Below are 72,089 nucleotides of genomic sequence, written 5' to 3'. Positions count from 1 at the left end.
AGTACAAACGTGGTATAATAACGAATATCAATTGCATGCAAAATCTTAAAATACACAAAAAACCTGAATAATCTGGTGAAAGTTGTAAATTTTTAAGAATTTAAAATTAAAAGCTCTCATATGCCATTCAGCAAAGGTTCTTACCGCCGTTCTCTCAAAAAATATTGTAAAATTAATGTATCAAAATCTTTTTGAAGGTTGAGGTATAAAAGAATTACTAAAAGAAAGGTTCTGTCCAGAAATTATCGGTCCAACATTGGTCAAAGGGTTCTGTCCGAAAATTGTCAATGGGTTTTGTCCAACTAAGTGGTTCCACTGAAGTGAAAATCGAAAGTTGTTCCATTGACCTGTTGTAATCTTCTTCAATCCAGTCCATTCCATTTAAAAGGGAACAATTCGAATATAAATCAGTTGGTGAAACCTCTACAGAAGTGTCAACGGCATTTACACTAGCAGATGGCACCTCTTTCACGTCACAGCCAGTTTCCTGTCCTGAAACTTTATAAGAAGATTGCTCATTTTGACATTCTACGGATTGTGACAATTCAGTAAATTGCTCTGTTGACGTTGATGAATTGGCATTTGTATTTGCGTGTTTCTTAAGATGAGCATGCCACTGGTTTTTTATATCGTTGTCTGAAAGAAACGAACTGTAAATTTCTGCTTTGTATATTTGATGAATGGAAAAATGTATGTTATCAAGTGTACAATCCCAAACTTATATACAGAAGAAATGTTTTAGGGCAACATCCTATATTGCCAAGTGGCAATGTCCTATTTGCTAGGATAAAGTTGCACATAAAAGAAATACAAAGATGGAGCAAATAATTAAATACAAAGGGTATGGGAAAAATACCTAAAATATAGTGTAGCATGTGTTGTACACTATTTTCTGGACATGGCAGACCCATAAGTGGGCCGGGTGACCAGGCCTAATTGTATAGACCACAATTAGGCCCAAATTATCAAACCCAATTAGGCCCAAATAATCAAACCCGTCCAAATACCAAACACACTCCTCACAGTCTCAAATCAAATTGTCTGCCTCAAACCCTTCTGGCTCAAACCCTTCGACTCCAACATTGTCCGATCTTCCTGGTAATTGTTCTGCAATGACTGACCATCTGTGCATGATTTGATACGTTAGGAATATCGATCCTTCAAAAAGTAATACTACAACTTAGTTTAGTTAATAATGTCGTGTACTATATATATTGGTGTAGAATTACCTGTTTCCGAGTTCATTGTGTAATTTAATAATTAGTTCCTCTTCTTCATGGCTATAATTCCCTTTTTTCAAACCAGGTCTCAAGTAATTCATCCATCTCAGTCTGCAGCTCTTTCCACATCTCATTTGACCTGAAAAATATCCAAAATAAAATAAGAACCTTCTCTTCCTATAAAAGATACTTAAGAAATAAGAAATAAAAACAATCAAAAAAGTTTGGGGCTCCATATTCTAACCAGCATATTTAGGCAATTGCAACCAATTCGAATGGCCATGTTTTTCAACAAAAGCTCTTAGTTTGTTGTCTTCTTCTTCACTCCATGCACCTTTCTTCATTCCATTTTTGTCAATAGATGGAGTTCTCACCATTTTCTTTGCAATTATAAGTACCATTCGATATCTCTCTCTTTGTTTTTTCAATTTGATTTCTTTACCTTAACTGTATCTGACTAACTTGCAGTCTTAAATTTCCGCTCTTATATGTGATTAGAGTGGACAACTGAAGACGTGTTTCTGATTAATTTATCCCTCAACTAAACCAAACAAAAAATTGTTTTGTTTTTAGAATAAACAATAGAAACCCCCCCCCCCCCCAAAAAAAAACCCCCACTCCCAATTATAACGTATATCCAATAATTAATGTTTAAATTTCTTTACTCTACTGATAGGCAGCCATCAACTGAAGATCCAGTGAAGACGTGTAAATCGATTTCTTCATTGCCTCTGTTATTTACCTGAATAATATCTTTGCTTTTTATATACCCGTGAAATTAACCTTTGACATTTTTACTTGGTACATTTGTGACCTTTTGAAAAAGGTCCACGATAACTTGTCTATTTGTCGTTATTTTGGTCTATTGAATTGGTAAATTGAAAAGGACAACCGAAAGAAAAGTAGTCGTTTCCGTATTTACGATTAATTTAATACTCTTTTGGTCCCATTTTTTTAATATTTCTCTAAAACAATATAGTAACAATTTTCACTTTTGAAATATTCTTTAATCTTAGCATTTCCATTTTACCTTAATGACATGGCTTGTTGAGACAACTTAATATAAACCCATTCTTTTTATAAGAAAAGAAAAAAATGAAAAAGACAAAGCTCTTATTACCATCATATTAAAAATAATTTTGGTACTTACTATATACTTTATTTACATTAAAAAAAAATCTGAAACGTTTTGTGATTAGTCAACCACTTTCAAATAAGCGTAATGGAAGAGATGAAGTATAAGATAAGGAGCACACTAATAACCTGCTTGGCCAAGCTTCTTTTTGGCCAAAAGTGCTTCTTTTTTGTCAAAAGCACTTTTGGCCAAAAATTGAGGTATTTGGCCAAGCTTTTGGAAGGAAAAAAAGTGATTTTGAGGAGAAGCAGAAGCAGTTTTGGAGAAGCAGAAAAAAATAGTTTCTCTCCAAAAGCACTTTTTTGAGAAAAATATACTTATAGCCTGTTTGACCAAGCTTTTTTTTGGCCAAAAGTGTTTTTTTTTTTCAAAAGCACTTTTGGCAAAAATTTGAGGTGTTTGGCCAAGCTTTTAGAAAGAAAAAAAGTGTTTTTGAGGAGAAGCAGAAGCAGTTTTTGAGAAGCAGTGAGAAGCACTTTTGAGAAAAATACACTTAGAAGCAGTTTTTTAAAGCTTGGCCAAACACTAATTGCTACTCAGAAGTGTTTTTCAAATTAATTAGTTAAACACAAACTGCTTCTCACCAAAAGTACTTTTGAAAAAATCACTTTTGAAAAAAAGCACTTCTCAAAATAAGCCGATTTTGCAGCTTGGCCAAACGAGCTATTAGAAGTAGTTTTTTAAAGCTTGGCCAAACACTAATTGCTGCTCAAAAGTGTTTTTCAAGCTAATTAGCCAAACAGAAACTGCTTCTCACCAAAAGTACTTTTGAGAAAAGCATTTTTGAAATAAAACACTTCTCAAAATAAGTTGATTTTTGCAGCTTGGACAAACGGGTTATAAACAAACGGAAATTAAAAATCTTAAGATAGGTCAATAATTGATCAATGATATAAATCTAAGGAATAAACTTCTTGTAGCAACCGGACTGATAAGTTAGATAGTCCTTAATTAGGACTTCACATGCATGTTGCCTGCCCTTTCTTCTATTCAGTGTTCACATTTCAATCGAATATACCAACCCGCACAACACCCCAGTAACTGACACTTAAACAAGAACCTATTTTGGCTATATTAGCTGTTGTGTGACCAAGTCTCTTTTGCTCTTTCCTTTTCTTTCTATGAAATAGTAGAATTTGTAACCTGTCAATATTTTAGATTAAATTATATATTACTCTAAATACCCCTGTAATATAACTTAACTAATTACATATACTTCTTCGGAATCTTAAAGTTATATGCTTACTGTTTACCAGAAAAAGGGTATATTTGAGTTTGTAATGCGATTTATAAACACGTAGATTAAATTAATCCGTCAAAATAAAATAATAAAGAATAAAGCGATCAAAATAAGAACAATTAAAGAAAAAACAAGCCCCGGCTTTAGAATGCTCCCATCGGGATCAAGAATAAATGGAGACTCTCGACAACACTTGTATAAAGCTTGAGAGAGAGAATACTACTCTTTTCTATATATTAGTATTTCTTGATGTCTTATAATAGAATGTAAGTCTATCTATACTGGGGTTATGGGGTGTATGATCTATCAATTGATTATTAATATTAATGCTACAATAAAAAGGTAGTAATTCATTAAGAGATAATAAAGCCTAATAAAGATGAGAAGAATTTTGGGGACTTCTCTAATGTTTCTGCAACGGTCATATCTTGACTTAATGCTTCTTATGTGGCCACAAATTTATATTCGGTGTCAATATCTTATCCGAGCCAGAGCTTTATATTCAGTGTGAACATAATTGAATCACTACTGATTGACACCCTTTATTTTCTGATTCAGCGATCTTTTGTGTATACACTTACACCTCTTATATAATGAAAATCCTACACAAATATAATACTCCCTCCGTTTCATATTGAATGAGGTATTTTCCTTTTTATTCTGTTTCAAAATAAATAACACATTTCTTAATTTGGAAACAATTCAACTTTAAACTCTTTTATTTTTACACATTTACCCCTAATGAGAAACTTTTATAGCCACACAAATGTCATGGCCCCACAAACTTTTTACCCCTTAAGCTTTTAAGACCACAAGTTCCTAAAGTCTTTTTTCTTCTTCTTAAACTCCGTGTCAAATCAAACTACCTCATTTAATATGAAACGGAGGGAGTAGTAAATTAGTGGTATTCCTTTATGTTAAAATTAAACTCCTAAACCCATTATATATTTAATATGAATATTTTTACGCAAACAAATATTCATCTAAGTAAATCTTATCCAAGGAAATATTAGTCTAACTAAATAAACTTAAGATAATTTGAGCGGAGCAATAACAAAGCAAACTAAAATAACTGAAATATTGGAGCATCCACAAGATGCCAAAATAATAAGAATAATTAAGATAAATAATCGCTCACATTACCGCTTAAATTAAAGCAGAGTCTTTAATTTGGGCTTCATATATCCTAATCGGGATATTATTACTTTTAGCCGCCGCCAGAAACTATTTACATTCGGTAACCGAAAAAATATATCAAAATTGTATAATTTTTATATATAACATACATAATATATATATATATATATATATATATATTTGGCTATTATTTTGAAAGTGACTATACAATGTCATTTTTTCTATCCTAATCTCAATGCTAAGTTTTAAAGACTTCGGATGCAAAAAAGTAAGGGTGGTTTGGTAATTGCAAACCAAGATATCCTGGAATTTCAAATCCTATGATTGTTATAATCTCACATCGAGTGTGGAATAAATAATATTTTTTCCATTTCAATTTTACGTGAACCTGTGTTCTTTTTAGTCCATGAGAAAAATAATGACTCATTTAGATATTTGAAGTTTTGTTTTATACATTGATTTATAGACATACAAAATATGTGACTAATTTTTTATCACACGTTCAAAAATTTTAGTATGCTTTTTGTTAAACTCCGTAGCCGTCAAATATGTTCACATAAATTGAAACAGAGAGATTAATAAATTTCTGATATAAAAATTATATCGATATTAATTAATATCCATAAATAAATACGAAAGAAATGTGATCTCAAATTATATACCATTAAAAATATTCTAATCTCGGTAACCAAAACGACCCAACTATTGTGCGTCTCCCTCCTCTCTGTCTCTCGTTGTATTCCAGGAGGGGGTGAATGGAGGGCATGGTTTGAAGAGGGCCTATCATACTACTATTTCTTGAATATATAGCTGAAATTTGATGAATGATATTATAATTAAAATAAACCTTTTCTCTTTCTGAGTATCTTTAGTTCTGGTTATTTTGGTTTCCCTCCAATTGGTCAATTTTCACATTTACACCTTTTACGGGAAAGTCAATGCAATTTGGTATTGATGCAAAGATCAAGTACCAAAAATGAAGCAGTAGAGGTAAAAGAACGAGAAGTAATCTAAATAATCGTTTATCCAATGATTTAAATTTAAAATAATTAACGGATAATATATATATATATATATATATATATATATATATATATATATATATATATATATATATATATATATATATATTAAAATCACAAAGGTCCTTAGCGAAATGTCGTTCATTTTTATTTAACCTTTAAAAATTTATTTCACATTAAAAAAATAGTAATTTAATTATTCTCTATTATTTAGGAATAATCATTTAATTATTTCACTAATATTTAGTACTTAGAAATCAGCTAAACTTTATGTATTGAATCCTTCCTCACTTAAAATAGGTAAGACAACATATTTGTAGAAGGAAAGTAACCGCCGAAAGAATTAAAGTTCCGCCTACTTAAAACTTTTTTTAGGTTATTCTATGTAGTGATGTATAACCAATTATTTTTTATAATTTTACTATTTTAGTAAAAACAATTTAATCGACATAGAATAAATAGAAAACTACATATAAAGTATCGTGAACATAGAACTCCTTCTAAGTTTTAATTCTAAGGTGATCCATTAGTACTCTTTTAATGTGAATATTTCAAAGGATATTTACAATTCACCTTCCAACAAATAACCCTAAAAAATTAAAGGCTTAAAATATCTAAAGTGTACACGTACATTTGAAATTTACTAATTAAAATATGTTATAATTTTAAATCTAAAATACTGAAGTTAGTATATATCTGCCACTAAGTTTACAAAACTTTTTTTTTTTTTACAAATATCTATAAATATTTATGAGTAAAACAAATATCTGCAAATAGGTTTACAACTGACAGGACTATATTTTAAACTATAATTTACAGTTATAATAAATAATATAATATTTTTTAAATTTTTCTTGTAAACATATACATATTAAAGCACAAACCCAATTTGATAGGTAAAGCATGGACAAGATGCTAAAATTTATGTATCGCAATAAATTGTCGTATTTCTTATAAGAAATTTAAGGTAACTATAGGTTTTTTATTCTATCTATACTATATTAAAAACACAGAGGCTCTTAGCTAAATTTGCTTCGCCATTTTTTCCTTTAAATATAGAGTTTACACCGGATAAAAGTCATTTAATATTTTTTTCTAAATCCTTTCTTATTTGAACTATGTAAAAAAAAGTCATTTAATTTAGGACTTTAAAATCAATTAAAATTTTAATTTATAAATATTCTTTTCTTATTTAAAGTACGTTATCACAAACTATATTTACGAATCCTCGTATTAAGACTTTGAAGTCAATTAAGATATTTATTCAAAAGAAGCTTTATCTATTGTATATTTATATTTTTCAATATTAGGAATATAATGATATTCCTTACCAAAATAATATCTTGACATACAATATTTTAGAGCAAAAATTAAAGTCCAACAAAGTCATACAAAATCTAAAAGGACTTACATAATCCAAAAGTATTCCTACTCAATCTTTTTTTAAGAACTTTTTTTGTTCCATAGAATTATGCAAATCCTAGATAAATCAATATATATATATATATATATATATATATATATATATATATATATATTTGTTTTTATCTCTCTCTCATAACGAAATTCATAGGTCCATTTTTAGTTGGATAGATTGTAAATACAAATACAGTTTAATTTTTACAAAACACAAAATTGCCATATGGCAAAAAATGAAAAAGAAGAAAAGAATAAGTTGAAACTCCTTCAATAATTATATCCCTAACAAAGAGCGATTGTCATTGGTTTAAAAAGGGAAAAGAAATTAGTTAATATTCCTATTAAGGAAAGTCAACATTGTCGTAGGTTCAAAAGGAGAAAAAGAATAAGAGACCACGAAGAGAACTTAAACGTAATATATTTATAAAATATATTTATAGAAAACAACTTCTTAAATTAGGATTTTAAAAGCGTTATCTGCAGAAGTTACGAATGAAAAATGATAAATTTTAAATTTAAGTGATGAAATTGTAAAACTAGAACAACTTTTTAATTGAATATATTGACGAATTATTGAGAACTTCTATGGAGCAGTTTCTTCTTTTATTGAGTTAAGTACATAGGATCAACATTTATCATTTTCAGGAATATAAACTTTTATTTTATAGCTGTTTACCGTGAAAATGGTAATAATAATTAAATTTGATTTAGTGGTTCTAAAAATACATGAGCTATTTTTATGCTAGTTGTTAGGCTATTGATGCTATGTGAAAGACTTAGAAACGAAATAAGAACTTAAGAACGAGGTGTTAATCAAACCGAATCGATGTATATCAAGGCCTCGAGCTTGCCTGTCTGAGGGCCTCGAGGTCGATTCTGAAGCTCGATTGGGAGCTATCGAAGGCGGTCGGTGGCGGATAACAATTATAAATAGATCAAGGGTGGCTCTTTGTGGCCGATAACAAGCAATAAATGATGAACAATGAATAGGATCACAATAAATGCGGGCAATAAATGAAGTAACAAAATCAAAAGAATATGTTAGAGAGTAGAGAGATTGTTCTTGTATAATTAGTATAGAGCAACAGATGTTTACAAAATATTAAAGATCTCCTATATAAGAGGGGGAATCCCAACATAGTACAAGTGCAGTTATTACAAAGATATGGAGATGGGACATCTAACTAATGCCAAGACACGGGCTCAGACTAGCCTGACAGATCTCATCGGTTCCAGCTTCACGCCTTGGGAACTCCCCATCTTCTTTCCATAACCGTCGATCCCATACTGCCTCGAGGTCGAGCATCGATGGCCCTCAAGGGGTAAGACTCGACTGTGATTTCGAGCCTTCGAGACGTTATAACGATGGAAAATTGGATACTCCGATTTTACCGTATACAGATAGTCCCCGCGTTTCTTAGAGTAGAATGATAAGAAACGACCTTGATAACCATCTTTCCGAATTTCCCGCGATAACGTTATACCGATGGCGTCATACTCATAACATTGGCTTTTGTGACAACCGAGATGTCCCATCGTTTCAACTTTCTAGAGTCATTCAAAGCACTACCGTTTCTTCTTCTTCAAAGCGGTAATATCGCCACCGGTTCAGCTCCCAAGGATGCATTAAATGCACCTGCTGTTACGTCTTTCAATGACAATAATTGCGCCTGTTGGTTACGCTGTCGCCCTTCCTATAAATGGGGGCCTCCTAGAACCACTTGTTGTTCAAGTGTTCTTCAATCAGCCTTCCTCACATTTCTTCTTTCCATCCTTATCCGCTATCATTTCCCATGTATGAGGCCCATAGCCTCAAGGCTATCTGGTGGCGTTCTCATCAGTTATGCCACAGTTTTTTCCCGGGGCTCTTCCCCGTCGAGCGAGACTATACCAGTTTCTTGTTGTCGTTATTGTTATTGTTGTTGTTGTTGTCCCGAGACGAGGAGACATGGGATTGATTTCTCTCGACTCAGGAAAATATTTGGACTTTACACTGCTGCTCACGATGGAGTTCGGACTATACACCGCTGCTCACCTCCCCCGACTACCTGGTGTGGTGCCTCACTCCCTTTGCTTTCCCTGGAGTGAGGTCGTACTATTTACTAACTGTTGCATCCCGCACCGGGGCAACGTCGCAAGAAGTGGCTTTACAATAATAGTATTGGCGAAATCCATACTAGCCAGTTTTTTAACCCAGCCACTTCTTCTTTCCTTTCTGCTTCTTCTGCGTCACTTTGCTCTTCTCCACCACTTTCCTCTTCTTCATCTTCTCCCTCGGAGATACCATTCTGGAGGGCCGAGATGAGACTCCCGGGGAGATGGTGCTCGAATATATTGCCACCGAGGATGCATCCTCAAGAATAGGCTAGGCTCTAGGCTTTTACCATATGTGTACCTTTTGCTTCTTTGTTTCTATGTAAGGACCCCTTGTGGGCTTTTGTAATCATATGTAAGGACCCATCGTGGGATTTTGTAATCGAATGTTTATGAATGAAAAATGTTCCTTTAATTTGTCTCTGATGCACACTATTTTCTCTTCATCTATGCTTGTGTAGAATCTAAGCGCATGACCCCATCGGTCGATGCAAATATCGAGCATGTGTTGGACTGATAAACTCGGGTCATCGAAATCCTGACTTCAAGTTGACTGAGAGTAAGGCTTCGAACCCCTAAATCGAGATTTAGCCTTTAAACCCTGCGATAACCTTCGAGGTGGGATTCGCTCGGAAGCTCAAGAATGGAGACTGCCTTCAGGCTTTCGAGAGCAGTCCCCGAGTGAGGGTTAACTCGGGCCGTCTGGAAACTTGTCTTGAACCTAGCATACATGGACTTAAGGCGTTGTAGATAGGTTCCGAATGAGGGACTTCCCGGGTATAGATGGTATCCTGAGGCCAAGCCCATATGAACAGAGTTTTAAGTGCTTGTTTTTCTCTTTGAGAGAAGCCTTCGAAACCGGGTACCATCTCAAGTCTTATAATGACATCGACAGCCCCTTGGAGAGATCCCCGAGATTGGGTACCACCTTGGGTCTGGCGGCGATGCTAAGAGGCTTCATGGAGTCTAACCTCTTTTTGATGGAAGTCCTTGAGATCGGGTACCATCTCGGGACTAGTGATGATGTCAAAGGCTTCCTAGAGCCTAGCTTCTTTTTGATGGAGGTCCTAGAGGTCGGGTACCACCTCGGGACTGGCGATGATGCAAAAGGCTTCATGGAGCCTAACTTCTTTTTGATGGAGGTCTTCAAGGTTGGGTACCACATCGGGACTGGTGATGATGCCAAAGGCTTCATGGAGCCTAACTTCTTTTTGATGGAGGTCCTCGAGGCCGGGTACCACCTCGGGACTTGTTTGGTGCGGGGGTCTCCGACCCCAAAACATTGTACGTCACTTATCAAATTGGCAACACGGTTGTAAGGTGATCGAGGCGACCCTGCTGGCACATCTTCCCAAAGTGATTTCGGCCAACATTTTAATAGGCCTCTAGGGTAGGCGGATCGTTGTCGCTTTTTCCATATATAAGGCTGCTCCCGCCCTTTTGGAGATTCTACCATTCTGAGGAGTTAACCTCTTTTCCTATGTTAGGCTTTTCATTATTTTGGTATTGACGCTGTGGTCTAAATTCCTGCTTCAGTTCTCTAATTTTGCTGTAGTTATGACTGCTACATCAGGATCCGTTTGGCAGGGAGGAGAGAGTTTCGCTCCCGGTTCTCGCCTTGTTAGCTCATAACATTCCGCTGCGAGAGGGGACTTTTCACCAGAAAAGTTCCCCGATGCTCAGGACCAACGGGAGCATACCTTGGAGTTTACTTCTTCGATAGGAGAGGGACACCTTGGGTCGGTGAGGAAAGACTGTGGATGGGAGGAAGAGGTGGTACTGTAGGTACCTTCCCCGGATGAGGGCATTACAGACCGTGTCGAGGGGTTTCTGAATGTGTTCACGTATCCCTTTACACTAGGCCCCCTTGACAGGGTTGTGCTTGACTTCTGTTAAAAGTATCGGGTTACCTTGGCCCAGATTCACCCATCATTTTGGCAGATAGTGTTGACGGTGAGGTTCTTTGCCAAGAAAGCAGGGCTTGAATTCACGCTTAGACATCTTATAAGACTATACCGGCCCTTTCATCATCGAGGTATACTAACCTTACGATGCCGGTCCACCACACCTTTTGTTGTCGATGATGAAGAAGGCAGGGGTCGGGAGTGGATGAGTTGATTCGTCTAAGTGCGAACTGCAGATATTATCCCCGTGGAGTTTACGCCGTTCTCGGAGGAATGGAATTATACACATAAGTGGTACACTCGTGCCTTTATAGTTATTCAATTGTGGCGAAGGGAGTTCCATAAGTGTGCCTTCTTTTCTTTTTCTACAGCGATTTCGTGGATGCTGGGCGAGGTTTCCGATCTGCCGGATTGGGTTCGAAAGTTGGCGACCCATTTGTCTAACAACGAGCGTAAGTGGCGAGCTTTATCTAAGGACAGGTGGGAGGCAAAATACCACGGTATGTGCTGTGCAATATGTTCCCTCCTTTTAGTTGAAAAAGCACTTTGTCTTTCTGCGTGCTAACCTGTTATTGTAGGCATCAGGGAGCTTTCTGAGGCGAGGTCGTGTCCCCTTGGGGGGAAGATGGATCGCTAGCTACTGGGCTAAAGAATGATAACAATAAGCAAGAGATACCTTTGCAGGCGATGGCACTCGAAGTAAGGCGAACCTAGACCTGGGGCCCAGAGCGGAAGTATTGATTGAGCCTGTCGCGCCTGTGATTTCTGGTTTTGGAGAGGCGGCTTATCCTCCACCGTCATCTTCTTTTTTCAACGGAGGTACTTTGAGGGATACTCGAAACCCGAGATCATATGCACCGAGTGACCGTCCCTCGGCTGGGGTTGACTCTTTCGGGGCTGAGGGGGCTAGGTTAGCAGATATGCACTCGACCTTCGAGGAAGCGCAACGACTTCACTCTGTGGTGAGTTTTTGGCATATGCCTGTCGAGTCTCGCGCATTCCCTTCCTTACTGAGTTTTCTTTTGTAGGCCCTCAACAAGCTTAAGTCTGAGCTGCTTCGCCGTGAGGCTAGGCTGCGAAAGCTTTGGCCGAGGAGAAATCCCTAAGGCTCCTTTGTGATGAAAGGGAAGTCGAATTGGCGTGCTTACGTTTATGAGGCGAGTCGGAGCTTGAATTATGAGAGCTATTTGAAGGAGTATGTATTTTTTGTTCCGAGCTGGTGTGCGTTTGTACGCGGTAAAATCGGAGGATCAATTTTTCATTGACAAAATTGCTTCAATGGGCCACCTTAGAGGCTCGGGACCTCGAGCCGGTCATTTCCCTCAAGAGCCGTCGATACCCGGCCAAGGATAACATCGACCTAAACCCCAACGAACACGGGAAGCTTCCGAAGAATGCATTTGGGGTCGATTAAGTCTATTTGAGCAGCTCAACATCGGTCTACGCAGATGTCATAAAGCTAGTTAGTCATCCCATCCCATTCTTTTTTTCCCTCAACGTATCTTGTACTAAGTCTGGGCTCCCCCCTCTTATAAAATGGGAGTCATTGACACTCTGTAAGGGCAGAGCTCCAACTATTCTCTACTAGATCAATAATATCTCTCTCTCGCTTTCTCTCTAACTTGCTCGTTCTTTCTAGCTCGAGGCCACTTTAGCCTCTACTACTCTCTCACTTATTCTTCACTTCTTGCTTGGTATTGGCCATAAAGAGCCTTGTTTAATCGTATCTAAACTGTTATCCCATTTCCGGCTACCCCCGATAGCTCGAGATCGAGCCCAGATATCGACCTCGAGGTCTTCTATCGACCAATCCGAAGCCAGGGCAGCGGCCCCTCGGTTTGATTACTGCCCTGTTTTAGCTTGTATTTTATCGTTAAACTTCATATCCTTAGCATCATTTGCTCTAACAACTAGCATAAAAATAGATAATGTATTTTTAGAATCCCATTTACAAATTTAATTGTTGTTACCATTTTCACAATAAACAGTTTGGCGCCCACCGTGGGGGTAAAAATAATAGTGATTATTTTCTTGCTAGTTTCATTACAAAAACGCAAGTTATCTTTCACCCTTTTTCTTGTCCAAGATCTCTTGATTTCAGGTCAAAATGTCTGGCTCGGTAAACAGAATCGAGAACGACAACCTCGAAAACCACGGGGAAAATGGTGTGGCTGTTTTGGCTGCCGGAACGCAACTACAAAACCCTGATAACGCTCCCGGGCCGATGCTAGTGAACGCGGACTCACAGGAGACACAACAGGTCGACGGAACCTCGCACACCGATAGAAGCATATGGCATAGCGACCGATAGGAAGCCCAAAAAACCCCAGCCCGGGAATAACATGAAGTTATCCTTCATGTTATTTTTGAAATATTGCAGGCACAACAGTTGGTCATCGCTCAGTTACAAAGTCATCCAAAGACTCACAGCACAGCAGCGTCGGAAACAGCTCCCCCCGCCGAACAGGTACCCGAGAGATCGAGCAATAATGGATCGGTAGCTGACCCTGCCATAATAAAGATGATTGAGGACCTCACCAAAAGGATCGAGTCAGGAGAGAAAATTATAGCAGCCAACGATAAAAAGGTCGAGACCTACAACTCTAGGGTCGATCCGATCCTTGGTGCACCCCCGGTCCTCAAGGGCGTCAATTCGAATAAGTTCATACAAAGGTTGTTCCCTGAGGAAGTGGCCCCGAAGCCCATTCCAAAGAAGTTTAGGATGCAAGAGCTCCCTAAATACAATGGTACCACTGACCCTAATAAACACGTTACTGCCTACACCTGCGCCGTAAAAGGCAACGATATAAAGAATGATGAGATCAAGTCCGTAATGCTGAAAATATTCGGGGAAACACTCTCGAAGGGAGCCATGATGTGGTATCACAACTTGGCTCCTAATTCCATAGATTCATTTGCCATTCTAGCAGATTCCTTCGTAAAGGCGCATGCCGGAGCCATCAAGGTAGCAACAAGGAAGTCCGACGTCTTCAAAATCAAGCAAAGAGAGAACGAGATGCTACGGGAATTCGTGTCCCGCTTTCAGATGGAACGGATGGAGCTATCGCCAGTCTCCGACGACTGGGCAGTATAGGACTTCACCCAAGGCCTGAACGAACGAAGCTCGGTGGCTTAAAAATAGCTGAAACAAAACCTTATCGAGTATCCAGCCGTGACTTGGTCGGACGTCCACAACCAATACTAGTCGAAGATTGGAGCTAAGGATGACCAGTCGGGAGCCCCTTCGAGCTCAGTATACCCGAACAGGCTCCTAGCAAAGGAACCAAAGCCAAACAAAGAAAGGTATCAACCATACCTCGAGGATAAAAGGAATGCCCCAAGACGCAACCTACCCCGCAACGATCGGAGGGTGGATCGAGGACAAGACCCTCTAGGGCTCATCAACAGAGTCAGGATCGATCGAAACGTAGTACCAACAGGTGCACCCCACCTGTCAAAATACAAATTTAACGTTGATGTTTCAGACATCATGTTCGCTATCAGTAAGATCAGAGATGCCAAATGGCCCAAACCGATACAGTTAGATCCTTCCCAAAGGAATTACAACTTATTATGCGAGTTTCACAACACGCATGGCTACAGGACCAAGGATTGTCATCAACTACGAGAGGAGGTAGCTCGACTTCTTAACAAAGGACATCTCCGAGAGTTCTTAGCGATCGAGCCAAAAATCAGGTCTGAGAAAGGGAGGCAACCAAGAAGAACGAGGCAAATGAGCTGCACACATCATCCATATAATCATGGGGGTGCTGATGCCCTGCAGGAACCCGTAATAAGAAGAACAAAAATATCCATCACCAGAGAAAAGCGGACTCAGGAATATGTCCCTGAAGACGCCATCATGTTTAGTGAAGAAGACACCGAGACCCTATCTCAACCCCACAATGATGCCCTAGTAATTTCCTTCTTTGTAAATTCTTTTCAGATAAAATGTGTACTCGTGGATCCAGGTAGCTCGGTCAATATTGTCAGGTCGAGAGTAATAGGACAGCTCAGGTTGTTCGACCAAATCGTGCTCGCCACTCGGGTCCTCGACGGATTCAACATGGCAAGCGAAACAATGAGCAATCATCCTCCCGGTCACCGTGGTGGACACGACTTAAGACACCAAATTCCATGTCATCGAGGGATACATGAGGTATAACGCCTTATTTAGGCAGCCACGGATACACTGCTTGAGAGCAGTGCCATCCACCCTTCACTAGATGATAAAATTCCCAACAAAGGACGGGATCAAAACCGTCTACGGGGCACAGCACACTGCAAGGGAAATGTTGGCAATACATGACGTGGTACCAATGTTCCTGCCTTCGCCCCCGAATAATCCTAAGGACGAATCAGGTCTCACCCTCGATCGAACTTGACAAAACAAAGTAGAAGTCTGTGTCGTGTCTTCGCCTCAGGCAATTACAACAAATCAACCCCGAGCATCGCCAGTGCATCTCACTTCAAGGTACGACCTTCTCCCTTTTTTGTTTTGAATTCAGAACTAACCCTTGTGTAGGCACCCGACCAGAGCTATCATAGCACTGGCACTGCCCGAAGACCTCAAAGGCTCTAAAAACGTACTCGTTGCACTCTTTTCCTTCGACCGAGTTTTTGTCCCAAAAGAAGGGTTTTACCGGCAAAGTTTTTAATGAGGCAACGACTGCGAGATGCTTAAGGAAAACTCCGCAAATACTCAAGACTCCTCTTGCATGAAACCCTTTGAATAATGAAGGGCGTTTCCCCAAAAAGATACCCGCTCGAAAAGGGAAGCAATGTACCAGACCAAATGGTCGGAAAACCGTATCCATATAGTTAGGCTCCTACCAGCGAATACGTGTACTATTGTACCAAGCAATCAAAGAATATCTTTTTTCAAAAAATGCCTTCGCTAAGTAAGGTTACAATTCTCTCGCCAAAAACATCCCGAACACTCGAGTCTGACGCTAGCAATTCGCCACTCGGATGACCTCCGGGTTGAAACTCCAAAATCACAAAGCCTTCAAGTAAGGCAACTAAGAAATCGCCTAGCGTCACCAACATCGGGGGTACCTTGAATATCTAAGGATTGTCGCCAATCGCCACGCGCTTGAAAATCCGAGGCCATAAGACCCCAAGTGAGCAAACTCGGTGCAGAAAAGATCTATTCAATGCAACAACACAACTACATCAATAGATTGAAGGTATCTGTCACCAAAAGCACCTCATACTCCAAAAAAGGGAATTCAGCATACTCTCGATAGGGATACCTCCACCAAATGCATCGCAAAATACTCGGAGACTTAGCATCAACAATTGGTCACCCGCACGACCCTAGGGTCGGAACTTCGGGCTCATAAAGCCCCAACAAGGTAACTCCGAGCTCACGAATAATGGCTTTCGAGCCTACGCAAACTCGATGAATCGGAGACTGTCGCCAATCGTCGTACACCAGAAAACCCGAGGCCGTAAAACCCCGAGCGGGTAGACTCGGTATAACCAGATCTGTTCTACATAGCAACACAAACTGTAAGACCTCAACAGGCATGAAAAACTGTAAGATCTCAATAGGCATGAAAATTTCGTAAGATCTTTCTACATGCATAAAACTCAATCCTGAAGTTTAGGCTATATGTCGCATTTGTAAGAGTCCCGAAAGGGCATACCCTCGGTGTAGACACCTAAACTATCACTTGGGGATCAAAAATGGCTCCGGCCAAACACATATGACTATGGTCAAAAATGGCTGCTCCATCCAAATTAATGTGACTCGGGGACGCCCGATTATCGCTAACAAAATCGCAGGCCATTACTTCGAATATACTTCGAAAAGAACTGGTTAAAATAGGCTTCCCTCAACAGGCAAACGGGCTTTGACCATGTCAGCTCCAAAAACACAAGGCTTTGAGCTACTTAGCCTACGAGCTAAGAACCTTCCGAGGTGCTCGAACATCGCCGCTAATGACTTGAAATCTAGGTTCTTCCAAAACTGACGACGGGTCAGGAAAAATCATTTCAAAAAGACCTTAATAAGAGGAAAACAAAGCCTACAAAATGCCCACGGGAAAAAGAGTAAGAGCCATTGTCGCCAGCCAAACGAGCCTCCGGGCCACACACTAAAAAGTCTCAATGACCGACAGCGTAAGAGCCTCTATCGCCAGCTTAAAAATTGAAAACTAGAGGATTAAAATGATCTCGAGTCATAAGCCAATTCAGAGACCGGATCAAAAATAGTTAACTACAAAATGCCCACAGGCAAAAGCGTAAGAGCCATTGTCACCAGTCGAACAAGCCTCCGGGACACACACTTAAAAGGTCGCTTCAACCTGAAGCACAATGGCCATCGTCACCCGCCCATGCAGACACGAAAAACCTTGAGGGTCAATTAAAGCTTGAGTCATAACACGACTCGGAGACTGGACCCGATATAGTTGAAACATAAATGCCCAAGGGCAAGGAATAAAGACAATCACCATCCGCCCACACAGGTGCGGGAGATCGGGGATCAGGTAAGCTCGAATCAGGGCCCAACTCGGAGACTAGGCCTAAATAGCTGGGCAAAGCACAAAGGCTCTGACGCCTACTCACGTCAGAAAGCGCACTTAAGAGCCCTCGACCCTATCTAGTAAGCTCCGAACCCATAGGGCTCCCGTCGGACACTGAAACTAGCCTGCCTGGTCGAAAGCAATGAAGAAAGTGATATAAAAGAGTTAAAAGCTTTAAGTTTTCTCTTATTTACGCAAAAGGCGCGCTCTCCATCTACAAACATGCTCTGCAAATATCAAATACAAAATGGAAAAGCGGCAAAATCCACGCTCCGCTCCAGAAGGTTATGGCCCCCAGCCTCGGCTTTACTCAAACTCTTCCAGGAGGAAAAAACGTCTGGCGCTGATCTCATCAGGCATCTCTCCTCTAGATCCACAACGAATGTATCCCTCGTTCCTTTTCTCACGATCGAGGACCCGCTCCAACTCATCTCGGACATCGACAACATACTTCAAATAGATCCCCATTTCATCGACAGCCTTGGTCCAACCCAATGATGCTTCAGTCCAAGCATCGATTATTCCGACCCGGACCTTCGTAAGGTCAGACTCCAGCTTCGCGATCATATCCACTCAAGCCGAAGCTTGAACCTGCGCCTAAACCCTGGTTCACCACAAACATTCCTAACTCGGTCGGCTTCGCCCCTAAGGTACTCCTGAGCCTTCGTCCTTCTTTTTGCAAACTAAATAATAGGCGAAATCCTAACATCAAAGGTTGAAAAAGCGAAACGCTCGCTACGAAAGGTCGCCTGTCCCATCAGATGGCTCTCGTAACTCAAGATCTGGTACGCCCCATGTCGCCAGTACATTGACTCAACACCCTTTCCCATGCCAAGGAGCCTAAAGAACTCACCCTCAACCGGATCCCTCCGAGGTCTAGCCCCATGACGGAGTAGCTCAAACCTGAGCCTATCAAAATCCTGCAGGAGGAAAACTTGGTAAAGAAGGGAAGGCACAAGATGTGGAAGAACTGTGCCAAGGCTCACTGCAAATTAAAGCCGACGGACATCCATGAAGGCCGAAGCACATTCCTACAGGCCCAGCCCCCTCGGCCTTGGGAAGAACTGACCTCGGTTGAAGCACGATCACTCGGAGGAACCACCGCTCCAGAGTCAAAAACTTCAAGAATAGTAGGCTCGGACGATGTTCTCTTGCCAGAGACACGGACTCGTTTAACCTCACTAAAAGCTCCATCACCCTATGAGTGCGTATCCCGTCTGTCGCCATCGCCTCCTAGCTCGGAAGCCCACAACTCCTCCCCCTCTCCGGAGAAGCACGGCCTCGCCCCGGGGGGATCATCCGATACCTACAGATGCCCGTCTAAACATAACAGGAGAAGGCAGAACTGGCAAAGCACTGAGCGCGCCGGCTAAAGAGTATTGTTCCATTTTTCGATAAAATAATTCGAGTTCCTAAGGTATAATACCAGCGGTCAGCACCCGAGCAGAGCGATTTGTCCATGTCCGGTCTCTATCGTCCCTGATAAGAGTGATTAAAGGCGTGATCAACTGGCGCCATAGAATCAGCAGGCTCCGATGGCCCCGAAAAATGGGGGAGGGGGGGAGCTTCCCCCCTTTTGTCAGATTAACCCCATTATTGCCGTCATACCAGCTGTAGAATTCGAAGACTAAAAGGCAGGGAGATGTACAGGCATGTTGTTACCGAAAACATGGCGCGGGAAATGGCAACTTCACGAGAAAGAGTAGCCCTTGGGAGGGCAGAAATAGCCTTATGCCATGCATTGGAAGAACTGTGACGATTCAAAGCCGATCAAAGACACCAACCAATAGCACCACCTCCAGCCTCGAGGCAATACTCAACCCCGAAGACCTCCATCATAGTAAGACGACTCTCTATAGGGCCAACAAAGCCTTCACCGCCACAAGACTGACGTGCAACTTCGAAGGTCTCCGCCAAGGGAAACCATCCTGTGAAGGAATGAGCATTTTTTAACAACACCCGTACAAAACAGGCTCCGGGTGCTGACCAGGATGGTCCGAGCATGAGCGAGCCTCCGTTCAGAGGCTTCCTTCAGAAAATCATCGGCATCCCCCGTCTGCGGGTCACCGAGAAAATTTCTTCTCGAGGTTTATTATGAGGCTCGAAAACATTATCCACGCTTCCGTGCGAAGTCAGGGTCTCGGTGGACTGAGGTTATTGGCCTTATTCAGGTTCAGTCCGAGGAACCACGAAAGGCCCCATGCGAAGCCGTTTCCATCAACTGAAGGCCAAAAGGAATACTCGCATCCGAAGTCAGTATTACAGGCTACAAAACAGGATCGTGCATTCAGAACTGCCGTAAACATAGAGAAATACAACAAGTATCAAAGGCAGGAATCAAGGAAATATCTTTGTATTCATAAAGATGTTCACTTACAACAACCCTCGGAGGGTCCTTACATATGATTACAAAAGCCCGCAAGGGGATCCTTACACAGAAACAAAGAAGTTGAAGGATATGCATGCAACAAGAGCATAAGAATCTAGCCTATTCCCGAAATGCGGCATCTCCAACATCATCTCCTCAGGCGTATGACCTTAAAGACAATATCTTCCAAGTCCAATCACCTCGAAGACCTCACCCCAATCCTCCCGGAATGGCATCTTCAAAAGGAAGGGTATAAAAGAGGAAGGTAAGGGAGAAGAGCAAAATGACGAAGGAGAGGCCGGAAGAAGACAAGAAGTGGCTGGGTGAAAAGTTTGGCTAGTACGAACTCCGCCAGTACTGCCATGTAAAACCACTTCTTGAGACGTTGCCTCGGCCTGGGGGGCAACAGCCAGCAGAGACTGTCACCATACCCCTCTGGAATCCAAAAGGGGTGTAACATGCCAAGCTGGGGAAGGAGGGTAAGCAACGGTGTATAATCCGAGCCCCCTCTTGAGCAGCAGTGCATAATCCAAGTATCTCCCCGAGACGAAGGAAATCGGTCCCCTACTTCATCGCCCTGAGCTAACAGAGATAGCACCAGTAGCAACAACAACAACGATAACAACTACATCACTGAGACACAACTTCGTTCAAGCGAAGATGGATCGAGAATTGGGCCGTGGCACACATGACGTAAGATCTCGAGGTTGTGGGCCTCAAACATGATGAGACGGCAATGACTAAAAATGGCAAGAAAGGAGGAAAGGATGGGTATCAAAGGAAGCTTGGGTGAAAAACTTATCACAAGAAGCCCTATTTATAGGGGGAGGGCAAAGTAACTGATATTGCTATTATCGCCCTCAAAGAAGCATAACAGCAGGCACATTCAATGCATTTATGGGAGCTGAATCGACGGCGAAGAACAAAGAGTCACGATGCATCGGATGATCCAGAAGAAGCGAAGGGGAGAAATGCCTCGGCACTTGTAAAAGGGGAGGGGGGTTGCGCCATCAGCATAACGTCATTGCGGGAGCCCACAAAGGGGAGTGTCAAAATCATTTCTTATCGCTTCCCTCTAAGAAATGCGAAGACTATCTGTACACGGTAAAATCGGAGGACTGATGTTTCATCGACAAAATTGCTTCAGTAGGCCACCTCGGAGACTCGGGACCTCGAGCCGCTCATTTCCCTCAAGATACGTCGATACCCGGCCAAGGATAACATTAGCCTAAACCCCGACGAACACGGGAAGATTCCGAAGAATGCATCCAGGGTCGATTAAGTCTATCTGAGCGGCTCAACATCGGTCTACGCAGACGTCATAAAGCTAGTTAGCTGTCCCATCCCATTTTCCTTTTTCCCTCAACGTATCTTGTACTAAGTCTGGGCTCCCCCTCTTATAAAAGTGGAGTCATTGACACTCTATAAGGGTAGAGCTCTAACTATTCTCCACCAGATCAATAATATCTCTCTCTCTCTCTCTCTAACTTGCTCGTACTTGCTAGCTCGAGGCCACTTTAGCCTCTACTACTCTCTCACTTGTACTTCACTTCTTGCTTGGTATTGGACATAAACAACCTTGTTTAATCGTATCTAAACTGTTATCCCATTCCCGGTTACCCCCGATAGCTCGAGATCGAGCCCAGGTATCGACCTCGAGGTCCTCCATCGACCAATCCGAAGCCAGGGAAACATGACCCTCGGTTTGATTACTGCGCCGTTTTAGCTTGTATTTTAACGTTAAACTTCATATCCTTAACATCATCTGCTCTAACAACTAGCATAAAAATAGATCAAGTATTTTTAGAATCCCATTTACAAATTTACTTGTTGTTACCATTTTCATGGTAAACAACATTCCTCCTACTAACTCCTGAAGCTAATGTTTCGTTTATTTTAGTTGCAGAAAAAGGCAGAGGGCTTGGAGCGCCTTCGAGATGAGGTTGGTCGAGCCAAGCGCAAGTATGATGAGTTAAAGGCTTAGGTGGATGCTCAAGCTTCGACGGAGGAGGGTGCTCTAGCTAAGGCTTCCGACCTTGAGGTTCAACTTTGCTTAGCTCGTGACAATAGCTCGGTTCGAAAAGATACGATTGTGGAGTTCTAGACCGAGCTCTCAGAGATAAGAGCCAAAATTATGGATGCCTGAGCTGAAGTTGTAATGAGCCGAACTAAGGTTGACCAGAAAGTGGCAGTCTATTTGAAGGATGTTGTCGATGCTCAGGCTAAGCTGAGAAAGATTGTTGACCGCAGAGATAGAAGCAGAGAATACGCTCGGTATAAGTCTCGGCGAAAAACCCTCGAAGAGATCCGTGCTAGGGAATTTGACCTCTCGAAAGAGTTGTCGCAAACGAGGGTGGACGAGCGTGGTGTTCGATTGCTTCTGTCCGGCGCCGAGAATAGCAGAGATGAGGCCGACAAGACATATCCCCGGGGGGATGTAGATTTTGCTTTCCGATTCCGTACGTAGTACCTTCGAAGCATGTTGTAAACGGAGCTTGTATTTTTCCGTATGTATGTATAAAGAAGAAACCTTGCGGTTTTGTTTCTCCTGCATTTCTTTTTGCCTCGACTTTAGCCAGATGAACTGGTCTCTAAGCTGAGTGGAATCCTTAGATTCATGGTATGGCCTTGAGGCTTATTAGGTTAGCTCATTGGCTCTTACGCGCCTTTGCTCTTAGGCATATTTAGGCCAACTGTTTTGGGCTCAGTCCCCGAGTTAGGCATTGACTCAAGCTTATTTGACCCTCAAGTTGTCGAGTTTTTAGGCTGGCGATAGTGGCTCTTATGCTTTTGGTCAATGCAATCTTTTAGTGCATGTGGGCTGGCGACAATGAATCTTACGCTTTTGGTCGATGCGACCTTTTAGTGTATGTGGGCTAGCGACAATGGCTATTACGCTTTTGGTCGATGCGACCTTTTAGTGTATGTGGGCTGGCGTCAATGGCTCTTACGCTTTCGATCGATGCGACCTTTTAGCGTATGTGGGCTGGCAACAATGGCTATTACGCCTTTGCCCTTAGGCATATTTAGTTAACTATTTTGGGTTCAGTCTCCGAATTGGGTTACGACTCGAGCTCATTCGACTCTCAAGTTTTTGAATTACAAGCTTGCCCTTAGGCATTTACTCGTTGGGTTGGTACGACCTTTTAGATATGTGGGCTGGCGACAGTGGCTCTTATTCCTTGGATCGATGCAACCTTTTATGTAGGCTCTATTTTTCCCTCGATAAGGATTTTCTGAAATAGTGTTTTCCTGACTCTTCGACGGCTTAATAAAAAACGTCAATTATGAGTCGTTATATAACGATGATCGAGCACCTCGGGAGGTTTGGCTCGGAGGCTGAGTATCTCGAAGACGGTGTTTAGGATCTAACATGGTCGAAGCTCTTTTGCCTGTATCGAGGGTAGCCTATTTAACCGGTTCTTTCTGAAGTATATTCAGAGTAGTTGAAGGCCTGTGATTTAAAGCGACGGTCGGGCGTCCTCGAGTAGCGTTAGTTTGGCTGGTACAGCCTTGTGACCGGAATCATTTGTGTTTGTCCGGAGCCTTTTAAGTCCCGAGTGGAATAGTTTCGGCATTTATATCGAGGGTATGCCTTTTTAGGGGTCTTACAAGTTCGATATATAACTGAAACTTTGAGATCAGGTTTATGCATTTAGTAAGGTCTTACAAGTTTTTCATGCCTTTGAGGTCACAGTTTTGGATACTTGGTACAAGTATAGTTTATGCCTTGCTTGAGGTCTTACAGATATTGTTGTTGTCTTATATAGTTCTTACGAGATCGAGGCTACCCACATATGGCCTTACGGCCTCGGGTTTTGATAAGTCGATGGAGATGGCACTTGACTGCAGTCCCCAAGTGTCGAGGTTTCTTAACTCGGGAGCCATTACTTGTAAACTTGGTATTGCATCATTGAGGGCTTACGATTTCAGAATTTCCGACCCGGAGGTCATTTGAGTTTTTGACGCCAGTCCCCGGGTGTTCGGGTCGTCTTTCGACTCTATCTCGAGCTTTCTTGACACGCAAAATGATTTTGTAAAGTATTCTTTGACTACTTGGTGTAAGTATACATATATTTGCTGTTTGACGGCTCAGTTGTTCTATACATACATGGTTCGTTTGACCGTTTGGCCCGGTACAATGTCTTCCTATCAAGACCCCGCTTGATGCGTCTTAGCTTTCTCCGTGGAGGTGACCTCCTGGGGGGATGCCTCCCACTATACGAGGTTGATTGCAAAAGGAAGCCTTGAATACTTGTTGAGTCTTCCTTAGGTAGCATATGGTTGTTGCGTCGTTAAAAACCTTGCCGTTAAAACCCTATTCGGGATAAAAACTCGGTCTAAGTAAAAGAGTGCAACGCATGCTTTTGAAACCTAAGGCCTTCGAGTTGGAGAGTGCTTTGGTCGTTTCGATCGGGTACCTGCACTCGGGTCAGTGTAGAATATAATTGAAAAAGGAAGGAAATGGTCACACCTTAGCGTATGATGTGCCGGCGATGTTTCGAGCCTTGATATGCTTTAGTTGCTTGTGACAAGGACGCGGTACGGTCCCCTACCTTGTTTTGTCAGGATAGCCGGGAGTGTAGTTCGTTATTGCTATTTTACTGTTTGCTTATCCTTCGATTCCCTCGAGGATGGAGGTGCCAGTGTCGGGGCCACGTCGTGTACCGCAAACATTTCTTTTGCCGCATGTTGTTCCCCGTAGACGGTCTTAATCCCATCTTTTGTGGGGAATTTCATGATCTGATGAAGGGTGGAAGGTACTACTCTCATGCAGTGTATCCATGGCCTTCCGAGCAAGGCGTTGTACCTCATGTCTCCCTCGATGACATGGAATTTGACATTTTTGATTGTGCTGGCCATATTGACTAGAAGGGTGATTTCGCCTTTTGTTGTTTCGCTCGCCATGTTGAATCCGTTGAGGACTCGAGAGGCGGGTACGATTTGGTCAAGCAGTCCGAGCTGCTCTACCACCCTTGACATGATAATGTTGGTCGAGCTACCTGGATCCACAAGTACACATTTAATCTGAAATGTATTTACAAGAAAAGAGATTACCAGTGTGTCATTGTGGGGCAGAGACAAGGTCTCGATGTCCTCGTCGCTGAATGTGAGGGCGTCCTCGGGTATGTAATCCCGAGTTCGCTTTTCTCTATGAATGGATATTTTTGTTCTTCTCATCATGGGCTTTTGTAGGGTATCGATGCCTCCCAATATCATGTGGATGACATGTTGTGGCTCATTTCCTTCATTCTTCTTGGCCACTTCTCTTTCCCAAAACCGGATTTTGGCCCGATCGCTGAGGAATTCTCAGAGGTGACCTTTATTGAGTAGTCTGGCTACTTTCTCTCGGAGCTGGTGACAATCCTCGGTCTTGTGACCGTGTATGTTGTCAAATTCAAAAACTAAGTTATCATTTCTTTGTGAAGGATCTGTTGCATAGGCCTGGGCCATCTGGCGTCTATGATTTTACTGATGGCGAACACGATGTTTGATAAATCTACATTAAAGTTATACTCTTACAACTGAGGTGCCTCTGCTGGCCCCGTGTTCCTGTCGAATCCGGCTCTGTTGACGAATCCCTGAGGATTTTGACCTCGGTCCATCCTTCGGTCATTGTGGGGTATGTTACGCCTCGGGGCATTTCTCCTGTCATCCGTGTACGGTTGGTACCTTTCTTTGTTTGGCTTTGGCTCCTTCACTAAAAGCCTGCTTGGGTATACCGGGCCCGAGGGGGCTCCCAATTGGTCATCCCCGACCCTGATTTTTGATTGATATCGATTGTGAACGTCCGACTAGGTCACGGCAGGGGTATTCGACTAGGTTCTGTGTCAGTTGTTTTGAAGCCGTCGAGCTTCGTTCATGACCTTGAGTGAAGGCTTGCACTGCCCAGTCGTCGGAGACTGGTAGTAGTTCCATTCGTTCCATTTGAAAGCGAGATACAAACTCTCGCAACATCTCATTCTCCCTCTGTTTAATCTTGAAGATGTCAGATTTCCTGGCTGCTACTTTGATGGCACTAGCATGTGCCTTTACGAAAGAATCTGCCAGTATAGCAAATGAGTCTATGGAGTTAGGAGCTAGGTTGTGATACCGCATCATGGCCCCTTTCGAGAGTGTTTCCCCGAACTTCTTTAATAAGACGGACTCGATATCGTCGTCCTTTCTGTCGTTGCCCTTCACTGCGCAAGTGAAAGCAGTAACGTGCTCATTGGGGTTTGAGGTCCCGTTGTATTATGGAAGGTCTGGCATCCTGAACTTCTTTGGAATGGGTTTTGGAGCAGCTTCCTCCGGGAACGGCCTTTGTATGAACTTCTTTGAATCCACATATTTCAGGATCGGGGGTTCACCCGGAATTTGGTCGATCCTGGAGTTGTAGGTCTCGACCTTTTTGTCATTGGCTTCTATATTCTTCTCACCCGATTCGATCCTCTTTGTGAGATCCTCGAGCATCTTTACGATGGTGGGGTCGGCTACCGACCCGTTGTTGCTTGACCTCCCCAGTATCTGCTCAGCCAGGGGAACCGTCCCCGGAGCTACCGTGTTGGGAGTTTTCTGGTGACTTTGCAGTTGAGCAATCACTAGTTGTTTGTGTCTGCAACATTTCAAAAATAACGTGAAGGCTCACCTCCCGTTCTTCCCTAGCCGGGGTTTTTCGGGCTTCTTGTTGGTCTCCTTGGTGTATGCTCATGTCAATATGGGAGCTTACATAGACGTGTTGAGCATCGCGTGAGACCGCATCCATGGGGACCGGTTCTGGTGCGTTCTTCCGGGTTTTGCGGTGGTACACCAGCACCTGGAACGTCTACGCCAATTTCTCCGTGGTTCTCAAGATTGTTGTTCATTGAGTCGGACATTTTTACCTGAAATCAAAGATCTTGGACAAGAAAAAGCGTGAAAGATAACTTGCTTTATGTAGTTAAACCAGCAAGAAAATAATCACTATTATTTTTAGCCCCACGGTGGGCGCCAAACTGTTTACCGTGAAAATGGTAATAACAATTAAATTTGATTTAGTGGTTCTAAAAATATGTGATCTATTTTTATGCTAGTTGTTAGGCAATTGATGCTATGTGAAAGACTTAGAAACAAAATAAGAACTTAAGAACGAGGTGTTAATCAAACCGAATAGAATGTCTATCAGGGCCTCGAGCTTGCCTATCCGAGGGTCTCGAGGTCGATTCTGAAGCTCGATTGGGAGCTATCGAAGGCAGTCGGTGGCGGATAACAGTTATAAAGAGATCAAGGGTGACTCTTTATAGTCGATAACAAGCAATAAATGTGAACAATGAATAGGATCACAATAAATATGGGCAATAAATAAAGTAACAAGATCAAGAGAATATGTTAGAGAACAGAGAGAATGTTCTTGTATATTTAGTATGGAGCAACAGATGTTTACAGAATGATAAGGACCCCTTTATATAAGAGGGAGAATCCCAACATAGTACAAATGCATTTATTACAAAGATATGGAGATGAGACATTTAACTAATGCCAAGATACGAGCTCAGACTAGCCTGACAGATATTGTCGGTTCCAGCTTCACGCCTTGGGAATTCCCCATTTTCTTCCCATAACCGTCGATCCCATACTGCCCCGAGGTCGAGCATCAATGGCCCTCCAGGGGTGAGACTCGACTGTGATTTCGAGCCTTCGAGACATTATAACAATGAAAAATTGGACCCTCCGTTTTTACCGTATACAATAGCTTAAACACAAATATTTGTATAAAAATCTCTATTCTTTTTGCCAATTTTCCTCTTAATAATTTTGGATGCGTTTCGTACGACGCACATATGCATGGAGCTTTTAGAAGATCCATGGTTGGGATTCCATTATTGAACCAAATAATTGAGTGTCAATAATAGTCCAAGAAAGAAAAAAACATACTCAGATCGATGACATTATTTTGAATAATTTTAATGATTAAATAAATACTTTTACTACTGTAGTTTGTTTTAGATACCCAGTGTGATGAGGTCATCAATCAGCATGAGAATTACGTCATAGTATATCGTCGTGTTACAGACAGTTTTAACCGAGAAGTTTTATTTTGTGTCTCGTGTAATCTACACTAGTTGTATGAGGCTCATTTTTATCTCACAAATTGTGGATCCCAATCTTACACTTTTGGGTCCACAAAAATCTGGGTCCACAAAACTGTAAGATAAAAAAGTTATCTTATATAACTAATGTCAATTGCATCATACACAAAATAAAATTTTCCCTTTTAACCCAAAACGCAGATCCAAAAGAGGTCAATGACGAGGGCAAAATATGTAATTATATAATGCTAGTAGGCATTTCATTTACTTAATAAAATATCTTTTTGGTGGGAAACAAAAAATAAAGTTTTTTTTAGCACGTGGGTGAAGGATCATTTATCTAATACTCATTCCGTTCGTTCGAGTTTCCTTTTTGGTGTGTTCATAAAAGAATGATCCCTTTTTAAATTTGAAAATAATTTAGTACTCCCTCCGTTCTCATTTATGTGAACCTATTTCCTTTTTGCTCCGTTCCAAAAAGAGTGACTCCTTTCTAAATTTGGAAGCAATTTAGCTTAAACTTACAATTCTACCTTTAATGAGAATTTTTTATAACTACGCAAATAATCTGGGCCCTTTTTTAACTTGTTTAGGACCACAAAATCCAAAAGTCTTTATTTTTTTTTTAAACTCCGCCAATCAAACAAGTTCACATAAATTGAAACAAAGGGAGTATAAACTTCTAACTCTACCTTTAATGAAAAATTGTTATAACCACACAAATACTCTGGATCACTTTTTAATTAGTTTAGGACCACAAATTTTAAAAGTATTTTTTTAAAATTTTGTGTCCAGTCAAATATTTTCATATATTTGAACGGAAAGAGTAAAACATTTCGACTATAACAAGTGACAAGCTTTGTATTGGGTAAACACTCATTATATATTGTACTCATTATGAGGTAAACAGTTAATATATATTATCGTACAAAATTAAAATTTAAAAGCTCTGATATGCCATTGATCAGCACATTCTCTCGTCGTCGTCGTTCTTTCAAAAACTTGCAGAATGTATTATAAAGTTGTTGTAGGTTGAGGTATTATATAAGAATTAAAAGAATGGTTGTCTCCAGAAATTGTCTAAGGGTTCCGTCTGAAAATTGTCAAAGGGTTCTGTCTGAAAATTGTCGATGGGATTTGTCCAACAAAAGTTAAAGAAATCTGCTGGAAGTTGTTCCATTGACCTGATATGATCTTCTTCAATCCAATCCATTCCATTTAAAAGGGAAAAACTCGAATATAAATCAGTTGATGAAACCTCTACTGAAGTATCAACGGCATTTACACTAGCCGTATCACAGCCAGCTTCCTGTTCTGATACTTTATGAGAATATTGCTCACTTTGAGATCCAGACTGCGAAGACTCAGAAAATTGCTCCATAATTGGTGAATTGTTATTAGTATTTGTTTTGGCACGTTTCTTGAGATGAGCATGCCACTGGTTTTTGACATCGTTGTCGGATCTTCCGGGTAATCTTGCAGCAATGACTGACCATCTGCATTATTTGAATAAATTAAAAACATATCTAAATAAGTAGGTATCTTTGAAAAACTTATTTTCGAATTTTTTTAAAATATTTGCAAAATTTTATGGACAAACAGATAAATTCGGAAAAAGGAAAAAATATCCATGGACAAACGGGATCAATTTAATGTTTACCTGTTTCCATGTTCCTTGTGTAGTTTAATAATGAGTTCCTCTTCTTCAAGGCTATAATTCCCTTTCTTCAAACCAGGCCTCAAGTAATTCATCCATCTCAGTCTGCAGCTCTTTCCACATCTCATTAAACCTGTAAAAAGAAATTCAAAAAGAAATAAGAACTTTCTCTTCCTAAAAGCGAAAAAGAATCACATCAATGAGATGGATTTTGGGGCTACATATATATAGTAGTATAAACTAACCAGCATGTTTAGGCAATTGCCTCCAATTCGGATGACCGAATCTTTCAACAAAAGCTTTTAGTTTGTTGTCTTCTTCTTCACTCCATGCACCTCTCTTTATTCCATTTTTGTCAACAGAAGGAGTTCTCACCATTTTCTTTGGAGTACCTAATTTATATGTTCTCTCTTGGTTTTCTTAATTTGATTTCTTTTTCTTAAACTCTATCTGACTAATTAACTTGCGCTGCAACCATTTCCGCTCTTATATATATGCAATTCGACCAGACAACTTAAGCCGTGTTTCTGATTAATTTATCCCTCAACTAAACCAAACGAGAATTTATTTCTATTTAGAATAAACAATGGAACCCCCCCCCTCCCCCCCCTCCCAAAACAAAATAAACAATTATATCTGGGCTTCAAGGTCAAGGCATAGACCCTATAAAGAGACTGTCTTGACTCTAGTGATAAGCTTTCCACACCAACTAAACTTTCAGTGAAGACGTGTTAATCGATTTCTTTATTTTCTTTGTTATTTACCTGAATTATTGTTTTGCTTTTCATCACTGTATCCCCGAGAAATTAAGAGACCGTTTGGTCATGAAATTGTTTTTTTCGAAATTACTATTTGGCCATAAAATTTTAAATTTTTATTTGAAGGTGAATTTTCGAATTTTTTAAAAATTTAAAAAATATAAAAAGCCGTTTTTCAAGATTTTCACTTAGATCATTGATAAAAAATAAAAAACAACCCAAAATTATATTCATATCCAAACACAATTTTAATTTTCAAATATTATTTTTATTTGAATTTTTTTCATTTTTTTTCCGGAATTTTACCATTCTTATGTACAAACGCCTACTAACCCTTTCACTCCTCTTCCTTAATTTATTCGTGACCTCTTGAAGAAACGTAAAACGACTTTAAGTTAATTTATATCAAAATATTAAGTGATTCATGCCCAATATGAAACTAAATAGACAAGAGGCATTAATCGTGTCTACCAACTATAATTGCTTAACTCGTTTTTAAATTTAATATTTAAGACAATGTTAATAATTTCCAACATGGATAACTTCTATATTTGTCGTTATTTTGGTCTAGAGGAATCGAAAGGGACAAAAGAAAGAAAGGCCCCCTAAAAAAAGAAAAAGAAAATAAGATGAAGTCCGCTCGTTCCGTATTACGAGTACCTCAATAAATTATTAATTGATAAGGAGCTCTCACTAAACAAGCTGAAATTAAAAATTGTACGATAGTCAGTCATTGAATGTGCATCTCTATACCAATTACGATACCATATGAACAATCAAGTACTTTTATTACAACTCTCTGTTATAGAGTCCTTATGCGTTCACATGTAGTCTGCGCTTTCACATTTCAAGAACTTATTTTAGCATTATTAGATCTCAGTGACACATGGAGTATCTATAAAAGGAAGAAAATACTAGAAAAGGTTATCAACGAATTAGATATTGCATGACCGTGTCTTTTTGTGTTTTTCTTTTCGTTCTCCCTAAGAAGTAGCTAAATTTGTTACTATATTCACTCAAAAAATTTGGATTAAAGTACTCAAATACCTATACAATAGGAGTATTATTTAGCTTTGAATACACTCCTTTCTTTTGTATACGGGAAACCGGGCCTATGAGACGCCCCCGTCTCTGATAAGGTAAATCAAGCAAGAGACGTGATGATAAGAAGCCGGATTCGAGGCAAGGGACTCACCGAGATAGGGTCCGGGCCGGGGGCACGATGCTCGCCTTCGAGAATATTGGGGTCATGACCCTGGGATCGGTCCAAATCCTAAAAGACTTCAGAGAGCATTATTGGGCAACCGAGCATGATTAACAGAGAGCCGTGATATCCGTGACCAGCCGGGTATCACGGCGTGGATCTCGGCTCATGCCGGTGGAAATTCAGTGATTAGTTAAACGGAAGACTTTTTACCTTTTATGAAATTGTACCTAGAGTAGAATTCTCCTTTTATATAAAGGGGGTCTGATTGTTCATTGAACACATTGTAACACGCATACCAAGGCAATATACTATTATTTTTCTGTTATTCAAAGTTCTTACACTTGTTGATCAGTGTTTCATTACTATAAGTCTGTGATCGAGGACAGATATCTCATTGAGGCTATCGTTGAGTCCAGAATTATCCCCTCCCCCTTGTTTTCGAGTGTTTGACAATTTATTACATCTTTTATCTGTTCAATCTAGCGATACTTACCGTTTGTATTGAATTAATCCATGTATCATTAAAATCATTTACAAATTTAATTGTTATCCATTTTTTAGGGTAAGCAGTTTTGCGCCCACCGTGGAGCTAAGGATAATAGTGACAATTTAATACAAGTCTCCATAACACACCATATTTAACACTTATTCTTTTACATGTTTTTAATTTCAGGTCAAAGTTTAAAATGTCGAACTCCCAATCTGCTCCTCTGAACGTGGATGCTGATTCTGGCCACCATGACGAGGACAAAAATATGCACTTAGTAACGAGGTGCCCCTTGTCGACCCTAACAGAGTTCCGACCGCGAACCCGATCGACAATAACTCACATGTGGCCATCAATGCAAATTTGTCTACCGATCTTGAGAACATCATCCGCGGGGGGGAGTCCGTTCGGTAGCCCAAAATACACACGACATTGAAGGTGATGGAATCAGCTTGTGAGTAATCTTCGAAATATTGCAGGCCCAACAAGTAGTGACAGCCCAGTTGTAGAACCAGAGTCGCGACCCCAGCAGAGCCGAGCCCGAACTATCACGGGATAATGCTCACAAAAACGAACCGATCGTAGAAAGGCCGAGTAAAGCTGAACTTGGGACCAACCCTGAGATCATAAAGATGCTTGAGCAACTGACAAAATGGGTAGAATTGGGAGAAAAGAAAATCGAAGCCAATGAGAAAAAGGTAGAAACCTACAATTTCAGGGTCGACCGAATCCCAAGAGCACCACCGATATTGAAGGGCCTGTATTCCAAGAAGTTTGTTCAAAAACCCTTTCCTCCAAGCGCAGCTCCAAAGCCAATCCCAAAGAAGTTTCGTATGCCCGAGATTCCTAAGTACAACGGAACAACTGACCCAATGGGCATGTGACCTCCTACATGTGCGCCATCAAAGGGAACGACTTGGAGGATGATGAGATCGAGTTCGTCCTGCTAATAAAGTTCGAGGAAATTTTATCAAATGGAGCTATGATATGGTATTACAACTTACCCCCTAATTCTATTGACTTGTTTGCTATGCTTGCAGACTCCTTCGTGAAAGCACACGCCGGGGTAATCAAGGTCGAGACCAAGGAGTCAAACCTAATGAGACGTAAGGGAATTCGTGCCCAGTTTCAAATGAAACGAATGGACATGCCTCCGGTCGAGGACGATTGGGCCGTTCAAGCATTCACCCATGGACTCAATACTCGAAGCTCATTAGCTTCACAGTAGTTGAAGAAAAATCTGATAGTGTATCCAGCGGTAAATTGGGCTGACGTTCATAACTAGTACCAATCAAAAATCAGGGTCGAAGATGATCAATTTAGAGCCCTTCCAGGTCCATTTACCTCGTCAAAGCTGGTGACAAATCTAAAAGAGATATTGATCATGAACCAAGATCGAATAGGGACCGGTATCAACCATACAAAAGAGATCAAAGAGGTAATGGGTCCGGATGAAACCCTATGAGAAGTGAAAGGAGAAGCGACCGAAATCAAAAGGTTTTGACAGATCCGTCGGGCCTAAGGAAGCACCAAGGTTATCGGAGTACAAATTCATTGTCGACGTTGCTGCCATCATATCTGCCATTGGAGGCATTAAAGACACGAAGTGGCCTCAACCTCTATAGTCCGACCCTTCTTAAAGGGACCCCAACCTAATATGCAAATATCATGGCACTCACAGCCACATAACTGAAGATTGCTGGTAACTAAGAGAGGAAGTAGCCCGATTGTTCAACAGTGGACACCTCCGGGAGTTCTTGAGCGATCAAGCCAAAAATCACTTCAGGATTAGAGACTCCAATAAGCAGACCGAGCAAGATGAACCTCAGCACATCATCAATATAATCATTGGTGGGGTCGACGTCCCCTAGGGACCGATGCTAAAACGCACCAAAGTGTCCATCACAAGGGAAAAATGGACTCGGGATAACGTGCAAGAAGGAACCGTATCTTTCAACGACGAGGATCCTGAAGGCATTGTACAACCATACAATGATGCACTGGTAATATCTGTACTCAAAAATAAATCTCGAGTTAAGCGTGTATTAATTTATCCAAGTAGCTCAGCCAATATCATCAGATCAAGGGTCGTAGAACAGCTAGGTCTACAAGACCAAATTGTGCCTGCAGTCAAGTTCTAAACGGATTCAACATAGCATGTGAGACCACTAAAGGGGAGATAACACTACCAGTGAACAACGTCAAAACCGTACATGAAACAACTTCTACGTGATCGAACGAGATATGAGATAAAATTGCTCTGTTCGGGAGGCCATGGATTCACAATATGAGGGCAGAGTCCTCGACACTACACCAGGTTTTGAAATTCCCAACGCCAGAAGGGATTAAAACAATTTATGGAGAACAACTGGCCGTAAAAGAGATGTTCACGGTCGACGAGGTGATCCTAATATCCACACTTTCGACACCAAAGGATCCGAGTTCGGTCACCAAGGAAGAGATCAAATAGAAATTACCGACACCGGCCCTAACCGAACCAGAAAAGCAGGGGATGGGTGAGGTCAACGACTACGGAGTTCCCAGGTCTTTCATAGCCCTCGACAATTCTGATGCCACCAAATCAACGGTTGAGGAACTAGAGCAAGTCATATTGATCGAGCATCTGCCCGATCATAAGGTATACTAAGGCACGGGGTTAAGTCCCGAGCTCAGGAAAAAACTCATTAAATTCCTTATGGCTAACATAGATTGTTTCGCTTGGTCCACCTTGACATGACATAGATCCCACTGGAAATAACTACTCACAAGCTGAGCCTGAATTCGAAGTTCCACCCGATCAAACAAAAAAGGAGGCCTCAGTCTGAAGTCAAGCATGCATTCATCAAAGCCGAGGTATCTAAACTCCTTAAAATAGGATCCATTCAAGAAGCTAAGTACCCTGATTGGTTAGCAAACGTAGTAGTAGCCCATAAAAAGGGGAATAAATTAAGAATGTGTGTAGACTACAAAGACTTGAACAAGTCATGCCCCAAGGACTCTTTTCCTTTGCCCAACATCGATCGCATGATCGATGCGACGACCGGCCACAAGATCCTCAACTTTTTCGATGCCTATTCCGGGTACAACCAAATTTGGATGGACCCAGACGACCGGGAAAAAACAACCTTCTTAACTAAAGCAGCACCCACAGTTATAATGTAATGCCATTAGGACTAAAAAATGCCGATGCCACTTACCAACACCTAGTAAATCGGATGTTCGAAGAGAAATTAGGAAAATCAATAGAGGTTTACATTAACGATATGTTAGTTAAGTCTCTGCCATTTGAAAATTTACAAGAAACCTTCAACATATTTAAGAAATACAACATGAAGGTGAACCCGGAGAAATGCGCATTTAGAGTCGGGTCCAGAAAATTTCTCGGATTCATGGTGTCTAACCGGGGAATCGAGATCAATCCCGATAAAATCAAGGCCATAGATGAAATTACCATGGTGGACAATGTCAAAGCTGTTCAAAGGTTAACAGGGCGCATAGTCACCTTGGGTCGATTCATTTCAAGGTCATCCGACATGAATCATCGATTCTTCTTGTTATTGAAGAAGAAGAATAACTTCTCATGGATCCTATAGTGGCAAAAAGCCTTGGAAGAACTCAAGCGGTACCTTTAGAGTCCGCCTTTGCTTCATACTCCGAAGGCAAACAAGCAGTTGTACTTGTACTTAGTAGTATCTAAGATAGCGGTAAATGGAGTCCTAGTACGGGAAGTGGAATGTATGCAATTTCATATATATTATGTTAGTAGGACTCTAGGAGAGGCCGAAACTAGGTATCCTCACATGGAGAAATTGGAGCTCGCTTTGCTAAGCGCCTCTAGGAAGTTAAAACCGTATTTTCAATTCCATCCCATATGTGTCATGACTACTTACCCGTTGAGGGACATAATGCATGAACCCAAGCTTTCAGGACGATTGGCCAAATGGGCCATAGAAATCAGTAGGTACGATATCAAATATCGACCTCGAACCGCCATCAAATCTCAAATTTTGGCAAACTTCGTGGCCAACTTCACGCCGGCCCTAATACGCTAGGTCAAAAGGGAATTGTTGTTGAACTCGGGTCTTCGGAATCTGGACCCTTGTTACGAACGGTGCCTCAAACGCAAATGGGTCTGGACTTGGCATCATGTTGAAACCACCAATGGGTAATGTAGTTAGGCAATCTATTAGAACTGTAAAATTGACTAACAACGAGTACGAGTATAAGGCCATGATTACAGGTCTTGAACTAGCTAAAAGCCTGGGGGACGAGGTGATCGAAGATAAGTGTGATTCCCTCTTTGTTGTAAACCAAGTCAATGGGAGATTTGAAGTCAAAGAGGAATGAATGCGTAGGTACCTGGATAAACTATAGGTGACGTTACATCGGTTCAAGGAGTGGACCTTACAACATATACATCGGGACCAAAACAGCAAAGCCAATGCTCTTGCTAACTTGGAATCGTCGATTGATGAAAATGAATTCAACTCGGGAACGGTCATACAAATCATGAAATCGGTAGTGGAAGAAGACCACGTCGAGATAAACTTGACAAGCTTAACCTAGGACTAGAGAAACAAGTACATAGATTACTCGAAGACCAGGAAACTACCCTCGGATCCTAAATAATTGAGAGCTCTGTGCAAAAAGTCGGCCAGGTTCAGTTTTTCCGAACACACCCTATTTAGGAGAACGTTAGATGGCCTACTCGCGATATGTTTGGGACCGAGAGATACCGAATATGTTTTGAGGGAAGTTCACGAAGGCACCTGCGGGAACCATTCGGGTGCTGAATCGTTGGTTTGTAAGATAATTAAAGCTGGCTACTACTGGATTGACATAGAGAAAGACGCAAAACAGTTCGTTCAAAAATACGATGGGTGTTAGAGGCACGCATCAATGATTCATCAGCTTGGGGAGCTACTACATTCGGTCTTGTCACGTTAGCAATTCATGAAATGAGGAATAGACATCGTCGGTCCCCTACCATGGGCACCCGGTAAGGCTTAATTTATCTTATTGATGACTGACTTTTTTTCTAAATGGGTGAAAGACCAAGCATTTGAGAAAGACAGGGAGAAAATAGTTATTGCTTTTATTTGGGACCACACAATATGCGGGTATGGAATGCCGGCCGAGATCGTGTGCAACAATGGGAAGCAATTCATCGGCAGTAAGGTGAGTACATTTTTTGAGGACCATAAGATCAAAAGGATCCTATCAACACCATATTACCCTAGTGGGAACGGGTAGGCGGAGTGTACGAACAAAACCATACTCTAAAATCTTAAGAAGAGGTTGACCGACAACAAAGGAAAATGGAAGGAAATTTTGCCCGAAGTCCTATGGGCGTATTGTACAACCTCAAAATCTAATACCGGGGTCTCTCCGTTCTCGTTGGTCTAGGTGTCGAAGCGCTAATACTGGTCGAAGTAAGAGAACTGAGTCTTAGGTTCTGATATGCAATCGAAGAGTCAAATGATGAGGCCATGAGCACGAGCCTGGAACTATTAGACGAGAGGTGCTAAGTCGCCCTCGTCCGGTTGGCCGCCCAAAAACAAAGGATCGAAAGGTATTATAACCAAAGATCCAATGTACGATACTTCAATATCGGGAACTTGGTGTTAAGAAAGGTGACACTAAACACCCAGAACCCGAACAAAGGGAAGCTCAGACCGAATTAGGAAGGTCCATATCAAATTATTGAGATCACCGGCAAACGATTATACAAACTCGAAGTAGTGAATGGTGAGAGACTACCAAACAATTGGTAGCCCACTTAAAATTATACTACTGCTAAGGTACGACCCCATTCATTCTTTTCTTTACATATATTACGAATCAGACTGACACTTGTAGGCAATGGACAAAGAATGATAGCTTTTAGGCCTGAAAGCACGCATTGCACTCTTTTTCCCTTGAACCGATTTTGTCCCAAATGGGTTTTCTGGTAAGGTTTTTAACGAGGCAACGATAAATCGTGCTAACTTAGAATTGAAGACCGGTTATGAACTAGAGTCGAGGATCACATCAACGGTATCCCAGCCCTCACTATGATCGACCTCGAATACTGGGGGTCATCACCCTCGAATAATGATTTTAGCAAGGAAGGAAACTTTGTGCTTGAACAGTCTGGGTTTAGTGGATAGGATTTATTTTAAGGGCCAACCAATCAAAGAACCATGCCCACATAAACCACTTGAGCCATAACACGAAGCTTGTACGCATTTGCAATCTTGTATGTTGTGCACAGAAATGGAAGAAAGTTTCTACCTTGCAGATACATATTTTTGTCCCTTAAGACTATTACATTTTGTTCCTCAAGGATATTGAGCCCAAGGGCCGCCTCTATCCAGATCCAAGAGATCACCCCCACTCGAGGACTATCGTCCAAGGCAAACTCGGATGACTCAGGCTATCGAAGTCCCGGGGGAACAAAAACCTATTAGGCAATGCCTAAACTTTAAAAGCTACGGCCACCCACACTCAGGGACTATCATCCTAGGAAAGCCGGGATGGCTCGAAAATCAAATCTCAAGGTACAAAGCCTATTAGGCAAAAACCTGAATTTAAAAGGCTCCATCCTAGAAACGGATCGGAGACGTCCGAAGCCCGTAACCAAAACATAAGCCCTTCAAAAATTCTAAACCAGTTCAAAGGCTACCCTCAGAAAAATTATAATGTAAACAAAATTACATCGAGAATGAGCCCCCACAAGCTTTAATAAAAATTACATCGAGAACGAGTCTGGTTCGAACCTACGAACAAGGCCCTATTACGACGATTTATTCCGTGCTAAGGCATTCAAAATCTTTGCAATCATAAAGAAGGAACCGAAAGAGACAAACTCAAAAATTGCCAGAGGTAAAATATCCTTATAAAGGAATATTCCGATAAAGATCTTTACAAAGGCCAAATGGCCTCAACAAAATATACAAAAATACAAAAACAAATAAAAATCTAGAAGGCACTTAAGCCTAATCTTCGGCGGAGCCCACCTCGTAACCAGGGCCATCGGTATCTTCTCCGTGTTTGGGTTCACCGGAGCCCTCAAAGCCTTCCTCGTCCTCGGGGTCGGCCAACTTCTTGGCTTTGGCCGCGATCCTCTTAGCATTTTCGATCTTGGCCGATAGGTCGAAACCTCGGGCATGAACCTCCTCGAGAACCCCTTTTCGAGATTGCCACTTCACGTACTCGACAGTGACATTCAGGGGTCCTGGGCTGCCTCAGCTTCAGCTCGGTACTAGGCCACCATCTCTTCAGCATCGGCCCTGGTTATTTTCGTCACTGACTTAGCTATTTTAAACTTCTTGCCAAGGGCATCCCGTTCAACAATAGTCGAGCCCAATTGAGAATGGAGGTCATCGATTTTTTGGGATCGAGCCTCAGTTTTCTCCCTTGCCGTTTGAAGTTGGGCCTCCACAGAGGCCAGTTTCTCCTGGGCAGTCTCCTTCTATGAAGCCAATCGATCCATTTTTCCCTTCCACTCTTTGGCCAAAGCCTTGACCTCGTTCATCTCAGCTCGAAACTGGTCGATCTGGTCAAGCTTCTGCTGGACTAACTGTTTTTGACTGTTAGTCGCCATGTCTAACTCGTCATCACTACCTTCAAAGATCTTTACCTATTCCACCAGGTAGGCATGTTCTTTTTGAGCCGCGTCCAACTACGCCCGAAGATTCTTGACTTATCCTTCGCGTTGTTCATTGAGAAACTTATACATGTCCTTCTTCTCAGCAAACTCTTTGACCTCAGTCTCGAGTTGGCTAAGCTCATCCCAGTACCAGAAAAAGGTTTCATGGTGGAGTACTGAGGCCTGCAAAAATGTGATAAAGAAAGGTATTAGAGCTATCAAAAACTAAATTCGAAGATAAAGAGTGTAATAACACCTTACACAGTTCAGTGCCTGTTGTGCTTTATTGAACAAGCATGGCACATCCACCTCATTCATTTTTGCCTGGTCTTCTTCGGTTAACAGGCACCGGAGGTAGATAGCTACCCCCATATGAGCGGAAAGAACCTGGGCATCCTCCAGGACGGGGATAACAACTAATTGCTTTAGGCCAGGATCCATGCCCAGAGCGGGGAACTGGCTGATCAACCTTGGGCTCGAGATCAGCCCACCGACCTTCAAGGATGGACTTTTACTCAGCACCTATAAGTCACCCAACCCGGAGAAGTCTTCCAGGGCGGTTGAGTCTGCACTATCAAAAAAGCAACATAGGGGATCGTCCCCTCTATAAACCCCTTCATTGGATTACTCCTTCGTCGCTTGGGTTTTATAGAATATGGACTCTGTAAACGAGGGTGATCCTGAAATTTATATAACACCGAGCGGGCAGAGCTGGCATCTCAAGAGGTCTCGGCCCTCACCTCTGCACCAGCCTCATGAACTTGAAGGGGATTAGCCTCTATTGTTTTCCCCTCGGTTGTCACCCATTCCTAGGGGACAAACGACTCACAGGCCACAAAACGTTCGTCCTCCTCGAGCCCGTCCATGAGCCGGTAGAGTAAGTCTAAGTCAGGCACTCGGGAGCTGGAGATTTCTTTGGCTTACGAGCCAACCTTCTCCCTGGATTCTTTTTCTCCGAGCTCGGAGCCCTCCTTATTTTCTTCTCTCCTACTACAGCTTCGGGCTGCCTCAAAGCAGAAGGATCAGCAGATAGGTCTTCGCCCCCTACCAAGGGCCTAATCCCGATGGTCTTAGGCAAGCCTACAAAAAAGAGAAGAGAAGCAATGAAGACATAGTGTTGAAAAAGAAAGTATAGAGCTACTTGTTCAAGAAAAGGAATCTTACTATGAGAACGGGCCTCCCCGTGACCTTTAGAGAGCTCGCACCATGAGCGCTCGACATAAGGCATCTGCGAACAAATTACCTCGATCCACTCCTTGAGCCGAGGAATGGCATTTGAGACGCGAGCGAGAGCTGCACCACAACAAATACCAATGGGAAAAATGAAGATAAAACATAAAATCGACATTTAAAAGGAAGTTATACTTACATGATACGTTCTACTTCTCAAGGAATGGCCTCCACTTGGGAGGGATCAAGTCTGCGATCCTCACCCGGACAAAGTGTCCTTGCCATCCCCAATCCCGGTCCTCGTCGATACTTATGGGGCTTTGCTGGCTCAGCGTACAAGCTTTATCAGCCCCCAGAAGATTTAGGGATTGTACAAGCGAAGTAGATGATCGATGGCGAACGTGCATGAGTCAATTTTGTTCACATAGAATCGGAGGAGAGATCACGATCCTCCACAGAAATGTGTGGATCTAGCCGAGGCATATTTCATACCTCCTACAGAAGTCCAAGATGACCGGGTCCACTGGGCCCAATGTAAAGGGATACGTGTAAACACTCAAATATCCCTCAACATGGGTAATAATGTTGTCATCAGGCCCGGGAATCACTACATCCTTATCCGTCCATCTGTAGTCCTTTCAAACCATAAGAAAAACGACCTCAGTAAGGAGCATATGTACCATGACACCGCCTCACATCGACCTTGAACCGAAAAGGGCTTTTTGACCTTGAAGTCGTCATTAATCGAACAACCCCAGGGACGAACATTTTCAAGGGGGCTCAACTGCTGGTTCATCAGTGGACGCGCCCAGAGTAGACCTCTCGATGACAACCACATCAGGGGCGGTCTCCTCGACCTTAGTGGTCGGCTGCAAAGAAGAAGAAGCACCTTTCTAGGGAGCAGTCTTGGAAGTCTTCGCCATTTTTATCTAGGTAAAAAGGTTTGAAAGTGTGAAGGAAGATGAGGAGATGGAGAACAAAAACTTGCCGAGAAAATCAAGCACACTGGGTTAATGAAGGGTAAAAGAAAGATTGCAATTTGAAGAACGAAGGTAATAATATTGAAGGATGAAGGAAGTCAGCGATATCTTGAAGGATCGAAGGTAGAAGCTTGGTCAAAAGTAAATAATGAACGAAAGAAGGAGTATTTATAAATGCTTTGCGCTGTTTCGCAACCAGGAACGACCTGGCGATGGCTGACACACGTTTGGGGTCATTATGATGTGACTAACAAGTCGTTTCGATTTCTTTGTCGTTTTGTGTCACGACGTGTTAAAGAAGGGATCGAAGAACTCATGTCGTTCCTCGTCGTTGTCACACCTCCTTTTTTCCTACACCCCGAAAGGGTAGTATATATGGGAGTTTTTTCCAATTTAAGTGACAATCGAAACGGGATTATTTTATTTGAAATTCAGAGTCGCCACTTGGGATAATTTATGATGTCCCAAGTCACCAGTTTAAATCCCGAAATTGAGGAAAATATTGACTCTATTATCAATATGCGAACACACAAATCCGTGTAAGGAATTCTGTTAACCCGGGAGATGGTGTTAGGCATTCCTGAGTTCCGTGGTTCTAGCACAGCCGCTCAACTGTTATAATTGGCCTATTTACTTGATTTTAGTACATGTTTTAGCCTATGGTGCAATTTTAACTTATTAACCGCTTTTAATTAATTTTAGGAAGATTCAACGTCATCTAAAATACGTCTTGAACCACGTCACATAAATGCACCTGTGATCCATGACACATTTTATCTAGCCTTGTTGAGATTTGAATTTGGGTCACATAAATGCACACCCGAGTTTAAGGAAGTTAGGCATCGTAACTATGTCAGGAAACCGTACCCACAATCACGATGGTTTATTACTCGCGCCTAAATCAAGCTACGATGTTCAGAATTATTTCTTTTTCTAAATTTGAGGTTATTGCAAAGCCACGAATTATGAGAATCATTTGTGGAAATGGGGTTAGTCATTGATTCAGTAACAAACTCAAGTCCCTACGCATGTTAACAATTATGCATTCATCAGACCATGGACAAATCAATAGACTATTGAGAGTGAAATAACGTTCCAAGTTCGAGTGAGCTTATTACATATATAAATCAATGTAAATCATAACAATTTTGCAAGTCTGGCCAAACAAATCCAAACATATGCATTCATTACATTTAAACATGATTCTCAAAGTTCCTCATGATACGAAGGAGGCTCAGATTTTGCATATGCTTCTTCTTTTCATATACTGGCAAAAGGTTGTCTACTCCTCTTAAAATATAACTTAATGTCGTACTTCATTATGTTTCTGGGAAAAAATGTCGACATATTCTTTGTCTGTTGGAGGCTAGATGGATAAAAAGCCCAATATACTATTTTTAACCGAGTCTCATAGTCATACAGAGTTTGCAATAGCGGATGGAATTTAACAGTAGGAACATCAAACTAATACTAGGGAAAACAATAAAATTAAGCAAATAAATGTCAGCATTTGAGCAACGAATAAATCATGAAAGTGCAGAACAACAGTAGAAACCAAACGACACGGATTAACAACTAACTCCAATTTTAAAAAACTCAGACCCAAGTCATTAGCATAACTTAGTCGTTAACATATAAACACCAATAAAACAGATCTAATAATCGAAAGCATGATTCCAAGAATGCAATTCAATTTCAGCACCATAAAAACTATAACATCTTATAAAACTCAGCACATTTAGCGAGATATAAGAACATTTACCTTGAATTTATCACAAGAAGAAGGAAATGAACCCAAATAAAGGTCAAGAAAATCGAAGAGAGTTCAGCTACGCAGATACAACAGCTTCAACAATGAACAACGGTGATTTTGACTCTGAGAGACAACTAGAAATCCAGATTTTTAAGAAATTCCTCTTCTTTAGCTTTTCAAATCCGATTTTGGAATTTTCGCTTCTTTCTTTTGACTTCTTCAACCAGATCTTCAAGGGCGTGCACGAATATGAGTTAAAGAAAAAGAAAGAAGAATGAGAGGGAGGGGGTCGTTATTAGCTGCTGAAGATTAGGGTCCGATGGTTAGCTTGTGAAGAAGATAGAGCAGCCCGGTTTTTGGTATAAGGGTCTAATCTCTGTTCTGATCCTCCTCCCCTTTAGGTCTAGATATATGAGGGTTTTAATGAAGGGAATTGGGCCGGGTAGGAAAGTTTTGGGCCACGAATTAATGGCCCAGATCTGACTCTTTTCTTATTTTGTTCCCTTTTCCTTTTCAATTCAATTTTCCAAAATTCTTTTAAATTAAAATTTTAAAAATAAAACCTAAATTAATCCCTAATCAAATAATCCTTATCAAATTAAATTAACTAACTCTAAATAATAATTATCACAACTATTTAATTCCCAAATTAAAGAAAGCGACGAAATTCAAAAGCGCAAAAATAAATTATTTTTGTGATTTTCCTTTTTATAAAACAACTTAATTAATTAATTAATCCTAAAATGTCGCATTAAATCCTAAATGCAAATGTACATATTTTTGTATTTTTCATTAGTTAAATAAAATAAAATAAACATGCACAGACAAATGCAAACATTTAACATAAAATGCCACGAAAATCAATAAAATTGCAAATAATGAAAAGAAATTATTTTGTTTTGAAATTATGAGAGTAATTCATATAGGGCTAAAAACACGAAGAGTTTTCATGCAAAGATAAAGTGAGCGAATTTGAGTGATTTTTGCCCGTTTGAATGCTCCATGAGAAGCATTTTTGAAAGATTTAATTGCACCCTACTTCCGAGGTTGCCTACATATCCTTGGCAAGAAAGGAATCAGGTTAATGTAGTTTAGGAATGTCTGGTAGCTGGGACTACCATAAAGCTGTGATTTCACTATTGTTGCCGCTGCTAGTGCTTGTTGAACCTCCTTATTACACCATAATAAAATAAAAGAAGCTAGCCTAGTCTATGATCTATGCATTACAAAATCCTATCTATATCTTCAAACTTGCTCTTGTGGTTCCTGTTGCCTTGTTGACTTGTATTCTCCCGGTGGAATCCCCTTGTTGCCGCCTTGAATTGTAATCGGAGATGTTTTCCTTTCTCCAGGTGGACACCCACTTGCTGAAACTTGAATGTATTCTCTTGTTCTCCAGGTGGGCTCTTGATTGCTGAACTTGAAATATATTCTCTTGTTCTTCAGGTGGGCGCCTGATTGCTGAAACTTGAGTGTGTTTCCATGTTTTCCAGGTGGGCGCCTGACTGCTCAACTTGAAATGTATTTCCTTGTTTTCTAGGTGGCGCCTGATTGCTGAACTTGAAATGTATTCTCTTGTTTTCCAGGTGGGCGCCTGATTGCTGAACTTGAAATGTATTCCCTTGTTCTCCAGGTGGACGCCTGATTTCAAGAAAACTAAACATTGATAACTCAAGAAAACTAAAAATTGACTTTTTTTTTTCAAATCCAGACTTCCCTTTTTTTTTTCAAAATATCCTAGAAGAAAATTCGTTAGACTAGGTTTTCTATCTTAGGAGAAAAATTCATCAGACTAAGATGTTAATCCTAGGAAAAAATTCATCAGACTAGGTCCTTTTTTTTTTTTTTTTTTTGGTATCTTAGGAGAAAGATTCATCCGACTAAGACGTTTATCCTAGGAGAAAATTCATCAGACTAGGTCTCTATTTTGATCATAGGAGAAAATTCATCAGACTAGGTTTTCTTATCCTAGGAGAAAAATTCATCAGACTAAGATTTTTATCCTAGGAGAAAGTTTATCAGTCTAGGTCTTCTATCTTAGGAGAAAGATTCGTCAAACTAAGATTTTGATCATAGGAGAAAATTCATGAGACTGTTTTTCTTATCTTAGGAGAAAAATTCATCAGACTAAGATTTTTATTGGGAGAAAAATCCATCAGACTAGGACTTTTATCCTAGGAGGAAAATTGTGAAAAGCAATGGCAAAATTTTATGCACATGCACACAAGTAAAGGCAATGATTTGAGAAACTTCCCTTTGTCGGATCTTCTCTTCTCTTCTTTTTTTTTGAACCACTTTCCTTGCACTGCTTTGTTCCTGTTTTAAACAAAGAAAATTTTGTCAGTTTCAAAAGTGGTGGTCGGTTCGTGGCCTTGACGTCTTTGGCAGCTTGGCTTCTGTTCAATCAGCTTGAGTCGGTTTCAAGAGACTCTTGCTCTGCATCAATCTTAATTGTTTCATACCCAGTACCATTTGTAGTTGTGGCTCAATCAGCCTTATCCCAATTGGAGATCTTTGCTTAGGTGACCTTTTCTGATATCTTGAATGACTTTCTACTTTTTGAGCAATTTGTTTATCAGAGAGAATCACAAGTTATCTTTGTTTACGCCAAGCAAGCTGAAGAGTCTTTTGGGGGAGCCTTTGTATGAATCCTCAAGGTATGTTGACATTAACAACTGAGTTTGCTGGCCAAATTTACTTTGTACAACTGAAAAGCTGGTAGCAGATTTTGAAATCTTTTCTTGCTTGTTTTGAGAAGGACTGACTCAGGGTGAATGACACAATGGCGCAAAGAAACAAATATTAACAAGAAATGCCCCGGTCGGGAAGGATAGGGGAAGAGTTTTTTTTTTCGTTTTTTTTTATTTTGCACTAACTAGCCTTAATGATCATGACATGCATTTTGGACTCAACGGCCTGATCTATCAAACTGATCTAATCTTCCCTTTTACCATTTTGACCTTTAAATTCGGGCTTGTTTGTGCCAATTCTTTGCATTAACTTCACGATTCACTTTTGACTAGTGGTGCCCCGAGGGATTTTCACCTACAAGTCTCTCTCATTTATTCATCTCTGCTTACCATCGCCTTACAGTGCACGTGAGGGTTTTCACTAGCAAGACTCTCTCATTTTTTTTCTCTTCCTCTTTTCTCTGTTGCTTTCTTGAGCAACTTGACAGTGTTCTATGTCGTGTGACAACTGTTGCTCATTGCATGCTTCTCTTGGCATTCTTAAAGGTATATCGGGAGGTCTTTATTTGGAAGGATTTTGGATAGGATTGGAAAGAAGGGTCGGCATGAAAGGTCAAAATAGACTCATAATGAGGGGTTATGGACTTACAACTCTTGGAATTGACTCCTTCAAAAGTGAAATAAAATCTCTGCCCCAGTTTCAGCTATTGGGGATTTTTTTGGGTTTTTTCTTTTATTTTTTTCTCTTTTTTTTTTTTTTTGAATTCTTATTTGGCTGGACCGAATCGTGAGGCTGCCTACGTATCCTTATTTTTTAAGGAATCAGGTCGAACATAGTTCAAATATCTGGCCTAAACTATTTTTCATCTTTCTTTCTGTTTCTCTTTTCCTTTTTCTTTTTTTTTCTCTTTTTTTCCTTTTCTTTTTTTTCTTTTTTTTCTTTTCCCCAGCTTCTATTTTTGAGGGTATGGACCTTTGACAATTTTTTTTCTCTGAACTTTCTAAGAATTGCCCCAATTTGTACTCTTGGGACATGGATTTTTTTTTTTTTTGACTCTAAACTTAATTCTAAAAGAGGGTAGTCACAGAAAAATAACACAGGCTCAAAAGGGGTAGCAAAGGATATAAAGTGTTTGGTTAGCAGAAAAAGGGCCTCCCAACCTCAAGAACGTCAAACATGGTATCTTTTCGCGATCACAGCATTGACGAACATGTCTGTCTTCTTGGTGTGCCGTGGTCACAAGACATTTTTTCATCCCTTAGTGACAAATTTTCCAATAAACATCAATTGATTAAACATCCTCAAGCCCGATCTTCACAATGATTTGAAGGTGAATTTTACTCGACCTTAGTTCCAAAGTATTCCAACTCTTTATTCATCCTCAAAAGTATTTTTTTAGTTATCGAATTCCAGATTAAATCAGTTCCTAAGATCTAGCCAAATTTTTTGCATGCATGTCATGTCATTAGAACTAGCGAGAAAAGAACTAGGAATAGAATGACACAAAAGGACAAACTGTATTTTATTAAGTAAAAGATGAAAGGGTTTTATAACTAACCAAGCAACCTAAAATACGAGTTACAACCCTAAAATAACCCGAATAATAAAAATAGCCACAGAACAGACAAACAAGACTCACACAAATAGAATGGAGGGATAGAAGGGTTTGACTCAATAAAATAAATAAAATCTGGATCACAACCCTGAAATAACCCAGATAATAGAAAAAAACATCAAAACAAGCTACCAAGATTCCTTCCTAGTGATGAGGGAATGACTTTTCAATTTCTAGGCTTGACATTTAGCCACAAATTTGCTCATCAGCAGAGCCTTCTCCAATTTCAACATCATTAACTTCAGTTAGCAAGTTCCCGAGAGGATTCTCACACTCCATGTCACCAGGCATCATCCCTACAAAGCGTGCATCATGATGTGCAGATAAAGGATTCTGCGCGACATTTTGGTGTCATTGTCTTGGATCACAATCAGGCTTTCCTGGATCATCCTTTCTATTTATCTTTTCAAATCCTGACAGCTTTCAACATTGTGCCCCTGGGCATTGGAATGGTATTCACACCTTTTAGAAGGGTCAAAGCTTCTTGCACGTGGGTCCACATGATTTGGAGGAATAAGTGCAATCATGCCATAATGCTTTAACTTCCCAAATAAGCTTGCATAGGACTCTCCTATTGGTGTAAAATTATCTTTCAACCTTTGTTCCCCTTTATACCTCTGGCTTGGATATGGGTTATAGGGCACCTGAAAATTTTGTGGAGGTTGTTGGAGATTTTGTGATGCTCGTACTCGCCTTCTGGGGTGTTTTGGTGGCTGGACAACATACTGAGGTAGAGCGACAGAGTATTGAGGGTTCTGAGGTGGATAATACTGCTCAGGGAAGTCATGGAAAACTTGAGGAGACTGCTCATACATTCGAAATGTTCTCATGGGACCTCTTCTCGACCCTGATGTCATCATGATTTCTTCAACCTTCTCATTTGTGTCGCTAAAATTATCAGATTCAACCTGGACAGCCTGAGTTGCGGCTTTAAAAACTGCTTGACTTATAATTTTGCCTGTCTTAAAACCATTCTCTACCATTTCTCCCATTTTGATTGCTTCCGAGAAGGATTTGCCAACTGCGGACATCATGTTTTGAGAATAATCAGGCTCTTGAGCGTGAAGGAAGACAGTGATTAGCTCGTGGTCGTCCATGGGTGGCTTAACTCTAGCTGCTTGATCTCTCCATTTAATGGCATATTCCTTGAAACTTTCAGTTGGTTTCTTCTTCAGGTTTGAAAGGGAAATGCGGTATGGGGCAATGTCGATGTTGTATTGGAATTGTTTGACAAAGGCCTGTGCCATGTCATCCCAGACATACCAGTGAGACGTGTCTTGATCCATAAACCATTCGGAGACTAATCCCGTAAGGCTTTCTCCAAAATAAGCCATCAACAATTCTTCATTTCTTCCTGCACCTCTCAATTGATTGCAATACCTTTTTAGGTGGGCTATGAGATCTCCATGTCCATCATACTTTTCAAATTTGGGAGTCTTGAAACCAGGCGGCAAATGGACATCGGGGAACATACATAGATCTTTGAAGGCAACACTCTTTTGACCTGACAACCCTTGCATGTTTTTCAACCGTTGTTCTAAGTTTTTCACTCTTTGGGTCATTTCTTCCTGTACCATTTTTCGGGCAGGTTTCTCAATGTTTGCAGGAAGATCAAATGAGTACGAGTGGTACTCAAGAGAGTGGTACTGCTCTTACTGTATAGAAAATTGTGACTCATGATAAGGCTGTCCTTGACCACTGGCCCATACTTGACACATTTCAGTCATTTGCTTTTTCAACATTCTATTTTTCTCAAACACAGTAGACTCTTATTGAACCCTCTGACCCTGAGTCTCTTGAACACTTGTAACAGCTTCGATGTCTATTATCATTTTTCCTTGGATCTTGTGTTTCCAGCTTACCACAAACTTACCACCACAACTTTCTTCACAATTCAAAACAAAACATGTTAGAATAGACCCAGTCGGTCCTAATTATTATCAATATTTTTTCATTTCTTCATTTTTTCATTTCTTTTTAATAGTGATCGAACCTGATGTGGGTTGCCTACATATCATGTGGGAACATGAATCAGATCTTGCGTAGTTCGGAAGATCATGAATAAAGTAAATAAACTAACTTTTTGTTTTGATTTTTTTTTTATTTTATTTTTTCGAAAGAAAGACTTATAAAAAAGAAAGGGAATATTTTTGGATTTTGATTTTTCTTCAGCATTTTTGCAAAGAAAGACTTCTAAAGAAGAAAGAATTTTTTTTTCCTGAAATTTTGAAAGAAAAACTTCTAAAGAAGAAATAAAATATTTTTGGAATTTTATTTTGAATTTATGAAAGAAATGCTTCTAAAAAGAAAATATTTTTGAATTTTGAATTTTCTTTTCAATTTTGAAAGAAGAATGAAAACATTTTTGGATTTTTGGAAGAAATTAAAAGAAAATATTTTTGTATATTTTTTTAAAAAACAAGTAGGGTCTAAAAGAAAGGCTTTCTAAAGCAAGTAACGTAAAATATTTTTGGATTTTTTGAAGATTAAGGTCTCAAAAAAAAGACTTTTCTAGAGAGGAAGTAAAGGAAAATATTTTTGGATTTTTTGAAAATTATGGGCCGGAACCGATGAGGTTTGCCTACGTATCTCACATCCGATGAGAATCAGACCGGCGTAGTTCGCCCAGTTTTGACGGAACAGAAATTGACTTATTTTGAAATGACTTTTCTTTCTTTTTTTCCAGAATTTTGGCAGAGTTTCAAAATTTTCTAAATACCTACCTCTCACTTTTTTTTGATTTTCTCATTTTCTTTCCCTATTCTAGAAGCCGGTCAACATGCAACCTGAAATAGACAAATACGCAAGTAGCACGTAAGATGCATCAGGATGGTCTTTTCATTTCAGGTACACCTGTCCTAGAGAGACTTAACCCCTGTGTTGAGTCTCCAAAGTCAAATGCACGTGATGCAAGCAAACGTTCCTACTAGGGATCCGACATGAGGATGAGTTATTTTAAGTATAAAACCTGGGTATACTGTTCTAGACTTGTGCACCCGAGCGGACAACTCGAGCTGATGAGGGGGATACGTACCGGGAACCAAAAGGCCATCCGGCTTAGTAACTTGTCCGATCCTCTTTCTTATTTCAAGGTATGACACTAGCAAAATAGGGAGTCACGCTAGCGTACACATCCCCGAAGATGAGAAGAGAAGGGTTTCGTAACAGTTTATATACAGTTCAGATAATATCAAAGCGGTAAAAAACAACACTTAGCACATTAGGCCCAAACATGTGAATAAAATCAGATAATAAATAAAGCCAAATACAACAATTATTCTAAGCTCGAATTCTGAACCCTGAACCAGAGATTCTCGGTTAAATCCCCAGCAGAGTCGCCAGAGCTGTCACACCTCATTTATTCCTACACCCCGAAAGGGTAGTATATAGGGGAAGTTTTTCCAATTTAAGTGACAGAGTCACCGGGATAATTTGAAATTCAGAGTCACCACTTGGGATAATTTATGGTGTCCCAAGTCACCGGTTTAAATCCCGAATCGAGGAAAGGATTGACTCTATTATCGATCCGCGAACACAGAAATCCGGGTAAGGAATTTTGTTAACTCGGGAGAAGGTGTTAGGCATTCCCGAGTTCCGTGGTTCTAGAACGGTCGCTCAACTGTCATAATTGACCTATTTACTTGATTTTAGTACATGTTTTAGCCTATGGTACAATTTTAACTTATTAACCGCTTTTAATTAATTTTAGGAAGATTCAACGTCATCTAAAATACATCTTGAACCACGTCACATAAATGCACCCGCGATCCACGACACATTTTATCTAACGTTGTTGAGATTTGGATTTGGGTCACATAAATGCACACCCGAGTTTAAGGAAGTTAGGCATCGTAACTATGTCACGGGAACCGTACCCACAATCACGATGGTTTATTAATCGCACCTAAAGCAAGCTATGATGTTCGGAATTATTTCTTTTCCTAAATTTGAGGTTATTGCAAAGCCACGAATTATGAGAATCGTTTTTGGAAATGGGGTTAGTCATTGATTCAGTAACAAACTCAAGTCCCTGCGACATGTTAACAATTATGCATTCATCAGACCATGGACAAATCAATAGACTAATGAGAGTGAAATAACGTTCCAAGTTCGAGTGAGCTTATTACATATATAAATCAATGTAAATCATAACAATTTTACAAGTGTGGCCAAACAAATCCAAACATATGCATTCATTACATTTAAACATAATTTTAAAAGTTCCTCATGATACGAAGGAGGCTCAGATTTTGCAAATGCTTCTTCTTTTCATATACTGGCAAAAGGTTGTCTACTCCTCTTAAAATATAACTTAATGTCGTACTTCATTATGTTTCTGGAAAAAAAATATCGACATATTATTTGTCTGTTGGTGGCTAGATGGATATAAAGCCCAATATACTATTTTTAACCGAGTCTCATAGTCATACAGAGTTTGTAATAGCGGATGAGATTTAACAGTAAGAACATCAAACTAATACTGGGGAAAACAATAAAATTAAGCAAATAAATGTCAACATTTGAACAACGAATAAATCATGAAAGTACAGAACAACAATAGAAACCAAATGACACAGATTAACAACTAACTCCAATTTTAAAAAACTCAGACCCAAGTCATTAGCATAACTTAGTCGTTAACATATAAACACCAATAAAACAGATCTAATAATCGAAATCATGATTCCAAGAATGCAATTCAATTTCAGCACCATAAAAACTATAAGATCTTACAAAACTCAGCACATTTAGCGAGATATAAGAACATTTACCTTGAATTTATCACAAGAAGAAGGAAATGAACCCAAATAAAGGTCAAGAAAATCGGAGAGAGTTCAGCTACGCAGATACAACAGCTTCAACAATGAACAACGGTGATTTTGACTCTGAGAGACAACTAGAAATCCAGATTTTTAAGAAATTCAACTTGTTTAGCTTTTCAAATCCGATTTTGGAATTTTCGCTTCTTTCTTGTGACTTCTTCAACCAGATCTTCAAGGGCGTGCACGAATATGGATTAAAGAAAAAGAAAGAAGAATGATAGGGAGGGGGTCGTCGTTAGCTGCTGAAGATTAGGATCCGATGGTTAGCTTGTGAAGAAGATAGAGCAGCTCGTTTTTTGGTATAAGGGTCTGTTTTCCATTTTTCTCTTTAGCTTAGGCCTAAAAATCTAATCTCTATTGTGATCCTCATCCCTTTAGGTCTAGGGAATTGGGTCGGGTAGGAAATTTTTGGGCCTCAAATTAATGGCCCAGATCTGGCTCTCTTCTTATTTTATTCCCTTTTTCTTTTCAATTCAATTTTTCAAAATTCTTTTAAATTAAAATTTTAAAAATAAAACCTAAATTAATCCCTAATCAAATAATCCTTATCAAATTAAATTAACTAACTCTAAATAATAATTATCACAACTATTTAATTCCCAAATTAAAGAAAGCGACGAAATTCAAAAGCGCAAAAATAAACTATTTTTGTGATTTTCCTTTTTATAAAACAACTTAATTAATTAATTAATCCTAAAATGTCAAATTAAATCCTAAATGCAAATGTACGTATTTTTGTATTTTCCATTAGTTAAATAAAATAAAATAAACATGCACAGACAAATGCAAACATTTAACATAAAATGCCACGAAAATCCATAAAATTGCAAATACTGAAAAGAAATTATTTTGTTTTGAAATTATGGGAGTAATTCAGATAGGGCAAAAATCACGTGCTCACAGTCGTTTCCGTAAAACTTACTCTCTGAGAAACGAGGGGACTATCTGTATACGGGTAAAACTGGGCCTCTACGATGCCCCGATATCCAATAAGGTAAATCAAGCAAGAGACATGATGATATCCGTGACCAGTCGGGGATCACAACGTAGATCTCAGCACGTACTGGCGGAAATCCGATGGTTAGTTAAGCGGAAGATTTTTTACCTTTTTATGAAATTGCACCTAGAATAGGATTCTCCTACTATATATGGGGGAATGGGAGGTCTGATTGTTCATTGAACACATTATAACACACGTACCAAGGCAATAGATTATTATTTTTATGTTATTCAAAGTACTTACATTTGTTGATCAGTGTTTCATTACTATAAGTCTCTGTTTCATTACTATAAGTCTGGGATGGAGGACATATATCTCATTGAGGCTACCATCTAGTCCAGAATCATCCCCTCTCCCTTCTTTTCGAGTGGTTTGGTAATTTATTACATCTTTTATCTTCTCAATCTAGCAATATTTACCGTTTGTATTGAATTAATTCACGTACCCTTAAAACCACTTATAAATTTAATTGTTATCCGTATTTGATGGTAAACACATTTAATGTTACAACCCATATTCACATGTGTTAGTTCATGCCATATATTAGTTAACATAAATCCAAGAAAGAATTATCTTTGAGATGATAAGAAGTCAATCTTATTAGTCTTAAGTGATACAAGAGTGTATAAGGGTGATTAACAAGTATTAGAAGTTAAACGAATCAAGGATGTTGTAACTCGTATTTTCAGGTAATCTAGTGGTGCTTAATACACTCAAGAGGTCATATATTAAGGTATTTTAATCATATAATATCAGTATCATAAGTCTTGAATTCAAACGAGTTATGAAACAAAAGTCGACAAAAGTTGTCGCAACTTAGGTTCATAATTTTACTTAAACATTAGGTCAAATGTTTCTAATCTTTTCTCATAATTTACAAGGAATTACGGGGTGATCTACCAACCAAATTAAATATCTATGAGTCTAGTTTCCAACGCATTAAACCGTTCATCGATACGATCTTGGAGTAGAGAGATATTCGCGTTTTCGCGAGACTGCGCCAAGCACCTCTCTATGGGGCCCACTAAGGCGGTTTAAGATATTTGGACCTATATAGGATGCCTCCAACCCATTTTAAGTCATTTATTCTCACTATTTTCAGACCTTAGAACCCTAGGAACATCCTCTCAAGGTTCTCTCAAGATTCAAGACCCAAAAAAAGGGCAAACAACACAAATCAAGTGTCGGGAATTCCGTGGCGCTAGTAAGTCTCTTGTTCTTCTTGTTGTTGCTCATTTTTGTGTCGTTCCAGCTCGTGTGGGAGGTTGTTTTAAAGGGTTTATGTTCTGTAAATACTCCCTCATGTTCTTAATATCAATCCTAGGTGATTTCAAGCCTTCTAAAGTGATTCTAGTGCCGAAAAACACTAATTGATCGCTAGTTTCGCTTTTTTGTTGTTGTGGCAGCATTGGAGGGATATTTCATGGAAATTTAAGGTCAAATTGGAGTTGTTCTTTCTGTATAAAGGTAAGGAACCTCTTACTCTATATGTATTTAAGATTATCCAAGTTGCGGCTAAGCCATTGAAGCTAGAACTTGTGAGATATATATCGAAAGGCTTGGTAGTAATGTTATTGTTTTGTGGACTGTTTTGCGTTGTTGTTGGGCTGCGTATTTTACTACTATCTTGTGGAGTTTTGGAGGAGGAAGGGTGTGGAGAAACACCATATATATGTAGGGTTATGGGCTGATAGTTATTCGTAACATTTCCAGGTTGTTTGACACGACTACGGTGGTCGTCGTATGTATGGAGTGATTAGGTTGTGTGTGGACTATTTTGGGAGGCTCAATATGTTTATTATTGATGTTGTTTGGGCTGTTTGGTGACTGTTTTGAATGGTGTGAGGTCATATATATAGGGGAGGTGTTGTCCATTTCATCGTAAAATAGGTTGTGGTCGATACATAATAGTTATGACGCTTAAATGATAACGATAGTATCGTTTCTCTTATTGTAGACTAAGGAGTTTTGACAATTGCATAGCTTGAGATTGGGGCAGTATATACAAGGTATGTGAGGCTATCCCTTTCCTTCTTTTGCACGACTCCGATTGTACATAATGTAATGAACGAGCTTCCAAGATACTCTACTCTTAGAAGCTAGCAGTACTTACATTGTTTTCCCTCTTATGGAACGATTGATGTTAATGTTGCTTCTCTTATTCTTATGTTATCAATGTTGTTGGTACTTCCTAATTCTTATAAGGTTCATAGTGAAGAGTTAGTCCTAATAACGTGTACAGAGGATACCGACCTTACGTCACTCCGAAAGGTTTAGAATGTGATTCCATGAGTCGAGCATGCATTATATATATGTATCTATTTTACTCTACCGAGCCACGCTATAGTTGGCCGGGTACGACACCTATTGTGCAACCACTGATCAGTTGGGTTTTACCGAGCTCCACGTGGCCGGGTACGATTCTACCGAGCCTATTATGGCCGGGTACGATATGATGATGATGATGCCCACAGAGGCGAATGCTTTAAAGGTTTATGTATTTATACATATGTATCATGCATTTCATGTAAGTAGCCCTCAGAGGTACTAAGATGTTACAGGTTGTATATTCTCTATCCTTGCTTACATTACTGATCGTATTTATGGTTCCTTGCCTTACATACTCAGTACTTTATTCGTACTGACGTCCTTTTATTTGTGGACGCTGCATGTCGTGCTGCAGGTCCTGATAGACAGGCAGGTGCAGCTCCCCCACCACAGTAGACTGTCCAGTTCAGCGGTGATTGGCGAGATCCCTTCTCCGGACTTGGTGGAGGGCATGGATATTTCCCGTATTCAAGCTTATGCCCAGACCCTAGAGGATCGTAAGCGCCAGCAGAGGGCAGTTAGGGAGCAGGATAGGGGCCATCATAAGAGGGCGAGATTTGCAGGGTATTCTGATGACTTCAGAGGCAGCATCATGCCACAGTTTTCGAGGAGTTCAGCGCCACCTGTAGCTAGTGCTCCTCCATAGTTTCAAAGGCCTCGATATGATCGATCCTATTCTGGTCCAGTTCAGAGTTCGCGGGCATCTGGCTCGCAACATCACAGGGATACTAGTCAGATCAGACCCCCAACACCACATTGTGATCAGTGCGGCAAGGCCCACTTTGGACTGTGTCGTCGAGGTTCTGATGCATGCTATTCGTGCGGGCAGCCTGGCCATATGATGCGGGATTGTCCTAATAGAGGAGGTGATGGTATGGCTCAGCCGACTGGATCTGTGTCTGGTTCTTCCTCATCAGTTCGACCTCCAGCACGGGGTTTTCAGCAGTCGACAGGTCGTGGTAGGGGTAGAGGTGCAGTGCCGAGTTCGAGTGGTGCTCAAAATCGAACCTATGCTCTAGTAGGTCGACAGGATCTCGAGTCGTCTCCAGATGTTGTTACAGGTATTATATCTGTGTTTTCTTATGATGTATATGCGCTGATTGATCCGGGATCTACATTATCATATGTTACACCCTTTGTGGCTAATAAGTTTGGCATTGAACCTGAATTGATAAGTAAACCCCTTGCGGTATCTACTCCGATAGGAGATTCTGTGATTGCTAGAAGGGTATATAGAGGTTGCACTGTGATGATTTGTAGTCGTCAAACCTCGGCAAATTTATTTGAGTTAGAAATGGTTGATTTTGATGTGATAATGGGAATGGACTGGTTGGCCTCATGCTATGCAAATGTTGACTGTCGTACGAAGATGGTTAGGTTCCAATTTCCGGGTGAACCCGTCATTGAATGGAAAGGGAACATTGCTACACCGAAAGGTAGGTTTATTTCCTATCTTAAGGCAAGGAAAATGATCTCAAAAGGTTACATTTATCATCTCGTTCGCGTTAGGGATGCGGAGGCGAAACCGCCTACTTTACAATCAATCCCTGTGGTCAACGAATTCCCAGATGTTTTCCCAGATGAACTCCCAGGCCTTCCTCCTGAAAGGGAGATTGAGTTTAGCATTGATGTGTTGCCTGACACTCAACCGATCTCTATTCCTCCATACAGAATGGCCCCGGCAGAGTTGCGAGAGTTGAAGGTGCAGTTGAAGGACTTGCTGGATAAGGGCTTTATTAGGCCTAGCACTTCACCTTGGGGTGCACCAGTCCTATTCGTGCGGAAGAAAGACGGGTCGTTACGGATGTGTATCGACTATCGACAGTTGAATAAGTCTACTATAAAGAACAAGTATCCACTTCCAAGAATTGATGACCTGTTTGACCAACTCCAGGGTGCCAAGTATTTCTCCAAGATTGATTTACGTTCAGGGTATCATCAGGTGAGGGTTAGGGAGAAGGATATTCCAAAGACGGCCTTCCGGACAAGATATGGGCACTTTGAGTTCTTGGTGATGTCGTTCGGGCTAACAAATGCCCCAGCAGCTTTTATGGATCTCATGAATACTATATTCAGGCCCTATCTTGATGTGTTCGTGATTGTATTCATTGATGACATTCTAGTGTATTCTCGTTCGGAGGCGGAACATGCGGGCCACTTGCGGATAGTATTACAGACGCTTCAGGATCGTAAGTTATATGCTAAGCTCTCCAAATGTGAATTCTGGCTGAACTCAGTAGCATTCCTTGGCCATGTGATATCTGATGAGGGTATTAGTGTCGACACTCAGAAGATCGATGCAGTAAAGAATTGGCCGAGACCTACAACACCATCAGAAGTCCGCAGCTTCCTAGGGCTAGCAGGATATTATAGGCGGTTTGTAGAAGGATTTTCCTCTATATCATCACCATTGACTAAGTTAACACAAAAAGCTACCAAATTCCAGTGGTCTGACACTTGTGAACGTAGTTTTCAGGAGTTGAAGAATCGATTGACATCTGCACCAGTGCTCACTCTTCCTGAAGGAACAGAAGGTTATGTGGTATATTGTGATGCCTCAGGTATAGGTTTGGGGTGCGTATTGATGCAGCGTGGGAATGTGATTGCTTATGCATCAAGACAATTGAAGAAGCATGAAAAGAATTATCCAACCCATGATTTGGAATTGGCTGCAGTAATATATGCTTTGAAGATATGGCGGCACTACTTATACGGCGTCCATGTTGACATCTACACAGATCACAAGAGTTTACAATACATCTTCAAGCAGAAAGAGTTGAATTTGAGGCAGCGTAGGTGGCTTGAATTATTGAAAGACTACGACGTCGAGATATTGTATCATCCCGGTAAAGCCAATGTTGTGGCAGACGCTCTCAGCCGTAAATCAATGGGAAGCTTAGTACATATTGAGGCAGGTAGATGGGGGTTGATTAAAGAGCTTCATCAGCTAGCCAATATGAGAATCAGATTGTTAGACTCTGATGACGGAGGTGTTACTGTACAGAATACATCAGAATCATCTTCGGTAGCCGAGGTAAAAGCACGACAATATGAAGATCCTATCTTAGTACGATTAAGAGAAAGCATTCAACAATGTAAAAGTATGGCTTTTGGGATCGGAAAAGACGGGGCACCGAGATATCAGAGCCGATTGTGTGTGCCTAATGTGGCAGGGTTGCGAGAGAAGATTATGAATGAGATTCATCAATCCCGATATTCCATCCATCCCAGCTCGACAAAGATGTATCATGATGTCAAGGAGCAGTATTGGTGGGATAATATGAAGAAGTCTATTGCAGAATTTGTAGCCCAGTGTCCCAATTGTCAACAAGTAAAGATAGAACATCAGAAACCCGGTGGATTGCTTCAAAATATAGAGATTCCGACCTGGAAGTGGGAGGTGATTAATATGGACTTCATTATTGGATTACCTCGCTCTTATCATAAGTTTGACTCCATCTGGGTGATAATTGATCGACTTACAAAATGTGCCCATTTTCTGCCAGTGAAGACAACTTACACGGCTGAAGATTATGCGAAGTTGTATATCAAGGAGATTGTTAGGCTTCATGGTGTGCCCGTATCTATTATATCAGACCGAGGAGCTCAATTTACGGCTAACTTTTGGAGGTCTTTCCAGAAGGGTTTAGGCACACAAGTAAATCTCAGCACTGCATTTCATTCACAGACTGACGGACAGGCTGAACGTATCATTCAGACACTGGAAGATATGCTACGAGCATGTGTTCTAGATTTTAAGGGGAATTGGGATGATCATCTTCCACTCATAGAATTCGCCTATAACAATAGCTACCATTCCAGTATTAAAATGGCCCCATACGAGGCACTATACGGGAGGAGATGTAGATCACCAGTTGGATGGTTCGAAGTCGGTGAAACAGAATTATATGGGCCAGATTTGATTCACCAAGCTATTGAGAAGGTGAAAGTGATACAGGAGCGATTGAGGACGGCACAAAGCAGGCAAAAATCTTATTCTGATGTCCGACGTCGTGATCTAGAGTTTGAGGTTGGTGATTGGGTTTTCCTGAGGATCTCACCAATGAAGGGTATTATGCGTTTTGGGAAGAAAGGTAAGCTGAGTCCAAGGTATATCGGGCCGTATAAAATTCTTCGACGAATTGGACAGGTTGCTTATGAGTTAGAATTGCCATCCGAATTGGAATTTGTCCACCCGGTATTCCATGTATCTATGTTGAGAAAATGTATTGGAGACCCTTCTCGAGTCGTCCCTATCAAAGATGTACAAGTTACAGAGGACCTATCATATGAAGAAGTGCCAGTGGCGATATTAGATCGGCAAGTCCGCAAGCTGAGAACAAAAGATGTAGCTTCCGTCAAAGTATTGTGGAGGAACAAAAATATGGAAGAAATGACATGGGAAGCAGAAGAGGAGATGAAGTCTAAATACCCTTACTTATTCCAGAATGAAGATAACAAGGATGCTGGTGGAAGACAGGATACATTGGAAGGTGAAACGGCTCTATGAGGTAAGCAATAATTTGAGAATACTCCTCCGTAATACAAAATGGTGATATGTAGATAATGTAAATACGCATAATGCTTTGTGTAGCCTTGTGAAGCCATATGTTGGGCTTAATTACTTGCAAGTTTTACTAGTGACCATTTTATAGGGGAAAATTGATCGGAAATTTCCATTGGAATCCACGATGATTTAAACTCCCCATAAACCCTTACATTCGAGGACGAATGTTCCTAAGGGGGGAGGGTGTTACAACCCATATCCACATGTGTTAGTTCATGCCATATATTAGTTAACATAAATCCAAGAAGGAATTATCTTTGAGATGATAAGAAGTCAATCCTATTGGTCTTAAGTGATACAAGAGTGTATAAGGGTGATTAACAAGTATTAGAAGTTAAACGAATCAAGGATGTTGTAACTCATATTTTCAAGTAATCTAACGGTGCTTAATACACTCAAGAGGTCATTTATTAAGGTATTTTAATCATATAATATCAGTATCATAAGTCTTGAATTCAAACGAGTTATGAAACAAAAGTCGACAAAAGTTGTCGCAACTTAGGTTCATAATTTTACTTAAACATTAGGTCAAATGTTTCTAATCTTGTCTCATAATTTACAAGGAATTATGGGGTGATCTAACAACAAAATTAAAGATCTATAAGTCTAGTTTCCAATGCATTAAACCGTTCATCGATACGATCTCGGAGTAGAGAGATATTCGCGTTTTCGCGAGACTGCGCCAAGCACCTCTCTATGGGGCCCACTAAGGCGGTTTAAGATATTTGGACCTATATAGGATGCCTCCAACCCGTTTTAAGTCATTTCTTCTCACTATTTTCAGACCTTAGAACCCTAGGAACATCCTCTCAAGGTTCTCTCAAGATTCAAGACCCAAAAAAGGGCAAACAACACAAATCAAGTGTCGGGAATTCCGTGGCGCTAGTAAGTCTCTTGTTCTTCTTGTTGTTGCTCATTTTTGTGTCGTTCCAGCTCGTGTGGGAGGTTGTTTTAAAGGGTTTATGTTCTGTAAATACTCCCTCATGTTCTTAATATCAATCCTAGGTGATTTCAAGCCTTCTAAAGTGATTCTAGTGCCGAAAAACACTAATTGATCGCTAGTTTCGCTTTTTTGTTGTTGTGGCAGCATTGGAGGGATATTTCATGGAAATTTAAGGTCAAATTGGAGTTGTTATTTCTGTATAAAGGTAAGGAACCTCTTACTCTATATGTATTTAAGATTATCCAAGTTGCGGCTAAGCCATTGAAGCTAGAACTTGTGAAATATATATCGAAAGGCTTGGTAGTAATGTTATTGTTTTGTGGACTGTTTTGCGTTGCTGTTGGGCTGCGTATTTTACTACTATCTTGTGGAGTTTTGGAGGAGGAAGGGTGTGGAGAAACACCATATATATGTAGGGTTATGGGCTGATAGTTATTCGTAACATTTCCAGGTTGTTTGACACGACTACGGTGGTCGTCGTATGTATGGAGTGATTAGGCTGTGTGTGGACTATTTTGGGAGGCTCAATATGTTTATTATTGATGTTGTTTGGGCTGTTTGGTGACTGTTTTGAATGGTGTGAGGTCATATATATAGGGGAGGTGCTGTCCGTTTCATCGTAAAATAGGTTGTGGTCGATACATAATAGTTATGACGCTTAAATGATAACGATAGTATCGTTTCTCTTATTGTAGACTAAGGAGTTTTGACAATTGCATAGCTTGAGATTGGGGCAGTATATACAAGGTATGTGAGGCTATCCCTTTCCTTCTTTTGCACGACTCCGATTGTACATAATGTAATGAACGAGCTTCCAAGATACTCTACTCTTAGAAGCTAGCAGTACTTACATTGTTTTCCCTCTTATGGAACGATTGATGTTAATGTTGCTTCTCTTATTCTTATGTTATCAATGTTGTTGGTACTTCCTAATTCTTATAAGGTTCATAGTGAAGAGTTAGTCCTAATAACGTGTACAGAGGATACCGACCTTACGTCACTCCGAAAGGTTTAGAATGTGATTCCATGAGTCGAGCATGCATTATATATATGTATCTATTTTACTCTACCGAGCCACGCTATAGTTGGCCGGGTACGGCACCTATTGTGCAACCACTGATCAGTTGGGTTTTACCGAGCTCCACGTGGCCGGGTACGATTCTACCGAGCCTTATGATGGCCGGGTACGTTTCTTTTACCGAGCCTATTATGGCCGGGTACGATATGATGATGATGATGCCCACAGAGGCGAATGCTTTAAAGGTTTATGTATTTATACATATGTATCATGCATTTCATGTAAGTAGCCCTCAGAGGTACTAAGATGTTACAGGTTGTATATTCTCTATCCTTGCTTACATTACTGATCGTATTTATGGTTCCCTGCCTTACATACTCAGTACTTTATTCGTACTGACGTCCTTTTATTTGTGGACGCTGCATGTCGTGCTGCAGGTCCTGATAGACAGGCAGGTGCAGCTCCCCCACCACAGTAGGCTGTCCAGTTCAGCGGTGATTGGCGAGATCCCTTCTCCGGACTTGCCTTGGTCTTGGTATGCATTTTTGTTATAGACATTATGGGTATGTCGGGGCCCTGTTCCGGCTATGTTGCAGCACTTATGTTCCTTTAGAGGCTCATAGACAGGTGTCGACTCATGTATAGTTTGGTATGCCTTGTCGGCTAGTTTTTGTTGTATAGTCTTTCATAGTAGCGTGGTAGCTCATACCTTATATGTAGTTTCTTGATTGTCTGGTCATCCCCTGCTATGTATGTTCATGCCGTCATATTTTATTGCTGGTTGTCCATGATCTAGGTCTACCATTTATATTGATCTCTTTAGCCTTAAAAGATAATAATGAAGGTTAGATGAAATGTACGTTGGTGCTCGGCAAGTGTGGTCGGGTGCTAGTCATGGCCCTTCAGTTTGGGTCGTGACAAACTTGGTATCAGAGCAAGTCTGTCCTAGGGGTTGTCTATGAGCCGTGTCTAGTAGAGTCTTGATTATGGATGTGTAGCGCGCCACATTTATAATCAGGAGGCTACATGACATCTAGGGTTGTTACCTTCTTCCTGAATCTAGATCGTGCGTAGAGTTGAGTCGTAAGTGTTCGTCTCTAATATTCACCTTGTTTTTTTCAGTGATGCCTTCGACTAGGAAGCAAAAGATTAGTAGACAGCTTGATACAGCAGCGGGAGAGGGTACCAGTCAGGTGCCCCAAGTCAGAGCAGGACAAAGTGAGGCTCAGAGTGAGATGCCCTCTCATACCTCATCTACTCCATCTCCTCCAGAGGCTATTAGAATGTACCCAGCGCCTCCAGTTCCTCCGTCTGGCACTCCAGACCAGGATATGCAGAGTGCTTTGCAGTTATTGACTAGCTTGGTAGCTGCTCAGGCTCAAAGGCAGAATACAGGTGCTGCTGAGAAACCAGTTAGTACAAGAGTTTGTGATTTTATTAATTTAGACCCTCCAGTGTTTACCGGATCAGACCCCAAGGAGGACCCACAGACTTTTATTGACCAGGTTCATCGTACACTTCGGGTTATGCATGTTAGTGATACAGAGGCAGTAGAGTTGGCTTCTTATCGGCTACGGGATTTAGCAGTTCTCTGGTATGATAGTTGGGAGAGATCCAGGGGTCCGAACCCTCCTCCAGCTGTGTGGAAGGAATTTTCTGAGGCCTTTCTTCGTCACTACTTGCCAGTTGAGATACGACGAGCTAGAGCTGATAAGTTCTTGAACCTTAGACAAGGTAATATGAGTGTGCGAGAGTACAATATGCAGTTTGATTCTTTGGCAAGGTATGCTCCCCATATGGTGGCCGAGATGAGTGATAGGGTGCATATGTTCGTGAATGGGTTGGGACCACATCTGATAAATGAGTGTACGACAGCCTCCTTGGTGGAGGGCATGGATATTTCCCGTATTCAAGCTTATGCCCAGACCCTAGAGGATCGTAAGCGCCAGCAGAGGGCAGTTAGGGAGCAGGATAGGGGCCAGCATAAGAGGGCGAGATTTGCAGGGTATTCTGATGACTTCAGAGGCCGCATCAGGCCACAGTTTTCGAGGAGTTCGGCGCCACCTGTAGCTAGTGCTCCTCCATAGTTTCAGAGGCCTCGATATGATTGATCCTATTCTGGTCCAGTTCAGAGTTCGCGGGCATCTGGCTCGCAACATCACAGGGATACTAGTCAGATCAGACCCCCAACACCACATTGTGATCAGTGCGGCAAGGCCCACTTTGGACTGTGTCGTCGAGGTTCTGATGCATGCTATTCGTGCGGACAGCCTGGCCATATGATGCGGGATTGTCCTAATAGAGGAGGTGATGGTATGGCTCAGCCGACTGGATCTGTGTCTGGTTCTTCCTCATCAGTTCGACCTCCAGCACGGGGTTTTCAGCAGTCGACAGGTCGTGGTAGGGGTAGAGGTGCAGTGCCGAGTTCGAGTGGTGCTCAAAATCGAACCTATGCTCTAGTAGGTCGACAGGATCTCGAGTCGTCTCCAGATGTTGTTACAGGTATTATATCTGTGTTTTCTTATGATGTATATGCGTTGATTGATCCGGGATCTACATTATCATATGTTACACCCTTTGTGGCTAATAAGTTTGGCATTGAACCTGAATTGATAAGTAAACCCCTCGCGGTATCTACTCCGATAGGAGATTCTGTGATTGCTAGAAGGGTATATAGAGGTTGCACTGTGATGATTTGTAGTCGTCAAACCTCGGCAAATTTATTTGAGTTAGAAATGGTTGATTTTGATGTGATAATGGGAATGGACTGGTTGGCCTCATGCTATGCAAATGTTGACTGTCGTACGAAGATGGTTAGGTTCCAATTTCCGGGTGAACCCGTCATTGAATGGAAAGGGAACATTGCTACACCGAAAGGTAGGTTTATTTCCTATCTTAAGGCAAGGAAAATGATCTCAAAAGGTTACATTTATCATCTCGTTCGCGTTAGGGATGCGGAGGCGAAACCGCCTACTTTACAATCAATCCCTGTGGTCAACGAATTCCCAGATGTTTTCCCAGATGAACTCCCAGGCCTTCCTCCTGAAAGGGAGATTGAGTTTAGCATTGATGTGTTGCCTGACACTCAACCGATCTCTATTCCTCCATACAGAATGGCCCCGGCAGAGTTGCGAGAGTTGAAGGTGCAGTTGAAGGACTTGCTGGATAAGGGCTTTATTAGGCCTAGCACTTCACCTTGGGGTGCACCAGTCCTATTCGTGCGGAAGAAAGACGGGTCGTTACGGATGTGTATCGACTATCGACAGTTGAATAAGTCTACTATAAAGAACAAGTATCCACTTCCAAGAATTGATGACCTGTTTGACCAACTCCAGGGTGCCAAGTATTTCTCCAAGATTGATTTACGTTCAGGGTATCATCAGGTGAGGGTTAGGGAGAAGGATATTCCAAAGACGGCCTTCCGGACAAGATATGGGCACTTTGAGTTCTTGGTGATGTCGTTCGGGCTAACAAATGCCCCAACAGCTTTTATGGATCTCATGAATACTATATTCAGGCCCTATCTTGATGTGTTCGTGATTGTATTCATTGATGACATTCTAGTGTATTCTCGTTCGGAGGCGGAACATGCGGGCCACTTGCGGATAGTATTACAGACGCTTCAGGATCGTAAGTTATATGCTAAGCTCTCCAAATGTGAATTCTGGCTGAACTCAGTAGCATTCCTTGGCCATGTGATATCTGATGAGGGTATTAGTGTCGACACTCAGAAGATCGATGCAGTAAAGAATTGGCCGAGACCTACAACACCATCAGAAGTCCGCAGCTTCCTAGGGCTAGCAGGATATTATAGGCGGTTTGTAGAAGGATTTTCCTCTATATCATCACCATTGACTAAGTTAACACAAAAAGCTACCAAATTCCAGTGGTCTGACACTTGTGAACATAGTTTTCAGGAGCTGAAGAATCGATTGACATCCGCACCAGTGCTCACTCTTCCTGAAGGAACAAAAGGTTATGTGGTATATTGTGATGCCTCAGGTATAGGTTTGGGGTGCGTATTGATGCAGCGTGGGAATGTGATTGCTTATGCATCAAGACAATTGAAGAAGCATGAAAAGAATTATCCAACCCATGATTTGGAATTGGCTGCAGTAATATATGCTTTGAAGATATGGCGACACTACTTATACGGCGTCCATGTTGACATCTACACAGATCACAAGAGTTTACAATACATCTTCAAGCAGAAAGAGTTGAATTTGAGGCAGCGTAGGTGGCTTGAATTATTGAAAGACTACGACGTCGAGATATTGTATCATCCCGGTAAAGCCAATGTTGTGGCAGACGCTCTCAGCCGTAAATCAATGGGAAGCTTAGTACATATTGAGGCAGGTAGATGGGGGTTGATTAAAGAGCTTCATCAGCTAGCCAATATGAGAATCAGATTGTTAGACTCTGATGATGGAGGTGTTACTGTACAGAATACATCAGAATCATCTTCGGTAGCCGAGGTAAAAGCACGACAATATGAAGATCCTATCTTAGTACGATTAAGAGAAAGCATTCAACAATGTAAAAGTATGGCTTTTGGGATCGGAAAAGACGGGGCACCGAGATATCAGAGCCGATTGTGTGTGCCTAATGTGGCAGGGTTGCGAGAGAAGATTATGAATGAGATTCATCAATCCCGATATTCCATCCATCCCGGCTCGACAAAGATGTATCATGATGTCAAGGAGCAGTATTGGTGGGATAATATGAAGAAGTCTATTGCAGAATTTGTAGCCCAGTGTCCCAATTGTCAACAAGTAAAGATAGAACATCAGAAACCCGGTGGATTGCTTCAAAATATAGAGATTCCGACCTGGAAGTGGGAGGTGATTAATATGGACTTCATTATTGGATTACCTCGCTCTTATCATAAGTTTGACTCCATCTGGGTGATAATTGATCGACTTACAAAATGTGCCCATTTTCTGCTAGTGAAGACAACTTACACGGCTGAAGATTATGCGAAGTTGTATATCAAGGAGATTGTTAGGCTTCATGGTGTGCCCGTATCTATTATATCAGACCGAGGAGCTCAATTTACGGCTAACTTTTGGAGGTCTTTCCAGAAGGGTTTAGGCACACAAGTAAATCTCAGCACTGCATTTCATTCACAGACTGACGGACAGGCTGAACGTATCATTCAGACACTGGAAGATATGCTACGAGCATGTGTTCTAGATTTTAAGGGGAATTGGGATGATCATCTTCCACTCATAGAATTCGCCTATAACAATAGCTACCATTCCAGTATTAAAATGGCCCCATACGAGGCACTATACGGGAGGAGATGTAGATCACCAGTTGGATGGTTCGAAGTCGGTGAAACAGAATTATATGGGCCAGATTTGATTCACCAAGCTATTGAGAAGGTGAAAGTGATACAGGAGCGATTGAGGACGGCACAAAGCAGGCAAAAATCTTATTCTGATGTCCGACGTCGTGATCTAGAGTTTGAGGTTGGTGATTGGGTTTTCCTGAGGATCTCACCAATGAAGGGTATTATGCGTTTTGGGAAGAAAGGTAAGCTGAGTCCAAGGTATATCGGGCCGTATAAAATTCTTCGACGAATTGGACAGGTTGCTTATGAGTTAGAATTGCCATCCGAATTGGAATTTGTCCACCCGGTATTCCATGTATCTATGTTGAGAAAATGTATTGGAGACCCTTCTCGAGTCATCCCTATCAAAGATGTACAAGTTACAGAGGACCTATCATATGAAGAAGTGCCAGTGGCGATATTAGATCGGCAAGTCCGCAAGCTGAGAACAAAAGATGTAGCTTCCGTCAAAGTATTGTGGAGGAACAAAAATATGGAAGAAATGACATGGGAAGTAGAAGAGGAGATGAAGTCTAAATACCCTTACTTATTCCAGAATGAAGATAACAAGGATGCTGGTGGAAGACAGGATACATTGGAAGAAGAAACGGCTTTATGAGGTAAGCAATAATTTGAGAATACTCCTCCTTAATACAAAATGGTGATATGTAGATAATGTAAATACGCATAATGCTTTGTGTAGCCTTGTGAAGCCATATGTTGGGCTTAATTACATGCAAGTTTTGCTAGTGACCATTTTATAGGGGAAAATTGATCGGAAATTTCCATTGGAATCCACGATGATTTAAACTCCCCATAAACCCTTACATTCGAGGACGAATGTTCCTAAGGGGGGGAGGGTGTTACAACCCATATCCACATGTGTTAGTTCATGCCATATATTAGTTAACATAAATCCAAGAAGGAATTATCTTTGAGATGATAAGAAGTCAATCCTATTGGTCTTAAGTGATACAAGAGTGTATAAGGGTGATTAACAAGTATTAGAAGTTAAACGAATCAAGGATGTTGTAACTCGTATTTTCAGGTAATCTAGCGGTGCTTAATACACTCAAGAGGTCATTTATTAAGTTATTTTAATCATATAATATCCGTATCATAAGTTTTGAATTCAAACGAGTTATGAAACAAAAGTCGACAAAAGTTGTCGCAACTTAGGTTCATAATTTTACTTAAACATTAGGTCAAATGTTTCTAATCTTTTCTCATAATTTACAAGGAATTATGGGGTGATCTACCAACCAAATTAAATATCTATAAGTCTAGTTTCCAACGCATTAAACCGTTCATCGATACGATCTCGGAGTAGAGAGATATTCGCGTTTTCGCGAGACTGCGCCAAGCACCTCTCTATGGGGCCCACTAAGGCGGTTTAAGATATTTGGACCTATATAGGATGCCTCCAACCCGTTTTAAGTCATTTCTTCTCACTATTTTCAGACCTTAGAACCCTAGGAACATCCTCTCAAGGTTCTCTCAAGATTCAAGACCCAAAAAAGGGCAAACAACACAAATCAAGTGTCGGGAATTCCGTGGCGCTAGTAAGTCTCTTGTTCTTCTTGTTGTTGCTCATTTTTGTGTCGTTCCAGCTCGTGTGGGAGGTTGTTTTAAAGGGTTTATGTTCTGTAAATACTCCCTCATGTTCTTAATATCAATCCTAGGTGATTTCAAGCCTTCTAAAGTGATTCTAGTGCCGAAAAACACTAATTGATCGCTAGTTTCGCTTTTTTGTTGTTGTGGCAGCATTGGAGGGATATTTCATGGAAATTTAAGGTCAAATTGGAGTTGTTCTTTCTGTATAAAGGTAAGGAACCTCTTACTCTATATGTATTTAAGATTATCCAAGTTGCGGCTAAGCCATTGAAGCTAGAACTTGTGAAATATATATCGAAAGGCTTGGTAGTAATGTTATTGTTTTGTGGACTGTTTTGCGTTGCTGTTGGGCTGCGTATTTTACTACTATCTTGTGGAGTTTTGGAGGAGGAAGGGTGTGGAGAAACACCATATATATGTAGGGTTATGGGCTGATAGTTATTCGTAACATTTCCAGGTTGTTTGACACGACTACGGTGGTCGTCGTATGTATGGAGTGATTAGGCTGTGTGTGGACTATTTTGGGAGGCTCAATATGTTTATTATTGATGTTGTTTGGGCTGTTTGGTGACTGTTTTGAATGGTGTGAGGTCATATATATAGGGGAGGTGCTGTCCGTTTCATCGTAAAATAGGTTGTGGTCGATACATAATAGTTATGACGCTTAAATGATAACGATAGTATCGTTTCTCTTATTGTAGACTAAGGAGTTTTGACAATTGCATAGCTTGAGATTGGGGCAGTATATACAAGGTATGTGAGGCTATCCTTTTCCTTCTTTTGCACGACTCCGATTGTACATAATGTAATGAACGAGCTTCCAAGATACTCTACTCTTAGAAGCTAGCAGTACTTACATTGTTTTCCCTCTTCTGGAACGATTGATGTTAATGTTGCTTCTCTTATTCTTATGTTATCAATGTTGTTGGTACTTCCTGATTCTTATAAGGTTCATAGTGAAGAGTTAGTCCTAATAACGTGTACAGAGGATACCGACCTTACGTCACTCCGAAAGGTTTAGAATGTGATTCCATGAGTCGAGCATGCATTATATATATGTATCTATTTTACTCTACCGAGCCACGCTATAGTTGGCCGGGTACGGCACCTATTGTGCAACCACTGATCAGTTGGGTTTTACCGAGCTCCACGTGGCCGGGTACGATTCTACCGAGCCTTATGATGGCCGGGTACGTTTTTTTTACCGAGCCTATTATGGCCGGGTACGATATGATGATGATGATGCCCACAGAGGCGAATGTTTTAAAGGTTTATGTATTTATACATATGTATCATGCATTTCATGTCAGTAGCCCTCAGAGGTACTAAGATGTTACAGGTTGTATATTCTCTATCCTTGCTTACATTACTGATCGTATTTATGGTTCCCTGCCTTACATACTCAGTACTTTATTCGTACTGACGTCCTTTTATTTGTGGACGCTGCATGTCGTGCTGCAGGTCCTGATAGACAGGCAGGTGCAGCTCCCCCACCACAGTAGGCTGTCCAGTTCAGCGGTGATTGGCGAGATCCCTTCTCCGGACTTGCCTTGGTCTTGGTATGCATTTTTGTTATAGACATTATGGGTATGTCGGGGCCCTGTTCCGGCTATGTTGCAGCACTTATGTTCCTTTAGAGGCTCATAGACAGGTGTCGACTCATGTATAGTTTGGTATGCCTTGTCGGCTAGTTTTTGTTGTATAGTCTTTCATAGTAGCGTGGTAGCTCATACCTTATATGTAGTTTCTTGATTGTCTGGTCATCCCCTGCTATGTATGTTCATGTCGTCATATTTTATTGCTGGTTGTCCATGATCCAGGTCTACCATTTATATTGATCTCGTCAGCCCTAAAAGATAATAATGAAGGTTAGATGAAATGTACGTTGGTGCTCGGCAAGTGTGATCGGGTGCTAGTCATGGCCTTCCAATTTGGGTCGTGACATTTAAATCCTTTATACATTCTTAATTAATATGGAATTTATGATCAAGCATCATATGCTATAGTTATACATATATAACATATACTCTCATGGTTTAATTTTCGTGCCAATGTTTGTTAAGCACCGAGTTTAATTATATAAGAAAGAGATTTTTTTAAACTTATGAACTTAAATACGTCATGAGATTTCTTATGATATAAAAGCATATCAATCAGATAAAATAAAAAATTTAAAATTATAAGTTTTTCTCTAATAAAAAGGTGTCGTTTTTAACCTAACACTCTTTTTTTTTATTTCCCCTCTTTATAATTTGATGCTTTTGGTTAGGGGTGTACATGGACCGGTTTGGTTCGACTTTTATTAAAACCGAACCAAACCAATTATATCGATTCGGATTAGTTCGATTTTTTCGGGTTTTTCGGGTTTTCGGATTTTTTTTTTGTTATATGAATGTTAT

The 72,089-nt window shown here is 40.7% G+C and overlaps 3 protein-coding genes across 5 annotated transcripts; all 3 read right to left on the bottom strand.

Annotated features, from left to right (window-relative positions):
• Nucleotides 1-651: 651 nt before the first annotated feature.
• On the bottom strand, nucleotides 652-1,720 carry LOC104218124 (transcription factor MYB10-like). The gene is made up of 3 exons (XM_009768523.2): nucleotides 1,465-1,720; nucleotides 1,230-1,359; nucleotides 652-1,124 (listed from the first exon to the last, which is right to left on the bottom strand). Exons 1-3 carry the CDS (start codon nucleotides 1,619-1,621, stop codon nucleotides 1,028-1,030), a joined length of 384 nt encoding a protein of 127 aa, XP_009766825.1. The 5' UTR covers nucleotides 1,622-1,720; the 3' UTR covers nucleotides 652-1,027.
• Nucleotides 1,721-28,975: 27,255 nt separating this feature from the next.
• LOC104218125 (transcription factor MYB58-like) lies at nucleotides 28,976-44,269 on the bottom strand. Of its 2 annotated transcripts, none has more exons than XM_009768526.2 (3): nucleotides 43,769-44,269; nucleotides 29,778-29,907; nucleotides 28,976-29,613 (listed from the first exon to the last, which is right to left on the bottom strand). In XM_009768526.2, exons 2-3 carry the CDS (start codon nucleotides 29,900-29,902, stop codon nucleotides 29,169-29,171), a joined length of 570 nt encoding a protein of 189 aa, XP_009766828.1. In that variant the 5' UTR covers nucleotides 29,903-29,907; nucleotides 43,769-44,269; the 3' UTR covers nucleotides 28,976-29,168. The 2 variants fall into 2 exon arrangements, with proteins under 2 accessions (XP_009766828.1, XP_009766826.1); XM_009768524.2 differs by lacking the exon at nucleotides 43,769-44,269 and adding an exon at nucleotides 30,020-30,359.
• A 566-nt stretch (nucleotides 44,270-44,835) lies between these two features.
• LOC104218126 (uncharacterized) lies at nucleotides 44,836-53,237 on the bottom strand. 2 transcript variants are annotated; one of them, XR_011400824.1, is made up of 2 exons: nucleotides 52,838-53,226; nucleotides 44,836-46,075 (listed from the first exon to the last, which is right to left on the bottom strand). XR_011400824.1 is itself a non-coding variant. In XM_070150461.1 (2 exons), exon 2 carries the CDS (start codon nucleotides 49,640-49,642, stop codon nucleotides 48,464-48,466), a length of 1,179 nt encoding a protein of 392 aa, XP_070006562.1. In that variant the 5' UTR covers nucleotides 49,643-52,401; nucleotides 52,838-53,237; the 3' UTR covers nucleotides 46,082-48,463. The 2 variants fall into 2 exon arrangements, 1 of the variants encoding a protein (XP_070006562.1); XM_070150461.1 differs by lacking the exon at nucleotides 44,836-46,075 and adding an exon at nucleotides 46,082-52,401 and having other exon boundaries at nucleotides 52,838-53,237.
• Between the last annotated feature and the right edge of the window lie 18,852 nt (nucleotides 53,238-72,089).

Source organism: Nicotiana sylvestris, chromosome 7 (assembly GCF_000393655.2).
Source record: "Nicotiana sylvestris chromosome 7, ASM39365v2, whole genome shotgun sequence".
Lineage (NCBI taxonomy): Eukaryota > Viridiplantae > Streptophyta > Magnoliopsida > Solanales > Solanaceae > Nicotiana > Nicotiana sylvestris.
The sequence above is the reverse complement of the archived record's forward strand: the minus strand, read 5'-3'. Positions and strand labels throughout refer to the sequence as shown.

What these genes read in the sequence shown, in the direction of transcription:
- LOC104218125 (XM_009768524.2), bottom strand. Translation starts at nt 30,152, where the DNA reads ATGGTGAGAACTCCTTCTGTTGACAAAAATGGAATAAAGAGAGGTGCA. An exon ending in GCAATTGCCTAAACATGCTG is followed by an intron (nt 29,908 to 30,019) that starts GTTAGTTTATAC and finishes TTCTTTTTACAG; the next exon opens with GTTTAATGAGATGTGGAAAG. An exon ending in CACAAGGAACATGGAAACAG is followed by an intron (nt 29,614 to 29,777) that starts GTAAACATTAAA and finishes CAAATAATGCAG; the next exon opens with ATGGTCAGTCATTGCTGCAA.
- LOC104218124 (XM_009768523.2), bottom strand. Translation starts at nt 1,621, where the DNA reads ATGGTACTTATAATTGCAAAGAAAATGGTGAGAACTCCATCTATTGAC. An exon ending in GCAATTGCCTAAATATGCTG is followed by an intron (nt 1,360 to 1,464) that starts GTTAGAATATGG and finishes GATATTTTTCAG; the next exon opens with GTCAAATGAGATGTGGAAAG. An exon ending in CACAATGAACTCGGAAACAG is followed by an intron (nt 1,125 to 1,229) that starts GTAATTCTACAC and finishes AATCATGCACAG; the next exon opens with ATGGTCAGTCATTGCAGAAC.
- LOC104218126 (XM_070150461.1), bottom strand. Translation starts at nt 49,642, where the DNA reads ATGGTACAGGAAGAAATGACCCAAAGAGTGAAAAACTTAGAACAACGG.